This window comes from Pinus tabuliformis, chromosome Q (genome assembly GCF_031772625.1).
Source record: "Pinus tabuliformis cultivar Carrire ecotype Pingquan chromosome Q, CPIR1, whole genome shotgun sequence".
Classification (NCBI taxonomy): Eukaryota; Viridiplantae; Streptophyta; class Pinopsida; order Pinales; family Pinaceae; genus Pinus; species Pinus tabuliformis.
Genome location: NC_142296.1, coordinates 409,771,840 through 409,843,928, shown reverse-complemented (window position 1 = coordinate 409,843,928; position 72,089 = coordinate 409,771,840). Strand labels below are relative to the sequence as shown.

At 38.1% G+C, this 72,089-nt stretch overlaps 1 protein-coding gene across 1 annotated transcript; it reads right to left on the bottom strand.

Annotated features, from left to right (window-relative positions):
• Positions 1–59,659: 59,659 nt before the first annotated feature.
• On the bottom strand, positions 59,660–63,232 carry LOC149219921 (uncharacterized). The gene has a single exon (XM_089386958.1). It carries the CDS (start codon positions 63,230–63,232, stop codon positions 59,660–59,662), a length of 3,573 nt encoding a protein of 1,190 aa, XP_089243084.1.
• Between the last annotated feature and the right edge of the window lie 8,857 nt (positions 63,233–72,089).

Sequence of the window (72,089 nt, the reverse complement as noted above, 5' to 3'; positions counted from 1 at the left end):
CTTTCTGATAATCTATACACGGCTGTTATCAATTACCAGTCTAAAAGATCCTTGTCTCAAAGGGTCTATCCTCCTTTTTATCTGTCTGCATATGTTATGGATTCAGTTTGTCTTGTGTCTAAATTCCCTATTATGGGTTGGAAATGGACTACCAAAGACCCATTGCCTATCCATGTTTATCATAAGGTGTTATGGGATTCTCAGTTTGCCCCTCACTTCTACCAGATTTGCCACGGGCTTATTTTTCCTTTGTATAGAATAATGTATGATAAAGACCCCCCGAGGTGCTCTCCCGAGGCACAAATCAACATCATCCCCATCGTGAGATGGTTCGGGGAAGAATGGTTTACTTATATTAGAGTTTTTGGAAGCACTGTACCTCCACATGTCCTACCTCTATATATCCCTGATAAACTTTTGGCTCGGGAAATTGCCTACCAAACCTGTTCAGAAGGCGGCCTGACCAAAGACCTAAAAGACAAGAAGAAGGCCATATGGCCTCAATTTCCTGTAGCTTGTGGGGCCTTCTCATTGTTTGATGTAGGACACGCTTTCGGCGAAGTGGAGAATGTGACGTGTCTTCAATTATTTAAATTCCCAACAAGGCCATTTGACCCAAATGATGTTGCCCAAGAGTTCACAACGAACGTCAAAATAAGAGTGTTCTCTGGAAAGAAAGATTTGTTTGATGATTTGTTTCAGAGTAGAAGCTCGCTCCAAGAAATTTTGCGGGAAGCTCGGTCGAGGTTGTCTCTAGATGACCTCCAAAGATTCTTGTTATACAGAGAAAGAAGGCTCACCAGTATTCCTCTAGAGAAACTCTGACTACCTGCTAGAGAGCCAACTCCAAGCATTAGCCTCAGCGAAAACTCTAGCACTTCCAGATCTAAGTCCAACGCTGTGCAAGGAGTACCTGAGCGATACGACCAAGGAAAAAACGAAGAAACAACTAAAGATACAGCTCAGTCAAGTGCAATGTCTCAACAGCAAGTTATCGCCTCCCCACCAAGAGATGTCCCCCCTCCTGTCATCGAAGCACCCTCGTCACAACAGAACTGTACAAAGAATGGGAAACCTTCAATGAATTGATCAATCTTGAAGGGAAAGCCCCGAAAACACCTGTGAACAATACACAGGTAGTGCAAGAAGTGGTTTCGACCATAGTCAGCAGTGTCACAGAAGCAGAACACGTTCCTATCGCTCCACCTTCTGAACTTCTACTTAATGTAGAAGAAATTCCCCCACTGGATGTATTCTATAGTCCCCAACACAAAGCAGTTGTAAGGAGATAGAGGAAGAAAAGAAAACTAGAAAATACACTGTCACAAGATGCTGAACATTTGGACGTCTTATGGAAAGACCCCAATAATAACCCGACTGAAAATCTCACTAAGCTGTCTCAGATCGCAGCAGCATATGCTTCTGCAACTATTGACAAGGCATCAGAAGTTAAGAAACTATTAAAAGAACAAGAAGATTAGATACAGCTGCTACAACAACAGTTGCAACAAGCCAATGCTAATATTGAAGCTTCCAAACAGCTCGAGGAGCTGCAGGAAGACTTTCAGCAGATGCAGATAGGCTATCAAAGAAGTCTAGACGAGAAAGGAAAACAATTGCAGACTTTACAGGAAATGCATAAAGACGAGCCTAAGCTGGCAGAATTTATTTCAGAATCTATTGGCTTGAATGAGCAACTACTGCAGCAACAGGAAGAGTTGGGACGTAAAATATCACAGTGGAGTCACTATTGCGAGCTGAGCGATAAAATCACCAATCAAGTGGTAGACTTGCGGAGTGACTATGATCAGAGTGACAAAAGGGTGACAGAATACTTAACTTGGCAAGATGATGATGAAGGGAAAAGAGCAGGTGCACCCAGGATAAACGAAAATCATAAAGAATTGCTCTTTAATAAATGGGACGATCAAATCAGGCAGGCGGAGCAAGCAGCGGAGACAGCGGCTACACAGGCAAGCATTCTCATCGACTGTGTAAATGAGAATTTACACAGGGCCAATTTAATCGCAGAGACCACCCCGGGGTATCCACCAAATCGGTTACAACTGGAAGCAGAATGGAAGCAGAAAGCGCAGGCAAAGGAGAGAGCAATCCAAGCATTAGCTAGGTTGAATTGGGAATGTTACTGGACGTACTTGGTCAAGATGCACAGCCAATGGATGACAGTGAAATGCATCACAAATGCGGCCGAAAAAGTAGTGCTAGCTCTCGTAGATGCTGTTTTTGCAGCACAGCTCAGCGCTGAAATCAGTCAGCCGACTCTCCTCAAGCCTATGCTAAAAACTTGCAACTTTAAGGACCAAGTTCAGAAGTAACCTTATTTAGAATGTTGTTTTTTCTTTTAACTAGATTAGAAAAATGACGGTCATTTGAAAACCGCATCCTAAATTTTGTAATAATACTATTATTAGAATTAGGAAGTAGTATTTTAACCCTTCTCATGCATTTAGAGAAGGGTCCAGAAATTTGTCAAAAACTTGTCCTCGGAACATGCACTTCTGCACCCTCAGAGGAGGTTTTGATGAATGGATGGATCGAGATTTATTAATGTTTGCATTTTAATGTCTGCTACTGATGTTGCACTTTTGTACTCTTAGTAGATGTTATAACAAGTAGAGGTAAATCGTTATTGCTTGAAGCTTATGAGTGAAACCAGTCATAAATGGTACTTTTATCTCTTGACCAGTTCCTGCTTATATTCTTAAAGTGATATGCAGTTTTCAGTTGTTTATATGTTAATGCATGAATATGTGGGTTACCATTTGGCACTTCTGTACGGTGGAGTCATTTATTTGTGCTTGATATATGAATAACTTATTATGCGATATGCTGTTCACAACTGTTTTGCTTAACTTCTTATGCAGAATGGTTTATCTTAACTGATTTCTATTCTTATGATAGCTGGATGATCTTTATTACCAGTTATTGTTCGAAATCTCTTTAGATCGCATAATAGAAGAAATACACCCCGGGTTAGTGTAGATTAGATGTGTTGTTTCTCATTAGACTACAATAGCATAGAGTTAGTTTGGAAGTTTGAATTAAATTAGATTAAAACACTCATAGATCAACATCATCCAACTCTACACACACACACACCCCTTAGATTGGGAAACTGGTCCCATTATCCCCAGTCGGACCCGCTATTCCAAACGGATAAGGAGCTGCCAACCAAGGTCCGGACCGGGTGGGTATCCCCCTTGTTGTCGACCCGATTTTCGGGGCTTCAACAGGCCCTTAGCAAAATTCTAATTTTTTGTTGTCATCAACACTTTGAGGCCAACTATCCCAACTATTTGGTCTCCATAGTTCTTCTCTGTTATCAGAATCCTTCTTCTTTCCTTTTTAAGAAAAAAAGACTCTTTGCTTGGCCTCCTCAGTGACATAACCCCATCCTTCAGAATGTTCCAAGCTATCCAACTCCATTTCAACATTTATAAGGGCTTCTTTGTCCTTTTAATTTTTCTATAAATCCCATTTAACAATTTCCTTTTTGAATTTCTTCAAATTTGTGGCAAATTGATCAGCCATGGATCCCCTGATTTGGATCAAAGGGAATCCAGTTCTCATTTAACAACTTTTGAAATGAATCATATTTTAACCAAGATGGGTTGAACTTAAAAACACTGCCATGATTGTTTTTACTCCCTCTGAGTTCAAGGAATATGGGGTTAGCCCCTATTCCAATCCATTGGCGAAACATATGAGTCGTCTCCATCAGTGCCTCTACCACTAGTAAGCGATCAATCCCTCTAGCCACCTTATCTTCTCCATATCGCCAATTTCTCCACGTAGGATGGTTTTTTATCATATCCAGATCACCAAGCTTATGGGCCTCCAACAAATGTCTGAATTACCTAGCCCGGACATTCGTATGTGAGTGACGACCCCAAACTTTCGATGCTCCCAAGGATAAATTTAAATCACCCCCCAAAACTAGGTTATTTGCTTTCATGAAATATCTGGCCATCAATCCATCCCAAAAAGGCACTCTATCATGGCATGGGACATATATATTTACAATCTTCAGTTCCTTATCCAAATCAATAGAGTAAATGTCAACTCCCAAAAATAAGTCCACCCCCAAGGACACTAGAAGTTTTATAGTTTTTGGATTTAGAACCATATCTAGCCCCCCAAAGATGCCTTTAGCATCTGATGCTACAAACTTACAACCAGGGAAAATGGATTCCAAAACACTCTTGAAAAGGTCCCCTTTCGCTAAAGTTTCTTGTAAGAAAATTACATCCACTTTAACTGCATTCACCAAGCTCTTAAGGGCCAACATTTTAGATGGATTGGCCAAGCCCTTGTAGTTAAAGGATATAAAAATTATGATATTGTGAGGTTAAAGGTTTTCCAAGCTCTAAGAACCCCATCAATCGACTTGTTTTTTCCATCTGCAACTTCCTGATTGGCCTTGTCTTTGGCCTTGGTCATATAAGGCTTTGTTCCCTCATCTTACCACTAGATTTAACTGGGGAGAGTTTTCCAAGGCCTCCAACACATTCCAGGGTATATCCCTTTCCATTCTTGAGACGAAGGTTATATGACACAGGGAGACTCGACAGATCCTATTGATTCTCACAGGTAGTAGTTTTAGGGAGGGAGTACAATTTGTAGAAGAGGGGAAAGGACAAGAAACCATAAATACAATGGGAGGAGGGGAGGAGACCAATGACTCATATATATATATCATATTGACTATTACTATCAACCATATCAAGTGAATCCATAGAATGAATTAAATTATTAACCATAAGCGAGGAAGAGCAATTACCCAAGAGACTGGCCCCTATAGAAGGTCAAGCTCCTTCATGGTCCTTTTGAGGTTCCTTTATGTCCATTTGATAAAAAATCACACCGTCCTTATGCTCCATTTTTTATGTAGCCATGAAATCCTCCTCATCCCTATGCTCGCCTCCACCCTTAGATCTGCAAAAAAACCCTTCGTTTGACATGCATTTTTTTCCCGAGATCTTCTCATCTCATCCTCATTCTACATTTCCCAACGACCATACTTTCTTGAATAAGGGATTGGGAAATATCTAAGGATGTGCCTTGCCTTATTGCATCGACGACATTGAAATGGTTAACCTTCATAATCCAGTAATTGGTAGTTGGAACAACCTCTAAAGTTGATGTTTGGCTCATCCAAAAAGCCTTCTCTAAAGTTCATATTTACCAAAATCTGAGCCATGGGTTTCCTTTCACTTTCTAGGAAAGACACATCCGATTTAAGGAAGGTACCCAACTTATTGCTGATTCTTTTGAAAAACTTCGGAGTCCATAGCTACGGGACAATCCCCAACATCCTAACCCAAACTGGAACCAAGTCAATCTTTTCTCAGCTGGCATCGAACAATGGGTGCCATCTCTTCAAAAGGGCTCAAGTGGAGTTAATACTTCAAATATTACTAAGGACCCTCAGAGCTACTTCTACTGATTGAAATTCAACCATAAACCACCCATGAAATAAGGAAACCACCTTTGGGGTTTCATCGACTACTCCACTCCATGCTTTTTCTGTCCACTTTCGCAAGAAATCTTTTGATAATTTCTTACCTATGTCCCGACCTACAATCACCCTCTTCGACATATCCATCACCTCGTTTGAAGGCACATCTTCTTCTAAAACCAAATTTTTATTTGCTTCTTTCAAATTTGAGGCCTTTCTCGTTTTCCTTTTTTTGTAGGAATTGGGCACCTCCCTTAGGATATCCTACTCCCTTTGGGTTTTTTCCTTTTCTCTAGAAGGGTATGGATATGCTTCTGCATGCCCAAACACTACTAACTGACAAGGGTTTTATTTTTTAACTACATCATTGGAATGCAATAACGCGACTGCCCTTGATTCAGATGTGATGACTCGATTCCCCAAAGAAACTTTAGGGTTCTTCCCCTTTTGATCATCAACTACTTGTCTCCCCGCTTCGGTACGAGATGGGGCTTCTGACTGAACCTTGACTTCATCCATGTTTAGAGGTGAATTCTATAGAAATTATGTGTATATTTACAACTGCTCATGAAGTTTTAATCAAATTCACAAGACACAAACCTACTCTACTACTTTGTGCAAAGTAATTCACAATCTAGAACACAAATCATAACACATGCAATAAGAAATAACAGACATGAACACAATATTTTTCCTGAGGAAATAAATATTCTAAAAACCCCAATGCATGCTTGCATTAATATGATGAATAAAGATGTATTACAATTGCTTTTCTCAACTAAGCACACCTCGCAAGTGAATAATGTATCTCTCTGCTCATTGAGAATCTCTGAACCAGAATTAGTCAATTTATGCCTCTGCTTGAGCCCCCATTTCCTTGCGTAGTTCCTTGAGAAATTACACCCCTATTAATTAGGAATTTCTCCAAAATGGATTGCGTAATTCCTCAGGTTGATCATCATGTTGCATGCAACACCTATACACTTTGAAATAGTCTACAACTGATGTTACATTGCCTTGGAATCTCCACCTCAACTGGGTAACTTGAATTCTTTGCATGCATTAGCTATTTTGGGCTGATTGATTAGTTAACTGGATGATCACTGAGTTAGACTGAAGTCATACTACACCACTGACCTTCCACTAGTTCCTCCAACAATTAGAATTAGTTTAACTAAACACAACTTAATATAAATAAATTAGATTGCTACAAATTAGCAATCACTCATGCTTAACTGAACTCAAGCCCTGCAACTAGAATTAACTGAGTTAACTGAGTGACAAGTGCCATGTCACCTTAGTTAACTACCTTCGAGATTTCTGTTGATGTGGAAATTCGAATTATCTCCAGTTTGACCAAGGCAAAGTCAATTTGAAATTTTCTTGCTGCATTTTCAACATTCCTTCTCAGCAAGAAAGGGATTATCAGCCACTCCTATCCTGCCCCCATGGAACTCGAACTCCCCTCTTGACAAGGCCTTTGTTAAAATGGCAGCATCTTGTTCCTTTGTAGGAATGTATTCTAGTAACAGTTTCCACCTCTACACACAGTCCCGTAAATGGTGATACCAAATATCTATATGCTTGGATCGATAATGAAATACATGATTTTCAAAGAGCTTGATGCAACTCTGTATATCATAGTGGATCATGGTTAGATCCATCATCTAACCAAATAGTCCCATAAGTATCTTTCTTATCTAGATCGCCTCACATGCTACTTGACTTGCAGCCATGTATTATGCTTCTGCCAAGTTGAGCACCACAAATATTTGCTTCTTGTTGTACTAGGAAACAACTGCGGACCCAACTCTTAAAATTCCACCGGATATACTCTTTCTGTCTGATGGAGTCCTTGCCCAATCTGCATCTGTGAAGCCACACAACTTCACTCTCTCTGTCTGTCTGTTCCATAGTCTAAACTGGGTAGTGCCTTTGAGGTACCGAAGAACATGCTTAGTTTCCTTCCAAAATAATTTGGTTGGACTAACCCTATCTTGGTTGAGTTGGTTGATTGCATAGCACATATTTGGTCATGTGTTCACAAGGTACATCAGTGAACCCACAAGTTTCCGATAAATGGTTGCATCCACTTCTTCACCTGAAGTGGCATCTTCCTTCCTCTAGCTGGTCGCTAGAGGTGTCTCCATGGGTTTGCAACTATCCATGTAGAATCTCTGAAGTATATCATTGGCATACTTTCCTTGAGAGACAAACAATTCCCCATCGCCTTTCCATACTTCCAAATCGAGGAAGTAGTGCATGAGACCCATGTTCTTCATTTCAAATTCTCTTGCAAGGTCCTCCTTGCAAGATCTGATTAGCTGCTCATCACTAGTTAAAATCAAATCATCAACATATAAGACAATAATAAGAAATTTACCTTCTACCAATATATGATAGAGGTTTGCATCCACCTCACTTTTGGTGAAGCCCAAACCGGTGAGATAGTTATCGATCCTGGTGTACCAAGCATGGGGTGCTTGTTTGAGACCGTACAATGCTCACTTGAGTCTGCACACATGAGACTCCTGATCAAATGTCTCAAAGCCTTTTGGTTGCTCGATGTACACCTCCTCCTCAATAAATCCATTGAGGAATGTTGTTTTTACATCCATTTAGTGGATCTTCCACCCCATCTGCGCAGCCAGAGCAAGAATTGATCTAATGGATGAGTACCTTGCTACAGGAGAAAAGGTCTCCTCATAGTCAATTCCCTCAACTTGAGAGTACCCCTTGGCCACAAATATGGCCTTGTACTTTTTTATGTTTCCATCTGCTGCATGCTTAACCTTGAAGATCCATCTTGAACCCACAACTGATTTATTTGCTGGTCTTGGGACCACTTCCCAAACACTGTTCTTTACAATGGATTTTTATTCCTCCACCATTGCATCAACCCATATAGGTGGATCTAGTTCCTAGAAAGAGGATGGCTCAGTATCTACAAGCTCAGTCATTAGAGCCATGTAGACAGTGTACTGATCAGGTGACCTTCTCTTCCTGCGCTAATTTGAAGGAGCACCCACATTCTCCCTCGCATCCTGCACAAGTCTCTCAACTTCCCTAGTTATTTTCCTACCTTCTCTGGATGGTTCTTCTTGAGTGGATGTCTCCACTCTCTGCTCCTCAATTTGTGGCTACTCCACAACTTCCTGAGGTTCCTCATTTGGAGCTAAAATCTCCTCTTCTGGTGGGATCTGAAGCTCCCTCTCAAGAGAGCATCACATCACTTTCTCCTCATCAAACTTTACATCCCTTCATACAACTGTCATTTTGAGGGATGGTAGGTACAGATAGTAGTTGTGAGGAGTTTTTGTGTAACCCACAAATACCACCAACTCTATTGTCGAATCGAGCTTCTTCCTTGATTCTTTGGTGACATGGCAGTAAACAGAGGCTCCAAAAATCCTGAATTGTGACACTTCCGACTTTCTTCTCGAGAGAGCCTCCTACACTGTAATCATGCCCAAACTCTGATGAGGACTATGATTATGAAAATAGACTGTTGTGTTGCATGCCTTAGCCCACAAATGCAGAGGTAGGCCTTGGTCATGCAACATCGCCCTTACTGCTCCCACAATGCCACGGTTCTTTCTCTCAGCCACCCCATTTTTTTGTGGGTTGCGGGGTGCTGTAAATTCTCATTGAATGCCTTCTTTTGCACAATTTTTTTAAATTCATTCGAAATGTACCCACCTCCATTATCGCTCCTAAGAGCCTTCACCTTATTGCCAGTTTCTCTCTTAACTAGTGTCTTAAATTCTATGAACTTGGAGAATGTCTCATCTTTCTTTCACATCAAGAAGATCCAACACTTCTATGTGAAATCACCAACAAATATAACATAGTACTTATGTTTGGCAATGGAGGCTGTGGAGAAAGGTCCACAAACATCATGGTGGATCCTTTCAAGGATTGCATGTGCTTTACTATCCAGATCACAGAATGTGGATTTTGTGTTCTTCCCAAAGGTACATCCCTTGCATGCATCATGTTGCTCAAGTGCTCCTTTGGGGAGGCCTATGATTATTTGCTGCATGATCTTCAAGGCGCCATGGTGCAAATGGCCAAGTCTTCTGTGCCAAAGTTCACCGACGTCACGGCTCTGCACCTTCTCTGCCCTAGTGCTTAATGCAGCACAACCTTCCACATCTAGCTTATATAGGTTCTTCACACGAACCTCGATCTACTTCACATGTCCTGTGGTTATGTGTCTCAGGAATGATTTTCCTTTTCTGAAGATCACATCATAACCACAGTCTTCCAAAATTGCAACAAAGATGATATTTTTCTTTAGGCCCGGAATGAACATGACATCTTTGAGTCTGATAGGGGAGCCCGACTACCTCTGAAAGGTGACTGTATAAATCCCAGTCACGTTGTACCTTCTGTTGTCCCCCATGTCAATGTGCATCTGGAGATCTTTCTCCTTTGGGTCACTGAAAAAATCTCTACACCTTGTCATGTGGAATGAGGCACTAGAGTCCAGGTACCACACTCTCCCCGTCACTTTGCTCGCCATGCATGCGATAAGGGTAAAGTCAAGCTCGAATTGTGAAGCCAAAGCTTCACCTATTCCTCCTCATGAGGTATTCTTGCTTTCCTTTTTGTGTGGACACTTCGTGGCATAATGCCCAAATTCATGACAATTGAAGCAATTAATTTTGGACAAATATTTCTTCTTGCCCCCTCGGCTAGATTCTTGTTTGGTTTGAGATTTCTTCCCTTTTCCCTTCTTTCCCTTTCCAACCAATGCATAATTTTGTTCATCCTCGCCCTTGGATGAAGTCCCATCTCTGGTATCTCACCTTATTTCCTCTTGTACCAAATCAAACCATAAGCATTCCCAATTCGACAGTTTCTCCCTCCCATTCACTGAATCTTAGTAGCTATGCCAACTCTTGGGAAGGCCTAGAAGGTCTAGGCTTACCAAATCGTCATCTAAAATGATAACACAAACTCTTGCAAGTTCATCATGACACTGTGTGAACCTGCTCAGATACTGTTGAATGGTGTTATTCTTCTGCATCTTGATGTTTCAAAGTTTATCCTTAAGTGCCAATTTCTTGTGGTCGCTACTATTTTGGAACATATATGTTAGTGCCTGCCACATTTCGTAAAGAGTTTCTTTCCTACAAAGATTTGTGCTAATGTGGTCCCATACTCCCTCTGGTAATATTCTCCTCGCCTTGGATACATATTTCTTCCATTGGGCTAGGTTCTGGACATTGGCTTTCCCTGGTCTTACAACATCTATCTTGATGTATTCTAGTAATCCATTGTCATCCAATGCCGCCTACATGTGATCCTTCCATGTGATGAAATTATATTTTCCTTCCAAGGCATACTCTAGCCTCAACCCGTTGAAGCTCATCTTTCGACCTATGAAGAGATCCTGCTACACTGAATTGGAAATTCAAAACTCTTGAGAAAGAACTTCGAAATTCCTGCTCAAATGTGAATCCAGTTTTGATACCATGTAGAAATTATGTGTACATTTGAAAATTCTCATGAAGTTTTAATCAAAATCACAAGACACAACACATACTCTATTGCTCTAGAGAAAGTAATTCACAATCTAGAACACAAATCATAAACATGCAATAAGAAATAACACACATGCACATAGTATTTTTCTCGGGGAAAGAAATCTGCTAAAAATCCCAACGCGTGCTTACATTAATCTGATGAATAAAGATGTATTACAATTGCTTCACTCAACTGAGCACACCTTGTAAGTGAATAACCTATCTCTGTGCTCACTAAGAAGATGTGACCCATACTTAGTCAATTTATGCCTTTGCTTGATCCCCTATTTCCTTGCGCAATTCCTTGAGAAATTAGGCCCTTACTGTAGAGCTATAAAAAGGGTCTCTTTCACCTCTAATTACCTCACATTAATATGTCAATTCGGGAATGTTTTGTTATTTCAAAGAGTGTCTTAGTCTGAGGCTATCATTTGTCAGAGTAATGCTAGTAGTACAGTGTTCAGAAATACAAGAGTAAATGGATGTTTGTCTACAACTTAACTACTTCAAAAGATTAAATCACACATTCAAAAGATTAAGCAACTTATCAGTCAAGGGTTTGGTAGCAATAACCCATCCCTTTGGAAACTGATGGAAAAGGAAATCAGAGAACTAATCATGGATCTGGGAGCTGGACAGTAAATGCCAATGCTCACTACAGCCTGAGATCGTTCTTCACACCAACACCAGTAAAAGGAATGGTAGATGAGAAATGGAACAACAATTAAGAAATCGAACAGCAAGTCTGAAATGGAATAGCAAATCCGAAATAGAACAACAATTCTGAAATGGAACAGCAGCTAAGAAATAGAACAAAAACTAAGTCTCACAAGTAGTAACAATCTTAATCTATCAGATCCAATGCATTAATCATAATCTACTGGAATCATAAGGCAATCTTTCACTCTTAAGGGCAGATTGAATACCACACATCAATGGAGCAGCACTGATTATTGATAAGTTATGGAACAACGCTTGAAAACCATATACACACACAACACACTTAAATAGTCCAAGTATCGATCTCAGTTAGAAAGAATACGACTGCATTTCAAAATAGAATAACATTGTTCATAAATCCAACAATCACAAAGAACATAACTTCCAAGATGAATTCCGTAACGTTAATGAACAAGTGCACAACATAGAGGATCTGTAGTGAAACAGTAACAGTTTTCTGTAAAGACTAGCAGTATTATATCAACTCCTAAAAGAACAGTAATATGATGCAGAGTCAATATAATCGTTCCATCTGTAGAAACCTTAATAAATCAACATAACAGAGCATGTGATGTAAACTTTATAAAACACATCAGATTACCAAATGACGTCGATAAGCAAACCACGCATAAACCAAACGTAATAATACAGGAGCAAGTGTCCTCCAGGGCCGGGCCCTTAGCCTCCAGGGGTACACCGCTTGAAGTTATTCCAGACTCAGAGATGAAATAGTAACCAAGTTTGTATTAATGCATAGAACAAAATTACAATAAACCAGTTCTCAACGAGACTCGATGATCAAAGTTTTGATTTTAAAGGAAATTACATAAAAGCATAACCGTCTCCAACTCTCCTCTCGAGCTAACAGTGCTGCCCCTTTTATCAGGGTGACGGCGGAGATATCTAAGTGCAGAAATAGATAAAACAGCGATCCCTCAGGATCAAGGATCCTGAGGGATTCGCTGAACCGTTAGTCCTTAGTCATTTCTTTTCTCTCCTGCGCCGAGCTGATATCTCCACCTCCTTTTCCGGGCTGATTTGCTTTGATTTGCTTTGCCTTGTTTGCATTCAGTCTCCCGTCAGAGGGACAGCGGTTAACCCGTCCTTGTCCTTTCCTTTGGAACGACAACTTCTCGTTTTTCCTCCTTCCTGCATAAGGAAATGACAATTGTCAGTGTTTTCGTCTTGCATATTAATCTCACATGGTCTATTATAATTCTTTATCATTTTCCTAGTTCATGATGCAAAAAGTTTGTAGGTTCTAATGAAAAGATACTGAAATAATCATCAAAAACATACCTTCTTTAGTACTCCACACACCCCCCTGCTTACCCTGTTTCATGCCCTCATGAAAACATTGTAGTTGACATGTAAGGCGGTGAGAGAATAGGCTGGAGATGGAATCTCATGAGGAGGCCTACAGCCATGATGCGTAACTAGGTAGTCAAAGAAATGGCCTGTCTGACCCTCAGGCATCTCATACAGGGCTTGGTATCCGGGTGCAGGGTGCCAAATGATTGGACTCCGGAACCTATATCCTAACCAGGATGGCCCTGCCCTCAAAATGATTTCGCCATAGAGGTGCAAGCGGTTGGCAGCTAATTTAAAATTCTCATACTTAAACGGTTCCCTGAGTTGGATATTCGGATTAGAGATTTGATACCGAAATTTAGCTGCATCAATGGCAAGGTCTTTGATAGAATAAAAGTATTCTAATCCCTGTCGAATGAGTGCCTCATGCATGGGTCCTAATGCTTCAATTACACTTGGAGTCTTCATGAGGTTTCTATGTTCTCTCCACAACTGTACTGGGTCCCTAGGCTCAGCCCTTACCCACAAATCTAATCTGTTTTCTTGCCTTTGGAAAGTATTATAGGCTTTAAGCCATTTAATTTGTTTAAACCCAAATGAAATGAACGTCTGCAATTGGATATCCCCAATAAAAGGGCCAGGGTTCAGCTCGGTCTCTTGGTCTAATACAAGGTTATGTAAATAGAACTCACACAGCAGTCTCTGGACTTTTACCCCGTAGTGCTTACAGCAGTCTATAAAATCATTGACAGTGTTAATTTTTATGGGAGCACCTGCTTTAACAGCCTTTATTTTTAATTGTAAATACCGTTCCAGTAAAAACAAGGCATAATTCTTAGCAGGGGCTCTACATGTTGAGATGTCATTGTATAAAGAACACAAGGTCCATATGCTTGATAACTATATCTAACCTACGAGTTACCTTCGCGACTTTCTCTTGTTCCCTTTGCCACCCTTCAAAGGCCTGGCTTTCGGATAGATTGACGTTCCTAAGTTGCTGCTGTAGCTCTTCATACTTTTCGTGAGGGACCGTTTGCTCTCTAAGCTTTTCTGCTTCTTGCTAAGCTTGCTTCAAACCCTTTCGTAGGGTTACTTTCTTTGGATCTCTTCTCCATGCGCCAGTGGAGGCCGAGAGTTTTACCTGAACTTTCCTATTGCGTTGCTTTGAGTTCATAACCCTTATCACTCCCGAAAGTGGTGTCTCCGTCTGAATTTCCTTATCACGGGTCATCATCTCATCCATTTCTATCTTAACGTGGATATCAGTCCATTGCTGTTCCTTTTCAATTGGAACAATAGTCTGTTTCTCAGCATCATTTGGAACAACAGCCTGATTTTCGACAGGGTTTTGAACAGCAGGATGAATTTTGGTCCTCCGCCCCTTTGCCTTGAGGGGTTTTGCTGGAGTGGTCACATTTTTCCTTCCCGAAGTCCTTTTTACCCTTTTCCTTGCTTTTAGAATCCTAATCTGCTGGTGGAGCTGGACTATTATATTCAATAATCTCTGCTGTTCCTTTCACAATTCTTTAATTTCCAGAATTTCCTTAGAAGGAACAACAAGCTATTCACTGCGGCCTGGACTGTGACTAATTCCCGGATTTTCTTTCTGGGGGGTTTCTTCATTGTTCTGCTCTGGCTGTTCTGGGGCAAGAACCCTAACTGGTTATGTTATTTCTTGGGCGACTTCTCTTTCTGCCCCTGTTTCCTCCGGAATTTCCTCTGGTGTCTTCTGGTTAGGAACGGATTGTTCCTGTTCAACATCTCCTGTCATCTTTTCATCATGACCAGGTAGATTTTCTTCTTCTGCCTCCTTTGCATGTGATTCTTCAGGTGCATTTTCCTCCCGGGGTTTCTTTTCGGCATGGAGGTCTGATGGACTGGAAGGTTGGTCATATTTGCCCATATTGGCCAAAACTTCAGCCAATTCATCTTCTCCCACTGGGTCCTGCAATGGGCTACCTTCCTGCTATTCCATTTCCTCCTCCTGCTCGGATTTCTCGGCTTCTTCTTCTTTTTCTTCTTCGGTTTCAGTTTCTTTTTCTCCTTCGGCTTCTTCTTCGTTTTCTACTTCCTCTTCAGATTGCTCGGCCTCTTCTTCTTCTTCTTCCTCTTCAGATTGCTCGGCCTCTTCTTCTTTTTCTTCTCCCTCTCCTTTCTCATCGTCCTCCCTCTCTGGCCGTGAGGGTTGCTCATCTTCAATTTCTACCGGCTGGCTGGTGTTTTCTTGGGGCTTCTCCAGCCTCCCTCGTAGTCGTGCTAGCCGGACCAATTTCCTGCATTTTTCTGGCCGTTTGGGTGTACCGGTGGCATGTTTACGCTTTGCCAATTCCCTGCATTTTTCTGGACGCTCAGGTGTACTGGTGGCATGTTTACGCTTTGCCAATTCCCTGCGTTTTTCTGGACGCTCGGGTGTACTGGTGGCATGTTTACGTTTTGGGGATGGTGCGGTCAATCCCCCATTTATCATGGCAATTAGCTCTTCCCAACTGCTCTGCTGCTGGGTGAGGCTATGGCTGACAATTAACCGAATCAACCCATGATGACTAACAACTGACTCTACATGCTGTGCCTTTTTTATGCTCCGTGCAACGTCATGAAGTAACGAATTCAAAAATGCAGGTAAATTTACAGAGCATTTTTGCTTTAGTACAACTAAGAGTTTGAGATGTGGACCAGGGACACGCAGTCTCAGGTGTAACTGAAACGCACCAGATGTTCATCCATACATTCACTCATATCATAACTTCAATATCTGAATACTTAAAAATTACAATGATGCAAACTCGGAAATGTTTGTCAATATTTGAACAGTTTGTTAAAAAAATGCTAAAGAGCTGCTGCATCGCATCTCATTCATTCCCGATAAAAGAATAATAAAATAAGGTAGCCACTTCAATCCCAAATCATTCTCTTCGGTGAGTTTGTGTTCTTCAATAGTTGACCACGCTCATCGAATGCTCTGATGATTGGGGTTTAGGTTTCCATTTGTGCGTGTAGGGTTAGTGGTTCGAAGGCCACTGTAACCATGGATTTTGAGTTCGATTGCTGTGAATACGAATGGGTTGGTCTTAATAATTTGGGGCTTCTCAGACTCCCGCAATTGTTAGCCGACAGGTAATGCGGAGATGCATTAGTGTCTACAATATAATATTTGTGCTTGTTTTTACACCATTGCTCGCATTTTTTTTAATGTCAGACATCGATATTGATATGAAATACAGTGACATCAATAGAAAGTTCGAGTTCTGCTTAGAAAAACACCGATATTCTTAAAACACGTGAAGCATATACAGCCAACCTCATGTAGCTTCTTTCTGCGCCCTTTAGACTCAATTGGAAACCGCCTCAGTATTAAAAATATCCTTCCTCCATATAGCAGGAAACCCAACGCTGCAAAAAATGATATAACTGCAACAAACAGTTTTGCAATTGCCTCCGCAACATTGCTGTCATCAATCCAAAGTTATATCCAAATGCAAATCTGAATAAATTACACCATTTATAATATAATAGGGAACGGCGCCAGGAAAGTTTCAGCAGAGGGAGTGAGCGACACGGCTTCGTTTCCTTCTTTGAGAATCGCAGTAGACTCCAGAAAAGAACGAGGGACAGAGTGTAAAGGTTCGGCGTCAGGGCAGATTATCAAGGGTATATCAACGCTTATGCTTCTCAGATGCATTCAATATAAAAAACGCATCAACGCTCAGGTGCATTCAATATTAAAAACGCATCAATGCTCAGGTGCATTCAATATAAAAAACGCATCAATGCTCAGGTGCATTCAATATCAAAAAACACACATTCAGCAACGCAGAGGCATGCAGTCTCAGGTGTAACTGAAACGCACATTCAGCAGCGCAGAGGCACGGAGTCTCAGGTGTAACTGAAATGCACATTCAAGAGAAACTTGCTGTCCCTGGTCCACATCTGCCAGCAAGGTCACTCCATTCACATGTTTGATGGCAAGCTTGAGGTAAGAAAGGCATCTGACCACTCACTTGTCATGAGGGGTAATGAAGAAGAAAGACTTCTTAAACTGCAAGGAACTTCTGCTCATGCACAACATTTCTCATGTATTTCTCATCATGAAGAAGGTACACTTCCGTCAAGTTTATTATGGCATGCTAGATTTGGACATTTAAACTATGATAGTCTCCGCTTGTTGAAGAAAAACAGTGTTGCTGGTTTGCCTACCATTCCTAGAAAACATAAGCAATGTGATGCTTGCATTCTAGGAAAGCATAGCAAACAGTCTTTTCATGATTCACATTCAAGAGCACATAGGAAGCTTGAACTCATTCATTCAGATTTATGTGGTCCAATGCCTGTTTCTTCTGCAAATGGAAATAAATATATCATGACATTTATTGATGATTACACCAGAATGTGTTGGGTTTATTTATTGAAGAACAAATCTGATGCTTTTCAAACATTCAAGAATTTTCATAAGTGGATTGAAAATGATGCACAATCTCATATTGGGTCTATTCGCACTGATAATGGAAAAGAATATACATCAAATGAATTTGAACACTATCTTCGCCAACATGGGATTAAACATCAAACAACTGTGCCTTATAATCCTCAACAGAATGGTGTAGCTGAAAGAATGAATAGAACAATCTTGAATATGGTACGATCCATGATTTTCTTCAAAAATGTAAAGACAATGTTTTGGGCTGATGCTGTTCTATGTGCTGCATATATAAAGAATAGATGTCCATCTAATGCTATAAGAAACAAGACTCCTTATGAATTGTGTTATGGACATGTTCCTTCGGTAAAACATCTTAGGATCTTTGGTTCCACCTGTTATGCTTTAATACCAAAGGTACATAGAAACAAACTTGGTGCTAGAAGTCGTAAGTGTATCTTCCTGGGGTATTCAAACACATCTAAAGCATACCGCCTCTATGATGAAGTAAATAAAAAGTTTGTTTTATCTAGAGATGTCATTTTTCTTGAATCATCCAAATCTGACAGTGTTGTTGAGCGGCAACTTGATCGCTTGGATAGATTCACAAAACCGAAATCATTTCAAGAGTTTGATAATCAGATTCCACATCTTGAAGGGGGGATTCCTATACTAGATCAACATGTGGAATCTTCTTCTGAAGAACAATCTCCCCTGCATGACACTCCAACAATGGATGATGCTTTAAGTGATGTAATTGATAGAATTGGGAGACTCAATCTTGATTCAGACCCAACTCAATCAACAGAGCAGCCTGGACCATCTCAGAAAGGTCCCCCAAAGTGGCTGACAAAGACACTTGAAAGTGTTCATCCTGATGAAATTGGAAAAACAGGAACTAGAAATACAAACCGACAAGATGGAGGTGATGTAGATAACTCTAATTCACCTGTTGATATGGATGTTACTTATGATTGTGAATTGAACTTGTCTACAGATTTTGAACCAAATTCCTTCAAAGAAGCTGCTTCTCATGATGAATGGAAAGAAGCGATGTAGAAGGAGTATGATGCCCTCATAAAGAATGGCACTTGGAAGCTGGTTGATCCTCCATTTGGAACCAAACCAATTGGCTGCAAGTGGGTCTACAAGAACAAGTACAAAGCTGATGGCTCACTTGAAAAGCACAAAGCTAGGCTTGTGGCAAAAGGTTTTGCACAGAAGGAAGGGGTCGATTATGAGGAAGCTTTTGCCCCCACAACAAAATGGGCAACCATCCAGACACTCTTTGCACTAGCTGCTCAGAACGGTTGGCAAGTCCATCAAATGGATGTAAAAACTGCATTCTTGAATGGAGATCTAAAAGAGAATGTTTTTATGTCCCAGCCTGAAGGATTTGCTGTGAAAGGACATGAACACAAAGTATGCAAACTTGTGAAGTCCTTGTATGGCCTCAAACAAGCACCACGAGCCTGGTATGAAAAACTAACTGAGCATCTTCTGAAACTCAACTTCAAACATTTTGATCTTGATGATGCAACTTTATTTGTCAAGAAAGTTGGGAAAACAGTTGTATATCTTGTGGTATATGTAGATGATCTTTTAATGACAGGGAACAATGAAAGCTATATTGCATCCATAAAGAAAGAATTAGGAAAAAGTTTTGAAATGACTGATTTGGGCTATGTTCATTACTATCTTGGCATTGAAGTAACCCAACATCCAAAATCCATATTTCTTTCTCAAAAGAAATACATTGGAGATTTGTTAAACAGATTTGGCATGACAGAGTGCAATCCTCTTTCTACTCCAATGGAACAAAACTTGAAGCTCACATCTATTGAAGGAAAGGAATTTGAGGATGCAACAAAGTATAGACAGCTTATAGGAAGTCTCATCTACCTCACTACTACCAGACCAGACATTTCATTTGCTGTTGGAATCCTCTCCAGGTTTATGCAAAAGCCTTGTGAGGGACATTGGTCTGCTGCAAAAAGAGTTCTAAGGTACTTGAAGGGAACTCAAGACCTTGGAATCAAGTATACACAGGTGGACGACTTCAACTTGATTGGATACTCTGATTCAGACTTCGATGGAGACAAAGAAACTGGGGTATCTACTTCAGGATATGCTATGAGTCTTGGATCAGGAGTTGTCTCCTGGAGATCACGCAAACAATCAGTACCAGCAAATTCCACAACAGAAGCAGAATACGTGGCAGCAGCTGAAGCAACGAAAGAAATTGTGTGGCTCAGGAAAATTCTTGAAGACTTGCAGGTAAAACAAACATAATCAACTCCACTCATGATTGATAACACCTCTGCAATAAAGTTGGCCAAGAACCCAAAGTTCCATGATCGTACTAAGCACATCAATACTAAATATCATCTGATCCGACATCATGTTGAGGCCAAAACAATATATCTCCGTCATTGTTCCACAAACGAGCAAATTGCAGACATCTTCACCAAAGCGCTTGGAAGAGAAAAGCTTGAAAAATTCAGAACGATTCTTGGACTCACCAACATCCCTTCAGATTAAGGGGGGGAATGTTGACACCTAATCCTCAACGGATGGGTGAACTGGAACGTGAACAGTCATCAAGAAGATGAACTGTTCCGTCTCCTTCTTGTATATAAACAATAGTTCTCTTAATAAAATATTATCTCAGTTGTCTTCTGTTCATTGTGGAGTTACCCTGGCCTAACAAAGATGCTGTTCCTTCAGAAAAGGAACAAAAAAAACACACAAATGCCATTCCTTTGGAAAATGAATGGCAGAAATCAAAAATGCTGTTCCTTTGGAAAATGAACAACATAACACAAAATAAAGAAAAAGAACCGAATTACAACAAAATAACGGCTGGTCCAAAAAGGGGGTTGCTTCTTTGAAAAAGGAACAGCCAGAAAAATGCAGTTCTTTTGAGAAAAAAAAAAGGAACAACAAAACGTTGATTGAAAAATGTGTACAAAAATGATTCAAGAAAAGAAATTATGTACAAACTACAAAAAAGAAATAAATTCCTTAATGAATTACAGGCGAGGAAGGCTTTTCTTCCTCCCCCAAAATCTCCATATCAGAGTCTCGGCGTAGCTGCTGGTAGAAGGACTCCCGAGTGAGTGGTTTACGATAGTGACGAACTCAGTGGCCATTTGCCTTGAAGGCATATCCAGAACCGTCAATAGTGATTAGAGTAAGGGTCCCATTGTCATGTACCTTCTGGATTTCGTATGGTCCCAACCAACGAGTCTGGAGTTTCCTGGGGAAGTCCTGAAACTTGGAGTCGTACAAAAGAGCCCAGTCTCCTTCGTGGAAGACTTTATTTTTAATGAGAGCATCATGCCATTTAGCTCGCTGCTATTGGATCAGGGCAGTGTTTTGGAGTGCAGAGAACCTAATTTCGTCCAGCTCATTGATCTGCTGTAATCGATTAATCTGTGCCTTGGTTAGATCTAAGCCAACTTCCTGTGTTGTTCGTAATGTTTGGATTTCGAATTCTATGGGGAAAATGGGTTGTTTTCCAAACACTAATTGATAAGGTGAGTAACCAGTGGTGCTTCTCCATGTTGTTCTGTAAGTCCACAATGCTTCAGGTAGTCTGGCAGCCCAATCACGTCTATGTGATGCTATGGTTTTTGTTAGGATCGCTTCTATTATTTTATTGCTGCTTTCTACCTGCCCATTTGCCTGTGGGTGGTATGGAGTAGTGATTTTATGCTGGACATGATAGTTGTTGAGTGTTGCATCTATTCTGTTCCTAGCAAACTGTGGTCCACCATCTGTAATTATTTCTCTTGGAAGTCCATAATGTACAAATAGATGGAACAGGAACTGTATGACACAGTCCTCTGTAGCTCTTGGCAATGCCTCTGCTTCAAACCACTTGGTGACATATTCTGTTGCCACCAAAATATATGTTTTCTGGTTTGATGATGGGTTAATTGGTCCAACGAAATCAAGAGCCCATCGCTTGAATGGTTCGATGACTAGCTGTGGTTTCAGAGGCATCTCATCAGACTGACCAGGGCGTCCTGCTCTCTGGCAACTGTCACAGGCTTGGACAAATTTCTTTGCATCTTTGAAAATTGTGGGCCAATAATACCCTGTCTGCAGCACTTTATGTCCAGTTCTGCGATCGGCAAAATGTCCACCACATGGTCTGTCATGGCAGGCTTTTAAAATGTCAAAGATTTCATCTTCTCGAACGCATCTCCTGATATGCATGTCTACCCCTGTATGGAACAAATAGCCCCCAATCCAAGAAAATCGAGCACTCCGCTGAACAATCTGTTTCCGCTCATTAGGGGTTAGATGCTTCGGTAATTTACCTACTGCTAGGTAATTGGCAACATCAACATACCAGGGTGTTTGAACAACCACAACAAACAAATGCTTGTCTGGAAATTGGTCTTCAACTGCTGCGACATCGATTGGCTTTGGCATTCTTGAGAGAAAATCGGCTACATGATTTTCTTTTCCAGGTCGATCCTTGATTGTAATATCAAATTCCTGCAATAAAATCAGCCATCTAGTTATTCTGCCATTTGTGACAGGCTTATTTGCTAGATATTTTATGGCAGAATGATTTGTGTACAAGATAACAGGATATCCAGTAATGTAATGTCTAAACTTATTGATAACATGTATTACAACTAGAAATTCTTTTTCAGTAACCGTGTAGTTTAATTCAGCAGGGGATAAATTTTTGCTGATGTAATAAATTGCATATGGTTTTTTATTCTCCTCCTGCCCAAGGACTGCTCCAATGGCTGTATCTGAGGCATCAGATGATATCTGAAATGGCAAATCCCAATTTGGTCCTTGAAGGACTGGGGCTGTGGACACAAGCTTCTTCAGATCCTTGAAAGCACGTTCACATTTTTCTGTCCAAAGAAAATCAACGTTACCAGTTAGTGCATACAGAGGTGCAGCAATGTGCGAATAATGTTCTATAAATCTCCTATAATAACCAGAAAATCCAAGAAAACTGCGTACCTCTGTTTGAGTGGTAGGAGTGGGAATAAGCAAAATTATTTGGATTTTGGCTGGGTCTACCTGAATGCCAGCTACTGAAATATAATGTCCTAGGATAAGTCCTTCAGTCATCATCATATAGCATTTTTCGTGGCTTAAACAAAGCCTGGTAGCAATGCAGCATTGTAGGACTTTTTCTAGGGTATCCAATGCTGGATCGAAATCATCTCCGTATGGTGTAAAGTCATCCATGTATACTTCAAGTCCTTCATTTATTAAATCTGCAAAAATGCTAAGGATAGCCCTTTGGAATGTGGCAGGAGCATTGCATAAGCCAAAAGGTAGAACTCGGTAGGCAAATGTTCCCCAAGGACAAGTAAAAGTAGTTTTGTCTTGGTCTTCAGGGGCAATCTGAATCTGATTGTATCCATTGAAGCCATCCAGGAAAGAAAATAATTTCTTTCCTGCCAAAGTGTCTAATACTTGGTCGATGAATGGGAGAGGGAAGTGGTCTTTTTGTGTTGCTTTATTTAGCTCTCTGTAGTCCACACAGATTCTCCATTTCCCATTCTTTTTTGGTACCACCACAAGCGGAGAGACCCATTTACTATCAGAGATAGGGTAGATAAAATTGACATCTAAAAGTTTTTGAAGTTCAGCTTTTACCACATCTTTTAGATGAGGATTTAGTCTCCTCTGAGGCTGACGAACAGGTCTTGCCTCTTTTTCTATATAAATGTGGTGTGTACATAATTGGGGGTCGATTCCTTTCATATCAGGGTAGTCCCATGCAAATGCTTCTTTATTTTTCCTTAACAAATGGATGAGCTTCATTTCTTGCTTGGGTGTGAGGTTGGCATTAATGTTTAAGGTCTTACCTGGTTCAATTTCCACAGTTTTACTATTTGCGACAGAAGTAACAGGTATTGTTTGATCATGTGTATCTTTCAGAGGATCTTCTTCTAATTCATTATCAAATGCTGCTTCTATCATATGACACTGTGTGCAGGATCTGGATTCAGTTTGACTAATGAAATTATCAATGGCATCATCTTCTGTTTGGTCTTTGAAATCAAGTGTCTCTTGTATAGTTAATGGAGATCTAATGTTATTAGTAAGGTATGATACAGGGTGTTTATTAGTTTTGATTATTGTGACACTTGGCTGCGCTGGAGGATATAGAACTAAGTTCTTGATATTTGGTCCTTTGGTTATGGTCATATTTCCCTGCCGGCAGCCAATATAAGCATCGGCAATGGCAAGCCAAGGTCTACCTAAAATCAATGGATGTCCATCAAGTCGGGTTTTGGGATTTATTATCAGAAAATCGGTTGGATATTCCCAGGAATCAACGGAGACCATGACATCATGTAGTGTACCCTCCGGCCTAACCACAGATCGGTCAGCCAATTCTAGCAAGGTAGAGGTGGGTTCTACAGATGTAATGCCTAGCTTTTGGCAAGTAGTGGTTGTTAAGATATTAATTGCAGCTCCTAGATCAACTAAGGCATTGGACAGGGTCTGCCTGTAAATTTGGACAGTTACAATTGGATTTCCTGGGTCTTCATATTTAATGGGTGTTTCTTTTCCTGATAGTAAGTAAGATAGAGTGCCGACTACTTGGACTCTTGGGTTATTTGTTATATTCCTCCTTGGTTTCTTTATGCACAATTCTTTGATAGTTTTTGCGTATATCGGGATGTCTTGAATGGCTTGGAGGAATGGAATTTTTATGTACAAATTTTGTAATTCTCCTAGAATGTCAAAATCAGGATATTGTATAGGTCGAGGTATGACTAATCGTTCTAGGAACGGAGGAGAGGATGTGGTTGCTTGATTATGAGTTTGTTGTTTATTCACATCCTCTTCTTGTGACAGATGTTCTCTGGGTAATTGATTTTCAACCTGAACTGTCTTATCTCCCTCGGTTTCAATAATACGCCCAGATCTTAGTTGAAGATCATTACACTCCCTCAGATCGGCTCCTATTTCTGGTGTTTCTATGATTTGGACAGATTGGACCGGTCTGTTATTTGGATTGGGGTTGGGTTGGGCTGGGAGTTGCGGTCTCAGATTAGACTGGGGATTTTGTTGTAAGGCTGGCAGTGTAGGTTGAGGGAGCGGAATAGTTCCTACTGGCTGATGCATCGGTCTTTGCCAGTTTGTCTGCCAGGCTGAACTTTGTGAAGTAGGGGGAGTCCATTGTGGTGGGTATGAGTTACTTTGCCAATATGGTGGAGTATAAGGAGGATTCAGCCAACTAGATTGGCTTGCCTGATTTAGCCACGGGTTTGAAGAAGGAAACGACTGTGGTGACCAGTTTGGAAACGGGGATTGGGATTGACTTTGCCACATATTATATTGTTGAGCATTATACTGTGGAGGCTGAAAAGAAGAAGTTGGGTCTGGAAACATACCAGATTGTCTCGGCTGCCACTGACGGCGCTGGTTGAGCAAATACACCAATTCTGGCTCTTCTTCTGCTTCCTTATATACTGCTTTCAATCCAGGAAGTGAGGGACAGCTCTCCGTAAGGTGATCTTTTGTACAGATGGCGCATGTTTGGACTGCATCCAGTGGACACTCCTTATGGCTATGCTTTTTCCTGCATCGGGGACAGAAGATTGCCAAATTCTGTTCTGCCTCCATTTGCTTCTGTTTGGCCTGCATAATATCAAGTTGTGTAGTTAGTGTCCCTAGTATATTAGTTTTAAAATTTTCCAATAAATTTCCAATTTCTACACGTGTTACTCCTTCTGTCGAAATTTTATTATCTCTTACAAACCGATCATGTTCTGCCGGTTTTACTCTTGTGCTGCCTCTCGAGCTCCTGATACATAAATCAATAATGTCAGCAAAATTTTCTTGATAAATATCCCCTTTTCCCATAATGTTTAATGTTTCAATCCATTGTTCCTTCATGCCCCTTATTAATGCTATTTTTAACACATTATCAAGTAAAGGTAGTGATGCATAAGGAGATCTTTGAAGATTATACTGAAAACGTTCCACATACTCCTCTAATGTTTCATTTGGTCTAGCTGTCATCTGGAATATTTCGTCCTTCAGTTCTCTAGACCTGCAATAGTCCTGATATTTTTTCAGAAAAGATTCTTTCATTTGATCCCAGTTATTTATAACCCCGCCACCTAATCCCATAAACCATCTTAAAGCAGCCCCTTTTAATGTAGAGGGAAATAGTTTCAGTTTCTGGGGGTCGGTGGTGTAATCATATCCCCTGCACAGTACATCAAATTCAAATAAAAATGCATCCAGATCTTCTGATGTAAGACCGTGGAATGTAGGGATATGTTGAAGAGGGATTGCTTTCATAGGCGCATTTGCTGCAGAATCCACTATGGGGTATTGTAATGTAGAGGTTTGGGTGTTTGGCTGGTTTTGAGCCATTGGGTCAAATATATGCCAATAACCTTCTGGGATATCTAGGAGGGTATTCCTAGGTTGAGAGGGAATGGCTTTAACATGAATAGTTTTAATAGCACTTCCTCTATCTGGGATAATGAGAGTGCCTGATGTCTGAGGAGATTGAGTTTCTTCAACAATGATTTTTGCAGCACTTCCCTTGTCTGGGCTGTTTAATGGTTGAGTTGTTCCAATAGGAGACCTTGGTTCCTCAGTTTCCCCTGTTTCTCCTTCTCCTTCACAAAGATTGCTGAAATTCCCTTCCTGCAATAGTTCTGGAGTAGAATTTTCAATTTCTTGAAAGTCCCGCTCTTCAGTTTGACTATGCACCTCAACAAAGGTTACAGATGGTGATCCTGTGGCCTGAAGGGAACTAGTAGGCTGTTTAGAAATGACTTTCTTGGGTCCTACTGAGGGCTGAGATTCTGCTTTCTTGTAGATTTTGTCTATGAAGGTTGGTCGGCCAAGGGTCACCGGCCCCTTAGCTTTTTCTGGCTTGGGTAGAGGTTTGGAATTTTTTTTCTGGCTTTTTCTGCTTAGTCATGCACCCAAATTAACTACTAAATTCTACTCAATCAAAGCAACAACAAATCTGTAGGAAAGCGGGTAGAGGAGCAGGGCTTTTACATGCTCCACACGTAGGTTCTTACCTTCCGTTTTTAAAACCCAATTCTTCCCTAGCAGGTTTGTACACTACTCTGAAAAAACGAACAAATAGCTACACTCTTTCCTTGGCAACGACGCCAAAATGTAGAGTTATAAAAAGGGTTTCTTTCACCTCTAATTACCTCACATTAATATGTCAATCCGGGAACGTTTTGTTATTTCAAAGAGTGTCTCAGTCTGAGGCTATCATTTGTCAGAGTAATGCTAGTAGTACAGTGTTCAGAAATACAAGAGTAAATGGATGTTTGTCTACAGCTTAACTACTTCAAAAGATTAAATCACACATTCAAAAGATTAAGCAACTTATCAGTCAAGGGTTCGGTAGCAATAACCCATCCCTTTGGAAACTGATGGAAAAGGAAATCAGAGAACAGATCGTGGATCTGGGAGCCGGACAGTAAATGCCAATGCTCACTACAGCCTGAGATCGTTCTTCACACCAACACCAGTAAATGGAACGGCAGATGAGAAATGGAACAACAATTAAGAAATCGAACAGCAAGTCTGAAATGGAACAGCAAATCCGAAATAGAACAACAATTCTGAAATGGAACAACAACTAAGAAATAGAACAACAACTAAGTCTCACAAGTAGTAACAATCTTAATCTATCAGATCCAATGCATTAATCATAATCTATAGGAATCAAACGACAATCTTTCACTCTTAAGGGCAGATTGAATACCACACATCAATGGAGCATCACTGATTACTAATAAGTTATGGAACAATGCTTGAACACCATATACACACACATCACACTTAAATAGTAATCTGATCCAAGTATCGATCTCAATTAGAAAGAATACGACTGCATTTCAAAATAGAACAACATTGTTCATAAATCCAACAATCGCAAAGAACATAACTTCCAAGATGAATTCCGTAACGTTAATGAACAAGTGCACAACACAGAGGCTCTGTAATGAAACAGTAACAGTTTTCTGTAAAGACTAGCAGTATTATATCAACTCCTAAAAGAACAGTAATATGATGCAGAGTCAATACAATCGTTCCGTCTGTAGAAACCTTAATAAATTAACATAACAGAGCATGTGATGTAAACTTTATAAAACACATCAGATTACCAAATGATATTGATAAGAAAACCGCGCATAAACCAAATGTAATAATACAGGAGCAAGTGTCCTCCAGGGCCGGGCCCTTAGCCTCCAGGGGTACACCGCTTCAAGTTATTCCAAACTCAGAGATGAAATAGTAGCCAAGTTTGTATTAATGCATAGAACAGAATCACAATAAACTAGTTCTCAACGAGACTTGATGATCAAAGTTTTGATTTTAAAGGAAATTACATAAAAGCATAACCGTCTCCAACCCTCCTCTCGAGCTAACAGTGCTGCCCCTTTTATCAGGGTGACAGCGGAGATATCTAAGTGCAGAAATAGATAAAACAGCGATCCCTCAGGATCAAGGATCCTGAGGGATTTGCCGAACCGTTAGTCCTTAGTCATTTCTTTTCTCTCCTGCGCCGAGCTGATACCTCCACCTCCTTTTCTGGGCTGATTCGCTTTGATTTGCTTTGCCTTGTTTGCATTCGGTCTCCCGTTGGAGGGACAGCGGTTAACCCGTCCTTGTCCTTTCCTTTGGAACGGCAACTTCTCGTTTTTCCTCCTTCCTGCACAAGGAAATGACAATTGTCAGCGTTTTCGTCTTGCATATTAATCTCACATGGTCTATTATAATTCTTTATCATTTTCCTAGTTCATGATGCAAAAAGTTTGTAGGTTCTAATGCAAAGATACTGAAATAATCATCAAAAACATACCTTCTTTAGTACTCCACACTTACTAATTAGGAATTTCTTCAAAATGGATTGAGTAATTCCTCAGGTTGATCATCACGTTGCATGCAACACATGTACACTCCAAAATAGCCTACAACTAATGTTACATTGCCTTGGAATCTCCACCTCAACTGGGTACTCAAATTCTTTGCATGCATTCACTATTTTGGGATGATTGATCAGTTTACTCGATGATCACTGAGTTAGACTGAAGTCACACTACATAACTGACCTTCCACTAGTTCCTCCAACAATTAGAACTAGTTTAAATAAACACAACTTAATATAACTGAATTAGATTGCTACAAATTAGCAATCACTCATGCTTAACTGAACTCAAGCCCTCCAACTCGAATTAACTGAGTTAACTGAGTGACAAGTGCCATGTCACCTCAGTTAACTACCTCCAAGATTTTTGTTGATGTGGAAATTCGAATTATCTCTAGTTTGACCAAGGAAAAGTCAAGCAAAGATTTTCTTGCTACATTTTCAAAAAATGCAAGTACTATGCAACATCATTTCCTTCTAGGGATTGTAAACCCTCGATATCCACATCCATAGTCTTTAGCAAGGATTTTGAATCCTGTAGAACCAAGGTTCCTTCTTGCACTAACCCTAGGTGAGACTCCTTCTCAACTTTCAACCAAACCTCCTTTTGAAGTTGATGCACTGGCAAGTCATCGTCCTCCTTCATGCCATCTGTCTACTAAACTGCCACCTCACTAGACAATGATGTCCAGGTTGTTAAAATCAGACCCAAATATCGCGAGTCCTCCATGTAGTCCACCATTTTCTCTAGCTGAATAACATGCATATTTGACTCAACACCCATAATTGCTAAACCGGCCTAAACCCTACACCCTAAATTTCAATCCTCCGACCGCTGAAAATGACATGACCGGAGAGGCTTCGAGAAACCGCAAAGCTTCATTGTTTCCTTCCCCCACATCACTCCTTTCATTCATGACATTGATTATTTATTATTATTATTATTATTATATTTTTTTGTTAACTTAAATATTATTTTATTATTTTCAAATGTAACAATTTTTTTTTTTTTATTTTTTTTAATTTATTTTTTATTTATTTTATTTATTTTTTTTTTCACTTAAAAAATCACATACTTGTTATTTCATTGAAACCAAAGTATACAAGTTATTGTTCAATTACAACCTCCTAGACATGCCTATCAAGAACTATAACATTCTACCAATCCAAAACATAAAACAGTTAAACATGAAAATAGAAAAGGTCCCAACGATTACAACAACTTCAGTTTCATAAAATGGTGTTGGCATTTACCCTGAGGACATCGTCGACTTTTTCTGTAAATGTCCTACAAGTTGAAGTGATGTTTCCTTTGATCTTTTGTTCCCTGTGGACATGTGATACCTCTAGCTCCTAAAAATATTCATGCAATTGGTGAATTCTTTGTTGCCAAGGATTTAGGGCAAGTTTTGTAATGCATCGATCCCCGAGAACCAATCCATAACCACTCGAGAATAATCAAAGCTTTGTAAGCACTTCACCTTCTTGGACATTGCAAAGTTAAGGAGGAGCCAAAGCCCAATTAATCATGCTTTATTATTAGTCCCAGACCCCAACCCCAGGCTAAGATTAAATGTAACGTTACGAGACAACAACTTCCTCATATTGGGTTGTAGAACACCTCTCTCAATGATTAATTAATTACAAAATAACTATATTTATTTTCCTCATTATTTTATTTCTCCTTTACCTTTTCTTCCTCAAACTTTATTTTATTTACTCCTTGTTACTTTTTCTTGTTGTATAAAGTTGATGTAAAATTAAGGTAAAAATTGATTTATTTTATTTATGCTTAACATTGTTTTTTTGTTTTGTGAATTAAAGTACCTTGTATTGATTGTCAAAATAAAGAGTTACTCTGAGTTCACCAAAATCAATCTCATATCTCCCTATAAACACTAGTTCAACTAAACTCCCTAAAAAAGTCCATTACAACAATTCAAACAGAAGATGTTCATTAATATATCTCATATTTTTTGTTATTTTTTAATTTGTTAACACAAGTATTATTTTCTTATTTTTAAATATAGACAACATCTTTCTCATATTGGGTTGTAGAGTGCAGTGATTAATTAATTACAAAATAACTATATTTATCTTTCTAGTTATTTTATTTCCCCTTTTAATATATCAATTGTCCAATCATTCTACTTCTTCTTCTAATATACATTTACAATTCGAATGAGCTTAATGTTTAAGAGCATGTATCTATTTCTAAATGGTTACAAATTCAAATAAAAAAAATAAAATATGTATGTCTTTATAAACATTAATAATCAAATCATTGAATAAACCAAATAATTTATCTTACAAACAAAAAAAATTCATATACTAGTGTGATATCTTACATTGTCATAACTTTAAATTAAATTATTATTTTTTTTTTTTTTTATGAAACTTCATTTAGAAAAAATTAATACTTTTTGCACAGTAACTATCCATGGATTAAAATTTTGAGTATGCTTTTGCTTTTCTTTCTGTTCATGTGTAGATTTTATTAGGGATTCCAAAGGGATTGTGAAGTAACACATAAAATATTAATAATTTTCGCAAAGTAAAGATCCATGGACTAAAATTTTATGTATGCTTTTGCTTTTCTTTATGTGTTCTTGTGTATATTTTTATTAGGGATTCCAAAGGGAGGTGAAGTAAGTAATCCATAAAAAAAATCACATAACCAAACATTCAAGATTTGTTTAGAGATTCCAAGGGACGATGAGAAGAAAAGAATCACATTACCCATTCTTCTATTATTTTATGTATGGACATTTGATTATTATTTTATGTATGGATATTTGATTAGGGATTCCAGGGTTCCATATAGTACAATGATTTGTTTAGAGATTCCAAGGGACGATGATAAGAAAAGAATCACATTACCCATTCTTCTATTATTTTATGTATGGATATTTGATTATTATTTTATGTATGGCTATTTGATTAGGGATTCCAAGGTTCCATAAAGTACAATGATTTGTTTAGAGATTCCAAGGGACGATGAGAAGAAAAGAATCACATTACCCATTCTTCTATTATTTTATGTATGGATATTTGATTAGGGATTCCAAGGTTCCATAAAGTACAATGATTTGTTTAGAGATTCCAAGGGACGATGAGAAGAAAAGAATCACATTACCCATTCTTCTATTATTTTATGTATGGATATTTGATTAGGGATTCCAAGGTTCCATAAAGTACAATGATTTGTTTAGAGATTCCAAGGGACGATGAGAAGAAAAGAATCACATTACCCATTCTTCTATTATTTTATGTATGGATATTTGATTAGGGATTCCAAGGTTCCATAAAGTACAATGATTTGTTTAGAGATTCCAAGGGACGATGAGAAGAAAAGAATCGCATTACCCATTCTTCTATTATTTTATGTATGGATATTTGATTATTATTTTATGTATGGATATTTGATTAGGGATTCCAAGGTTCTATAAAGTATGCATGGCATACAATAAAGGGGTCACAAATAAGACAAACAAAACCACATAATATGACTAAGTAAAAAGGCCTTACACCATATAGACAAAGAGACTAACAAAACCACATAATAAAACAAAGCAAAAAGGCCTTGCAACATACCATATAATAAGCCCAAGCAGAAAGGCCTTGCACCATACCAAGTTATTTGCTTGAAAAAAAGTATTGCTTGAACTTTCTTTTCTTTCTTAAATGCTTTCAAGATTTCCTATGAGTATTCACCAAATTTCATGCCATTTAATTAAAAAAGTGTGACTAATATTAATATTAAATGTATAAAAAAATTATTTTAATTATAAATTAAAGTTTTTTAAATGCTTTTTCATAGTATTTTTTAAATTTCATACTATTTAATAAAAAAATATAATTCGTAAAATCAAATTAGCATTAATTACGTCATAAGATGTTTTTTTTAGAAACACTGCCTCAAGTGCCATTTTGCACCATTTTGCACCTTGAGATGTAATATTAGATGATTGAACAAAAATCGGCCATAAGATTAATATTCATTTAATAGTTAACTGTTAGTAAACCAAAAAAATTAGAATTTAACAAGTGGAAACAATTTGCAAATCGTGAAAGATTCTATAAAATGCCGTTTCATTCAGAAGTTGGAGAAAGAATCAAGATGCGGGAAATCAGTTCACTGGTGAGGGTAGAATGCTACAATGAGTTCTTTTAACTGGTAGTTTTGTTTTAAATGAAATCTCCACTATTTTAATGTTTTAATTGACAGATTGGTAAGCTTCCGTTTAATGGATGGGAAAAGCATTGAGAGGGAACTATGTGAAAGTTCATGATGCTCTCTCACAACTTGATTTGCATGATGGTGGTGTTGGCTTGCACTCCTTCATGATTATTGGGAACAAGTAGAGTGAGTCAAAGAATTTACTAAAAGTGCTTAGTTTATAATGTATTAGGATCCTCTCAATTAGTATAAAAGTCGTTAGAGATGAGTGGCTCCAACTCAACCTTCTAGTCTTAAATAATGATCTATGTAAGCAAAATAATTTATATCAATAATATATAAACTAATAATAAGGAAAAAAATGATCAAAGCTTGATTAAAATTGTGCTCATTTATTTTTTTCCCAAATACGAAATATAAATTTTATCATGACAAGCAAGAATAAAAACTATAATAGCAAGGAAGTTTGACATCCTAAACATGGTAAGTAGAAGTATAATTCCAAAAGTTCAATGATGATATCACTTCAAACATGGAAAGTAATGATGATCTCAAAGACATGAAGGACCTTGTGATTAGGATAAGGGGAACAAGAGAATAAAGTCCTAACCGCATATTGGAAACAATTTAAAACATCTAGAGAATAAGAGAATTAAATGCCAAACACTTAATTATTTATTAATCCAAGATCTATATCATCACGGTTTCCACTCACAACCAAGGACCTACTTCATTCCCAAGATTGTTATGAGGATTTACAATAGTAATGATCCCATAACATGGATATTCCAAATGGAGTAAATTTTTGAACTACATTAAATGCCAACTATAGAAAAGGTAACTATTGCAACCCTATATTTATAACCTAATCATTTAGTGTGATATTGATAATTTTGTGAACATAAAAATGACTCTATTGTCTCTTAGTATGTTTTTACAATGTAACTAATAACATTTATCATTGGTAGGATCAATGGGACTAGGATCTGGGCCATAACTAATATCAATATTACAGGCAACTTCATTGGAGTGAGTAATAAAGTAAATCAATGCCAACCTTTGAACTGAGATACTACATTCCTCATCCACGATGAGTGAGTTACTAACCATACCTTGCCCTTTTGAGTCTTCATGTCTAAAGACCCTCATCTTCCTTTATCAAGTGAGCAACTTGTACCTTGCACCTCAAATTGGCGAGCAACTTTATTTCTCTTTGTTTATCACCCATGACAAGCGAGTACTCAAATCCTAACCCATAATGGGTGAGTCACTAATCATACCTCACCCTCTTATGTCGAGCTTCATGTCTAAAGACCCTCTCTATAAACATAGAATGAGCAACACATTCTTTAATCAACCAACAAATGTTAGCCAAAGAGGTCCAGTTACAATGCATATTCAATAATTTAAGAAGTTCAACCTTAGTGAAGGACCTTTTAAAGGGTATATTGATGGATCTCTTTATGGGTAGTGTCAGGCTAATCTAGGGAATATATTATGACATGAAATTTATATCAATCGATAAGCACACTACAATATGTAAAGAATTTAGACTAGATTGATTGTCACTTATGAAAATGGAATGCTAGATTATGACTAAGTGCTATTACTAAATGCTAGTTAATTGCTTAGATTTAAAGTCCTAGAGTTACAAGAATCAAAGGAACAAGATCATAAAGCGTAAGATAAAACTTTAAAATAAAACCAATTCAATCACTCTTCTTTGAAAATGAAACACACATATACCCAAAACTAATTGAATGACGTGCATGCATCAATGTCCCAGATGCTGCAACCTTTCTTGGTTTCCTTGGTTTCCCAAGGTCACAATGGTTGACTCTTGATCTTGTACACTATCATATACTGTTGGTTTTGAAAATATAATGCACACTGAAATGAAATACTTTGAAAGGGTTTGACAAGAAATGAAAACCATGACAAAATAAGTCTAGTTTGAGGAACTTGCATGCACTATGGCCTTTCCGAATTGGGTAGTCATTGTTAGTCTTTTGCAACATCCAACAATGGACTTGTCTTTCCATTCAATGTCTAATCTATGCAAGCATTATATTATCTACAAAAGCATGGAAAACTAAGATGTCACAAGAAATGTTAGCTTGATGAATCAAGCATGCATTAGGGCCTTTCTCTTTAGGAAGAAGAAGATAGGGTCATTTTGATCTTTTATTGAGTTAAAAAATAAGATGATCTCATGCACATCACTCATCTTATGATATTTTTTCTTATGAACAATGAAAGCTATGAACAAAAAATAAAATAAGTATACACAATAATCTAAATGAGTATGGACAACAAATTGAATTAGTATAATCCACCAATAAAACAAGCTTGGACAACAAGCTTAAAAAGCTAGTTATGGAAAATTTTGAGCGTATAAAGTGAGAAGTATGAGTATGTAAAATATGACTTGAGAAATTACATGGAAAGAAAGATAAGGCAACATTAAAATAATGAGGAAATATATACAGGAACACACTTGATGTACAACAAAAGAACTAAGTGCATGAGTTGACTGTGGGGGCCCTCCACCTTCAAGCAACCAGAACTATTGAAGACTATCAACTACAACAATTCAAAAAGCTTCATTGACTGAAGAAAAATACATAAGTCAATCTACAACACAACTCTTAGAAGTTTGATATCAAAGCTCTCAAAACAGAGTTATGAAAAATACAAAGTTGTGTTAAGTTTTCACACACTTGGTGCCTTTATACAAATTCTTAAAACTAAAAATGTTATGATTTCTCATTTCATAAAGTAAAATAATCTTTTAAGGATCTATTTGGGAGGAATTCCACCCTTGTAGGCCTTTGAAATATGATTTAATCCCTAAAAACATGAAAACATATTTGATTTTAACTAAAAGTAAGGGATTTTCATAAAAAATGGCCGCTTTGAACGAGCCTATATAGGCTCAATCAAAAAGGTGTTTTTTCATGTCTAGGTCTTAAGGAACAAAACCCATGAGGTCTTAAGCAACAAAACCCATGTCTTGTATTTTTCCCAATTGTCTTGCATATATTCAAACAAATGAGCATTTGTAAAACATTTGAGGTAAATTTCTTAGATTTTCTTTAATGCACAATTTGGATACATTTTTCATGAATTTTGGAGCCAAAATAAGGATGAAATGGGAAAAATGAAGTATAAGGTGGGTATATTAAGTTGAATTTAGGGTTTAGGCTAAGCAAAAATAACCATAAAAAATGCATCCAACATCTCCCCCAAAGTGGAGATGTTGCATGCCCTCATCCATCTAAAAATGTTCATGGATCTTATGTATTTTGTACTGCCCTCAAGAGAACATCAATATTAGATTGTGTTGGGCTATGATCTTCTTTTTGTTGTTATCCTTATTGTATAAGTAGTCACACTCTATGACTTTGATTCAATAATTTTAGTGCCTTCTTCTATTGAAACCACTTATATGCCTGTTTAGATATCAAAATACCATCTTTCTTTAGCTTCCTATTCTCTTTCTTCAATATGTGATTTTATTTTATGGTAATTTTTCTTTGGTTCTTCAGAATTTCATGATTTCATATGCCTTTCTCATACTTCTATCTCCTCTATTTGTTTCTTCAACTTTTCCATTTTGTTTTCTTTCTTAGGCTTTAGAATTGTAGAAGTCTTTTTTTTGGTTCCTTCTTGAATTATTCTTGCTATCTCCTCCTCAATATTTTCTTCAATTCAAAGTTTACCTCTTTCTTAAGTTCAAATTCTTCTCTTTCTTCAAAATTTGCCTTTTCCTTAAATTGTACATGTGGCTGCTCAAACTATACTTATTACTCTTCAAACTATTCATCCGGCTCTTCAAATTGTACCAGTGGCTCCTTATCATATTTTTCATGGATTATATCATATTCACCATGTTTGGCATCATATTCCTCATAACTAGCACCATCCTTTCCATGGAGGATCTCATAGAGCTCCTTATAAACTTCTTTTTGATGAGTTTCTTCAGCTTCAATTCTTCCTATTTTGTTTGCAAGCTCCTACTGTGCTGGGTCTATTTGTTGATTGGAAGCATTAGCTGAAGGATGTTTTGTTCTTGACCTTTTTCGAAATTGATCAATGGTTTTCTTATCTTCATCTTGTCTCTCCTTATTCTGTCTTTCTTCTGGCCTAGACATAGCCCTTGTAATTCTTATATTCATAGTAAGCTATCCCAGTTTTATTTCTGGTCCGTTGATGGACTCTAGTGGAGAAATTTCCTTCACTTATTCCTCTTCCATCTATATCCAATCCTTATCTCTCCCTTCTTTAACAAGATGATTCTCAATGATAAATTCTCTCCAATTCCTATCGAGTTTGTGAAGTTCATCTTGAACTATCATTTGGATTAAACCATAATGACATACACTCTTTTTCCTTTTTAGTGATTGTTTTTTAACATTCCCAACCATCCTAGTAAGACTTTTGAGAAGATAGAATGGAAAATTAATGGGTTTGGCTTTGTTGATATGTTCCATCAATCTGATGTGGTATAAAAATATAGTATTGTATCTCCCTTTACATGTGATGTATTTTATAATCAAAATTGCTATTTCATCCCAAGGATGTTGTAGCCACTCTCTTGGGATCCCATATGTCCATTTTGTTAATTTCCTACAATTTTTGAGGAAGGGAACCCATATTTATTTTTGGGTTGTGCATTCATAAACCACATTTCCCCTTCTTGAAGTAACCTTGTAGTTTGAGCAATACTATCCTATGAAAGGTGAAAATCTAGGTTCCCAATTATGGCCATAAATCCATCTAAAGTACTTGCAAATTCCTTAGCCATTGCAATTATGTCCTTGAAATTTATTGAAAATTGTAGCTTTTGTGCTTGTTGAAGTAAATTGAGAGTTTCCTTACTATATTTAGGAACTTCAAACCTTGATGGTTCATACCTCAAAGACATGGTTGAATGATTTAATATCATTGTGAATATTTGACAAAATTCAAGAAAAAAAATGAAGTCTATGTTAAAATCAAGTTTATGAGATGCTAAATATGCTTGCTATGTTTTATTAGTACTTTGGAAAGTGAGATTCAAAGCATACATGAGAGTCCTAGCTTCAATTTTTTTTCTTTAAAACCTTGCTTGATAACTATGTGACTATGAAATGGTGGCTCTATGTATCCCCTTAAAAATTTCAAACCATTAATATCTCTCTGCTCTTATTTGATTTCAAACCCTAAAACTGCTTCACTTGAAACTGAGACTTTCCTTTTCTAGTTTCTTATAAGGCTGTAATATTTCAAAAACAAGTAGCATTTTGATGTATCCTCTGTCAAATATTTAGGATGACTAAGGTATTGAAACTGCTCATACCTTTCAACGATATTTGTTGACACTACAACTTTGATACAACTTTTCATTTCTTGTATCAACTTGATGCACAACTTGATATACAATTTTGATGTGCAATGATTTCACAACTCAGTGTATAAACTTCTCTACAAGTTTTTTGAGAAAAATACTTAATCATTATTGATTTTTAAGTGGAAAAGAAATATGTTCTAAATTGTAAAATGAATAAATTCTGTGTATAAACCCCATGGCTTTGACAAAGAAATTTTATTCAACTTAAAACCATTGTGCCAATCAATGGTTTGTTATATAAATTAGTTATTGCCTCGTGTTCAAATCTCTCTCTCAAGAAATTCGAATCAAGTCCCTTATATTGCTTACTTCATGACAAATTATCTACATTTGGTTGCACAATCCCCTAAGTGGTGGTCAATTACATTGAACCCAAATTTGAGGAGAAAAAATCGGTATCAACACTCTGCAGATAGGAACCAATTTTTACCATGTGTTACATTGAAACTTTGAGAGTAATCCAAAACTTGGTGTAACTTCGAATTCTTTGCAATTCGAGATGGATTACCTGGGATCTCAACAAACTTTAAAACTTTGTTTTTGGTAGCATTCACCTTTTTCTAATTTATTATTATATATATATATATAAAATAGAATTCCTGCTGTCGTTCTAACAAACAAGTTCTTTTGAATTCAATTTTTTTTTTTTTCAAATGAAAATGTATTGAACAAGTTTGATTTGAAACATGTTGTTTCAATGATTACTGGGCTTGAATCACAAATTTTATTTTGTACTCATATGGCACACAACATTCCTTGTTTCTATCATAACCATTTTTTTTTTTAAATAAATTTGAGTACAATTTTTTATACAAAGATTCTTTGTATGTGTTTATGAAACAAGACTTTGTTGTATCAAACCTTTTGCATATCATTATTTTTTCATTTCAAAGTAAATATCTTAATTTGAGGCATAGGCTACCAAAAATTCTTTCATTGCTTTCCGTTATTGTAGGTTTCCATTATGCTTCTTGTAGGTGAGTATTTCATTGCTATGATAGCATATCTGTAGTGTTTTAATCATTTTCATGGATATGGTTATGAAGCATTTCTTCTTCAAAACAAAATATCTTTCTTAGACATGTTTTCCTTCTCAAAACAAAGCAATAATTCCCTTGAATACAAGACAATTTCCACTTCATTACGCAAGACATCATTTCCTTTGACAACATGACATATTTTTCTTCAAAACACAAAGCACTATTTTTCTCAAAACCAAGACTCTTTTATAGCTTATTTGCACTATGTCTCGTCAATTATGAATACTACCATTTATTTTGAAAAAAAAATATTTCCCTAGTATTTTATTGATTCAAACAAAAAGCACGATTTCCATCAATTTTTGGAGACTTTCCTCTTTCAAGGTGAGAGTACTTCTATGTTGCAAAATAGAAAACACTTATGTTTCAAAAGTGATCATACTTCTTCAAGGGCTACAAAGTATGTTTATGTTCCCCAAATCAGAGTATTTTCCTCAAGAATTATTTTTCAAGAATGAACATAACATACTTATAGTCTTCAAACCGAAATCTCCTTATAAGCTCAAAACAAAAATGGAGCATTCCTAGTCACAATTCAACTTTGAAATTGCCACTTTGCGATATTACAAAATTTAGCGCATCATTATGAGACAATGTTGTAGTCATTGTTTGAAACTTGCTTCTTCAAAACCAAAAGACACTATAAAATTTATTCATGATGGAAAACTCAGGATATCCATAATTCTTTTTCCTTCCCACAAGTTTGGATGATTTATAAGGGAAATTAGGGTTTTGAAGATAAGATTTTAATTTTATGGTTCGGTTGACGGTGCTGGATTCCACCAACATTTCAAGGGGATCTCCCCGATGTAAAGTCTCAACTAGACCTCAAACCGTTTAATGTAGGATTCCCATCCAGCCATATGATCTGACCATCGTTGGAATGGTTTTCCAAGAAATGCCTTGGTTATAATCGGACATAAGAGAACACAACGCTTCTTTGGGTCAGCAAGGATGTGAGATTTGTGAGACACTTGATGTAAGGTGTACGAGGGAGACTTCCACATATGGTGAAAGAAACGAGCCACCAGTTAGAAAAGTAATAATCAATCCTAAATGGGGACCCGAGGTAAAGAGAAAGACTTGTTGTGTACCTGCAAATTAGTCCACATAATAAACAACAATTGTTAAAACATAACAACATTCATTCAATAATATCCATAACTAATCAAAGAAATAGTTCATTGACTTAGCATGTAAATAAAACAACATATACCATACACATAACCAAAATAGTCCAACTACATACACGATACATGTATGAAGGAATGTCAGCTCATTGAGGTTCTGATTATAGGTGTAAGATCCTAACAACAATGTTACATGAGTGAAACACTGTATCCAATAGTGGAAGACGAAGCCACAAATTTATTCTCAAAATAATAAACAATATCCTATGTAGTACAAGAGAAATCAAGGCTAGGTCTCCAAAAGCTTGACGAAAGCCTAGTCCCAAAAATCCCCTTGCTTGAGTTATGAGGAGCTATTTATAACAAATACAACGACTCTTTGACTTCTATGGCTATTCATATTATAATCTGACTCACTACATTTCAATGTGTGGCCATTCATATTCCACTTGTGTCCCTTGGACTTCATTACATAACATTTATTACATAAGACAATTTACACATGAGACGGTGGCCTAATAAGACAAAACTGCTAAAAGAAAAAACTCATCAAATGGATAGATCATGTGCTTCTTCATGGAGTTCATTTGTGATATAAGTGTGCCATGCTCTAAAATCCTTTGTGATGGCTTCGATTCGGTCTAGTAAGTCTCCTTTGTAGCACGCCCTCACCTCCAATGCTTTTGACAATATGTTCTTGGAGCTCGACTAAACATTATTCCATAGCCATGAAAGCTTCATGTGCACTTTGACTAGTGCAAAGGAATACTACTGAATAACATCCTTGGTTATTTCCAATCTTTCCTGTTTTGTTACCTTCTTGAGTTATTTAATGTAATCTATGATCTCATGAAAGCCGACTTCCCTGCCTCTTATTGATTCAAGGGATCTGAAGGCGGGCATCTCGTGCTTCTGTGTAAGAGACTAAAACTCATTATGCAACCAATTATATATAGCCATAGTGTTAATCAACTATGCTTCCAAATGTGAGTAATTCTATAGGTGGAGTCTCAATTTCACTCTATCTATTTCTGCAGAGAGCTTATCCTTCTTTTCCAAATGCTCCAGGGCATTTAGATATTTCGCAGTCCACTCCTGCATCTGGTCAACTGCTCTAGTTTTTATCTTCAGGAGCTTCACCACTTCCTGTGCATTCTTCTGAATTCCAATGAGAGGAGCCATGACCTGTTGTATAAGTATCATCTCATCATATAGTCATTCCATGGTATCCTCCATTAGTCCCAATTCATCTAGCATGGTTGACTTCCATTCTGCGAATTAGAGTTCTATGATAACAACTGCTAGTTCTCCGCTACAAGATGCTCTACCTGTTGCTTTATCACAACAAGTTCTCTTCTCAGCTTGACATTCTCATTTAGAAAATACTATGAGTTACCCCGTGTCATTGTAGTGAATGTAAAATTTGCAACCATAAATACCTTCAGATTTCTTCTAGTGTTGGAGGTGATCACCTTTTCTGTCGTTACTTAGACTAGGTTCTGAGGATTAGTGGGAAAGTACCTATTCCTTTACTGCACAATCATCTTCTTCAACTGATCAAATGTTACACTACAAACATATGTGACTCTATCTGCTGGTGGAGGTGTAATCCCCATCTCTCCGAACAAAATATGTCCTCTTGTGAGTGTTTATTCACCTGTAGTACTGGGCTTATCATCCATGGGTTGGATCGTGTCTTCTTCCTCACACTGCTCCTCCTCCAGTTCATAAGTCAACTATTCTTCTTCCATCCTCTGCATTGCTCCCTCCTCCTAAGAATGCCTTTGTTGTTCTTCCTCTATCTATCTCCTCTCTTCTTCTTATACCAGTTACTTCTCAAACAACTCATCCTGCTTCCTGCTTTCCTCTTTTTCTCCTTCTATCCTCTCTAGTTTTGTTTGTGTATCTCCTATATTTAAAGGATTGACTTTCCATTTTCTGCTACTCTCACCTAATGAGTACTTGATCCTTTACTCGGGAGCTAACTTCTTTACTTGAGGTGTTGTTTCCTCCTCCTCCTGTTCCTGCTCCTACAAGTCTTGAGATGGAGGATTGTGAGGTGAACTAGTATTCATGGTTGGATGTGCTTTCATTATGGAATTATACCAGTTCTTTATTCTTTATATTTTCATCCACTAGTTGACATATTAATGAATACGTTGTATTATGCTCGATCCTTTCACAATGTTGCTTGACAATTTACCTAGCATCATATGCATGAAAATATTTGGTGGCCAAGTGTAGGCGGTTCAGATCTTTAGTTTCAGCTGCTAATGTACTATGACTCTTTAATTCACATAATCTGATCCTTAATGGAAATATGGGCCAAGGGGCTTTCTTCCTCTTGTGAAGGGTTCTGACAGTCCCTTGTCCATCTGATTTTCCACCTCCTGCATGACCACCTTGTTTGTCACATATTATGGCATAAGATGAGGGTTTGTTTGACATCTAAAGCATCTGATGTAAGTTCCCTCGGGAACTGAAAACCAGTCCGCAATATCTTGAAGAGATTCCTTCACTTGATCTGTCATGAATGGGGGATTGGTCTCGAATATAAGGTGGAAGATGGCTGCAAAGAAGTGTTCGACCAATGTGTCATACGCGCCTCAGAAGCTTCCTTCTGATAACACTCCTACAATGGACATAAACTGTGAACTTATTTTTAGGAGTCCAATTTCAATACAACAACGATAATGCATATCATTCACAGATACCATTCAAGAGATATGAAAACATGTAAAATTTTGGAGCTTTGTTTTCTTGCAAATATGCTTTGACTCGTGCCACCTACTACTGCAAATGAAATGATAATATATCCACCCAATTAATTTTTTTTCCATGGTTCACCACTAGATTGAGTGTATATATCCATTTCTCTTGGAATATCTCAACGTTCTTGTTCCCAAACATATGACAATACATAACTATCAAATACTGGTATACATCTCTTAAGAACTTTGTTGGATAAACTACTGTTGGGCGATGGCGAAACTTGGAGGGTTATCGACACCATTTCTTGATAACATCGGTTGTGTCGAGGTTAGCCCATCTTGTGTAGAAGGCATAATTTTTTCATATTCATTGGGCTTGAACATCCTATAATAGGTCTGCACATCCTCACCATAATATGTGGCAAGGTGTCTACCACTTTCACTGCGTAGCACAAGGTGTGAGTCATGCATATGTGTAATTATCCATTCTATAACTTCAACGCATGGCATGATCAGGTATCTGCATGAGATCGTGTGTATCCTAGACTTATTAATGTTTATATATGCATGCACATCTTCTAAGTCCTCACGAAATGTCTACTGCATAATCGAGTTGTAGATCTTGCTCCAGGTAACCTCTATCGTCTTGTCAATAAAACACTGAGTGTCCTCATATATAGGAATATTGGACTTTGTAACTTCAAGCGACTCATTAGTGCTTACTGCTGAGAGTTATTTCGAGGCTACTTTTCACAATGACATGTTTCCAACAGATGACAACATAATGGTAACATTTGTAGAATGGACACCTGTTTGTGGAATCACACTCATAGTGACAAGATTGGCTTAGAACAACTAACTATGCAACAATATTCATAAATCACATTAATAGAGTTACCATGAATGACAGAGCATAAAAAATATGAATGACAACCAAAAATAAATTGCATGCAAGAAAAAATACACATTCAAACTAGGAGGGCGCACTCTCAAAGCGCGAAGATACATGCATGGTCATTCGAGGCTTTGTAGTGTGCTAGTGCGCTCAAGAAAGAGGAAAAAAATAAGTTAGGGCAGACTATAACACCCTAAAGAGTCGAAGGAATGAGTAAAGGTGGCTTCAGGTCTTCCCTACGCACCCATGTGCCCTCGGAGATAAGGAGGGCACTATTGCACTCCGAACTGACGAAGGATGAGGAAAAGGGAGCTTCAGGTCTTCAAAGTGCGCCTATGCGCTTAAGACAAAGGAGGGCACATTGTCACATGTTGAAGGGCTGAATGATGAGGCTTTGTGCCTTCGTGATGTGCCCTAAGGCAAAGAGGGTGCATTGTAGCACTCCGAAGGGCTGAAGGGAAAAGCTTCGGGCCTTCGTGATGTGCCCATGCACCTAGGAAGAAAACTTGGTTGTACAGGGCACAATTTTCGAGACTGAAGGAGCTTTGAGCTCAGGGAGTGTGATTTACCAGAAAAGAGCCCAAAAAAAAGTACAGAAAGAATAATTCAATGCCAAGATAAGGAGAGGAATGATCTGCAAGGATATATAAGTTGTTGTCACATTCATGGTGGAAGATGAAAAGTTTCAGGAATGCGAAAGGTTTCTTGCATGTGATAGTAAATGAACACTTTTGAGATGAAGATCCATCTAAAACACCAACAAACACATTGTAAAACGTGAAATCGACAATAAACAAAGAAAGTTTTGACAGAGAAATAATGAAAATTAGTAAAGATTTGAGCATGAAAACTTACTTGCTGCGTTGGTTGATGAAGGGCTTGTTGATTTTTCAGCTGTGTGCACGTTGAAATGATGATTAAGGAATGATTAGCTGAGGTTATTTAAAAATATCAACATGCAAAACTAACTCATGCATGAGTGCCACTTTTCATCAGATGAAAGGATCAATTAAGAAGGAGTTAAGGCAATTCCTATTTTCTAGGAGTGCACCCTCATGCAACAAGTTGGATCATGCATGCAACTGGATAGGGTGCAAGTCTTCATCATGAAGGAGTGCACCCAGGTAGGGCACACTTTCTCAACCTGAAGGAGTGCACCAAAGTAGGGCACATTCCTTCGGCCCAAAGAAGTGCGCTCACCTTAAGTGTAAGCCTTCGTGAACTCAAAGTGCATTTTTTCTTTTGTGAGATATTTTCTTGCTTTTTATAGTTTGTGTCCTTTTTTGAGTGTGTGCATGGTTATAAGGCAAGTTTCTAAGTCAAGAAAGACTGTGATTTCACCTAACCACAACTTACTAACCCAAACACTTCTAATGTCTAAGTGACGACGCTTGAGACACATTGTTTTAGGAGGATACGACACTAGGAGAAAACACTCAAATAACAAATCAAACCACGTGACGATGCATGGGGGCTTGAAATAATAGCTAGCATAGGCTCCAAAATTGACATCGACAAAATTTTTAGAGGATCGTTGTCGCAACGACAACATTGGCGACACACTAGAAGACCCCAACTTCTCTGAAATGGTTTAAATGTAAGCGCAGAGTCTCATTTCTCCAGGAAGTATTAATTCGATCAATGAGTTACATTCAGATCCCCATTCTACCCACTTAAAGATATAGTATTCCCAAGTCCACTTCTTGGTGTAACACAAATATTAAACAAGCTACATTAGTATCCTATCAACATAAGTAAGGGTAATACAGTACAACGAAATAAAACAATCATAGTTTTAATTTTACATCTTTGGTGTTGCTCCGCTGCTAGTAGACCTCGAAAGTACCCCGACGGAATCGCTTCAAGAACAAAAATGTTGCTTTGCTGCCAGCGAGCCTAGAAAATATCCCAACGAAGTCACTTCGTCACCTCTCTGCGCAGGAAACCTTTCTCTTCTTTCACCCTTTTATATTTTTCTTTTATTTCATAGGACTATGCATAGGCACTTATTATTTTTTAATGGGTAGAAGAGGGATCCCGACTTATTGAGAGTAGAAGAGGTTGTTCCTTCAAAGACAGGTTTTAGACCTCTGATGCTTTAATCACTAGAAGTTTTCTCCTTATCTTATTCTACACAGATAGAAAAGCAAGAGCACGCCATTCTTAACAGGACCGAGTGTGGGAACAAAATCCTAAATAGATACGGGTTTCCTGGTTTGATTACAACTTCTTGGTTGAAGGATCATATTTTCCATTAGAAGATCATTGACTTGAAATATGTAAACTAAATCAAGGAAGAGGGTGACAACTAAGCCAATGGCTGCGAGCCACTTCAACTTGCCTTTCGCAAAATATTAGTCAAGCCATCTCGAAGCTCAAACCGACTTATTCGAGACTAATCAAATTGAAAAGTAAAGCTGTAACATGAAAGACAAAAGGATGGTGCAATGCATCTAACCTAACCTAACCTAAACTAAATAGTACAAGGCCATATCACGTAAAATGGAACTTCGAATTCAACCATAGAAGTTGCTCCCAACCTTTAAATCGAAGGATGTGATCATGTACAATCCAAATGAAAAGGAGTGTAGTGAACAAGAGGAACCGTGCAAACATCTACACTGACAAATGAAAACATGAAGTGCAACCACAACAGTGTATCACATTTATTTGCTCTACCAAATGAGAAACCTTACAACATCAATAATCACTAGGCCTATTACCATGCAAGACTTGAAAACTCATATGCAAATACAAGCCACGAGAGATGGGCCCAAACTGAAAAGACTCTTCTAATAAACCTGCAAAGGGATCATGGAAGCAACCTTTAAGGAAAGATATACAAGAGATATTACAGAAAGACAGATCCATGTCATACATGATATTCTCAGGTTGACCACGATCCAAGTTGTCATGCGTGTAGGATTCTTGGATGAATGATGGAAAGCTTCGTTGAGATTATTCTTTGTTTCTTCATTACATATTAGGGATTTGCTTGAAAAAGGATGAAGTGGTGGAAGTTCAATAGTAAAATTAAATTCCCTTCCCTAAGGGTTAAAAAAATTTAAGTGAATAAAAAAAGAATCTCTCAGGAAGCCATCATCATCCCGTGTGCTGAAATCAATGAAAAGGTTGTGCAGGAAAATCAAAAACTAATCAAGATCGCAAATATTGCCATGGTGACAGGGGCCTGACATAACCATTAGCCTTAGTTGAAGCTCCCTAGTCACCTAACTCGATTATGAATTCTGAGACAACACAGTCAGTGGCTGATCAAAAGAGGGTTCAACATTTAATTCATGAAATTCAACCAGAGATAAAAGTTCGAGATGAGTGCAATTTTTTTCAATGATTAACATATTGTCTTCTTGATCAAAAGGAGTTATACCTGAAAGAAAATCTTCGATGATTGTATCAGATTCCAGTTGAAACTCTTGCAAATCTAGATCTTCATGTAGGAACAAAGGTTCATCCAACTTGCTTGAACAACCATTACCATATAATTTAGAGAGAAGAAAATCATTAGGGTCATGGTCATCCAAGGGTTCTCCTTCATCAACGGGTGCAAGATTAACAAGAAGGATATTAAGATTTGAAGATGGTTGATTGATAATATCAGATGAATCACCATCAGGAGAGAGATGTGAAAGAAATATGATTTCTTTGTCAACGAATTGATCTTTCGATTCAAATATTGGTTTAGGTCCAACATACAAAACATCAAAGGGAGGGGGACATGGGACAAAGAGAATTCCCAATTCTTCTCCTGGAATTTGAAATTCTTCCTGGTCAGAAGGATCTGATTCGAAATATTTCCTTGCCATCCGGACTACGAATCAAAACGTCTCATCCAAAAACCACCAGTTCACATCCTCATCTGGAAATTGATAACAAATATGAAGGAACCGATCAGAAAAATGCTCAAGAGATTCAAACAATTCCATTCTAATTTGATCAATTTCGTCAATAACATCTGGTATTCATATTTATCAAAAACTTGATAAATCTCATTAACAAAGTGATCAAAAGACGTAACAGAAGATGTGGATAAAGAATAGCACCATTGCTTCACACGACCATCCAACGTAAGGGTAAAAAACCATGCAATGATTTCTTCTGAATCAACACCATTCAAGAAGCATAATTGAACAAATTCAACTGCAGAACTAAGAACGGTTGATGTACCCTTGTCATCAAATTTAAATCATGAAAATTCATGTAAAAATTCCACAGGTATTGAAAGATCTAGAGATTTTGCAAAACACATTGGGATTATGATTTGGGATAAATCCATTGAAGGTAAAAGATTAAAACAGACTTCATAGGATCAACTTGTCATCTGCCTTCCTTCTAGCGCCATAAATGTTGATGGTGCTAGATTCTGCCAACATTTCAAGGGGATCTCCCTGATGTAAATTCCCAACTAGACCTCACACCATTTGGTGTAGGAATCCCATCCAGTCATGGTTTGACCACAGTTGGAATGGTTTTCCAAGAAATGTCTTGGTTACAATCAGACATAAGAGAACACAACACCTCTCTAGGTTAGCAAGGATGTGAGCTTTGTGAGACACTCGATGTAAGGTGTATGATGGAGACTTCCACAGATGGTGAAGGAAATGATCCACCAGTTAGAAAAGTAATAATACTATCCTAAAGGGGGACTTGGGGTAAAGAGAAAGACTTATTGTGTACCTGCAGATTAGTCCACATAATAAAAAACAATCGTTAAAGCATAACAACATTCATTCAATAACATCCATAACCAAGCAACGAAATAGTTCATTGAATTAGCATGTAAATAAAGCAACATATACTGTACACATAACCAGAATAGTCCAACTATATACATGATACATGTATGAAGGAATGCCGACTCATTGAGATTTTTATTATAGGGGTAAGATCCCAAGAACACTATTACATGAGTGAAACACTGTACCAATAGTGGAAGATGAAGCCACAACTTGCTTCTCCAAAGAATAATCTATATCCTATGTAGTACAAGAGAAACATGGGCTAGGCCTCCAAAATCCAGGCAAAAGCCTAGTCCATAAAAGCCCCTCGCTTGAGTTATGAGGAGCTATTTATAACAAATAAAATGACTCTTGATATTCTCACAACCCTTTTGAATTCTATGACTATTCATATTCTAATATGAATCATTACATTCCAATGTGTGGCTATTCATATCCCACTTGTGTCCCTTGGACTTCATTACATAAAATTTATTACATGAGACAATTTAGACATGAGATGATGGCTTAGTAAGACAAAACTACTAAAAGACAAAACTCATAAAATGGATAGATCATGTGCTTCTTCATGGAGTTCATTTGTGATATAAGTGTGCCATGATATGAACTTGTTTACGATGGCTTTGATCCGGTCTAGAAAATATCCTCTGTTGCGCACACTCACCTCCAACTCTTATGACAATATGTTCTTGGAAATCAATTGGACATTATTCCACAACCATGAAAGCTTCATGTGCTCTTTGACTGGTGCAAAGGAATATTGCTGAATAACATCCTTGGTTACTCCCAAGAGTTCCTTGTTTGTTACCTGCTTGATTTGTTCAATGTAATCTCCAATCTCCTGAAAGACGACCACCCGACCTTTAATTGCTTCAAGGGATCCGATGGTGGGCATCTCGTGCTTCTATGTAAGAGACTCATACTCATTATGCAGCCGGTATAACCAACCATAGTGTTAACTGATTGTGCTCCCAAATGTGAGTAATTCTGTAGGTCTCTATCTAATTTTGTGGAGAGCTTATCCTTCTTTTCCAAATGCTTCGGGGCATTTGGATATTTGGTAGTTCACTCCTGCATTTGGTCAACTACTGTGGTTGTTATATTTAGGAGCTTCACCACTTCCTGTGTATTCTTCTGAATTCCAATGAGAGGAGCCATGAATTGCTGTATAAGTATCATCTTATTGTATATGCCATGGTATCCTCAATTGGTCCCAATTCATCTAGCATGGCTGACTGCCATTCTACGGTATTGGAGTTCTGTGATAACAACCACTAGTTCTCCATTGCAAGATGTTCTACCTGTTGCTTCGTCATAGCAAGTTTTCTTCTCAACTTTACATTCTCATTTAGAAAATACTCTGAGTTATCCTGTGCCACTGTAATGAATGCAACATTCATTGCCATAACTTCCCTTAGATTTCTTCTAGTGTTGGAGGAAATCACCTTTTCTATCGCTACTGACATTGGGTTTTGAAGATCATTGGTAAAGTACCTATGCCTTTGTTGCACGATCCTCTTCTTCAACTGATCAAATGTTATGCTGCAAACATTGTGACTCTTTGTGCTGGTGGAAGTGTAATCCACATCTCTATGAATGGAAGATGTCATCGTTTGAGTGGCTGTTCACCCGAAGTAATGGGCTCATCATCCATGGGATGGATGGTGTCTTCTTCCTCATACTTCTACTCCTCTTGTTCATGAGTCAACTATTATTCTTCTAGCCTTTCATTGGTTCATCCTCCTTAGATTGCCTATGCTGTTCTTCCTCTATCTGTCTCCTCTCTTCTTCTTATACCAGTTGCTTCTAAAGAAACTCATACTGCTTCCCGCTCTCCTTTTCCTCTCCTTATTTTTCTCCTTCTCTCCTCTCTGGTTCTATCTGTGTAGCTCCTATATTTAAAGGATCAAATTTCCATTTTCTGTTGCTCTTGAATGATGAGTACCTAATCCTTTTCTTGGGAGGTAACTTACTTACTTGAGGGGTTATTTCCTCCTCCTCCTGTTCTTGCTCCTACAAGCCTTGAGCTGGAGGATTGTGAGGTGAACTTGTATTCATGGATGGATGTGTTTTCATTCTAGAATTATACCAGTTCTTTATTTTTTCATCATCTAGTTGGCATATTGATGAATACCTTGTACTATGTGTGATCCTTTCACAACGGTACCTAACAATTCACCTAGGATCATATGCATGGAAATATTTGGTGGTGAAGTGTAGGCGGTTCAGCTCTTTAGTTCGACTGTGAATGTCCTGTGACTCTTTAATTAATATAATCTAATCCTTTAAATGGAAATATGGGTCAACGATATTTCTTCCTCCTCTGAAGGGTTCCTGACAGTCCCTTGTCCAACTGATTTTCCACCTCCTACATGACCACCTTGTTTGTCACATATTGCGACATAAGATGAGGGGATGTTTGAAATCTGAAGCATCTGATGTAAATTCCCTCGAGAGTTGCAAACCAGTCTGCAATATCTTAAAGATACTACTTCACTTGATCTATCATGCATGTTAGATCAGTCCTGAATATTAGGTGAAAGATGTCTGCAAAGAAGTGTTCGACCAATATGTCGTACACATCTCTGAAGCTTGCTTCTGATAACACCCTGCAATGGATATAAACTGGGAACTTCTCTTTAGGAGTCCAGTTCCAATACAACTTTGGGAATGCATATCGTGCATGGATACCATCCAATAAATATGCAAACACGTAAAATTTTTGATCTTTATTTGCTTGCAAATATTCTTTGACCCATCCCACCTGTCGCTACAAATCAAATGATAATATATCCGCCCAATTAAAAAAATTTCTACGTTTCACCACTAGATTGAGCGTATATATCTAGTTATCCTAGAATACCTCAACATTCTTGTGCCCAAACATCCATCAACACATATCTATCAAATACTGATATATGTCTCTTAATATCTTTGTCGGATAAACTTTCGTTGGGCGATGGCGAAACTTGGCGGGTTCTCGACAACATTGCTTTATAACATCAGCCGTGTCGAGGTTAGCCCATCTTGTGTAAAAGGAATCCTTTGCATATTAATTGGGCTTTATCATCTTATAATACATTTGCATATCCTCACCATAAAAGGTGGAGAGGTGTTCGCCACTTTCATTGCATAGCACAAAGTGTGAGTCATCCATATGTGTAATTATCCATTCTATAACTTCAACACATGGCATGACCAGGTATCTGCACGTGATCTTGTGTATCCTAGAATTATTAATGTTTATATATGCATGCACATCTTCTAAGTCCTCAGGGAATGTCTCCTGCATAAATGTGTTGTAGATATTGCTCTAGGTAACCTCTATTGTCGTGTCAATAAAACACTGAGTGTATGCATATATAGGAATATTGGACTTTGTACTTCAAGAGGCTCATTATCTCTTGCTCCTAAGAGTTATTTAGAGGCTACTTTGCGTGGCAGTATTTCTCCAACAAATGATGACATAGTGGTAACACTTGTAGCACAAAACCTGTTTGTGGAATCACACTCATAGCGGCAAGAACAACTTAAAACAACTAACTATGTAGAAATATTCATAATTCACATTCAAAGAGTCACCACGAATGATAGAACATGAAAGACTATGAACAAAGTCCAAAAATAACTTGCATGCAAGCAAAAATACACATGCAAACTAGGAGGGTGCACTCTCGAAGCACAAAGAGACATGCATGGTCATTTGGAGCTTTGTAGTGCATTAGTGAGCTCAAGAAAGAGGCAAAAAATAAGCCAGGGAACACTGTAACACCCTAAAGGGTCGAAAGAATGAGAAAAGGTGGCTTTAGGTCTTCCCTATGTGCCCATGAAGCCTATGAGACAATGAGGGTGCATTGTCTCACTCCGAATTGATGAAGGATGAGAAAAAGGGAGCTTCAGGTCTTCAAAGTGTGCCTATGTGCTCAAGACAAAGGAGGGCACACTGTCGCATGTTGAAGGGATGAATGACGAGGCTTTGTGTTGCGCCCATGCGCCCTAAGGCAAAGAGTGTGCACTGTAGCACATTGAAGGTCTAAATGGAAAATCTATGAGCCTTCATGATGCGCCCATGCGCCTAGGAAGAAAACTGGGTTGAGCAGGGCACAATTTTTTAGACTAAAGGATCTTCGAGCTCAGGGAGTGTGCTCTGCCTGAAAGGAGCCCAAAAACAAGTACAAAAATCAAAATTTGATGCTAAGATAAGGAGAGGAATGATCTGCAAGGCTATATAAGATGTTGTTGCATGCATGGAGGTAGATGAAAAGTTTCAGGATGCGAAAAGTTTCTTGCATGTGACAATAGATGAACACTTACAAGATGAAGATCCAACTAAAATGCCAGGAAAAACATTGCAAAACAAGAAATCGACAACAAACAAAGCAAGATTTGACAGTGAAATAATGAAAAGCAGTAAATATTTGGGCATGCAAAATTACTTGTTGTGCTGGTTGATGAAGGGCTTGATGATTTTCTAGCTGTGTGCTTAGATGAAATGATGATGAAGGAATGATTAGCAGAGTTTATTTAAAGAGATAAACATGCAAAAATAACCCATGCATGAGTGCCACTTGTCGTTAAATGAAAGGACCAGTTAAGAATGAGTTAAGGCAGTTCCTATTTTCTAGGAGTGCGCCCTCATGCAACAAGTTGGATCATGCATGCAACTAGGTAGGGTGCAAGTCTTCATCACGAAGGAGTGCACCCAGGTAAGGCACACTTTCTCCGCCTGAAGGAGTGTGCCCAAGTAGGGCATGTTCCTTTGGCCCGAAGAAGTGTGCTCACCTTAAGTGCAAGACTTCATCCACTCAAAGTGCACTTTTGCTTTTGTGAGATATTTTCTTGCTTTTTGCTTGCTTTTCCACTTTTGTGTGCTTTTTGAGTATGTGCATGGTTAGAAGGCAAGTTTCTAAGTAAAGAAAGATTGTGAGTTCACATAACCATAACTTATTAACTCAAACACTTCTAATGGTTAAGTGATGACGCTTGAGACAAATTGACTTAAGAGGATGCGACACTAGGAGAAAACACTCAAATAACAAATCAAACCATATGAAGATGCATGGGGGCTTGAAACAACACTTAGCGTAGGCTCCAAAATTGACATAGGCAAAATTTTTGGAGGGTTGTTGTCACAACGACAATAGGTTCTAGGCTAGAAATATAGAAATTTTAAATCAGGATAGGTTGAAAAATAAAAAAGTTATAATGGAAGATGGTATAGTGATAGACCAGTGGGATGTGGTATTAGCTTTAGAGGCCTAAAAATTTTGAGGTCTCTAACCATCAAAATTTTGAAAATGAGGGCACACAGAAGGTATTTTTGTTGTCATCCATCTAAAATGATTTTTTTTAATAAAATTTGAAAGCATTAAAAATAAACCTTACCAACTTTGATTCACCTACTTTGATATGATGATTGTACCCCTTTCCTTAGCTTGCACTTGAGTAGTTTTACCTCAGTTTTTTTTTGGGTATTTAGAGAAATCGACGACTGCACTAGTCTTGTACTTGCACGGTGTTGATTCCAATTCCTACCACTATAACCTCTAGGGGCCTATGTATGCCCCTTCTTAAATCACATGTGAATTAGGGCGATTTGAACCTTGAACCTCCTCACACATAACACTTCACTTTCATGGCCATTGCTAATTGAATCCCCCCCTGAGGCCCTTACCTTCAGATTCTTACTCTTAGCTTTGAGTACATTCCCTTTGATGAAGTTTATGATTCTCTTCTTTCAATTGTTCATTCTGTTGCTTCAACTGTTCAACTTCTTTCACTAAAGCCAAATGTTGTATAGAAAGTATTTCATTATAAGCTTTGAAATTTAGAGGGATGCTACCTATGACTTCTCCAAAAGTTGTAATTTCATAGATCATAAAAGGAAAACTCATAATTCAAAAATTGTAATGATGTTGCCTTCAATTCTTTTCTTTGATTGATATTGTTTTAGATGAACTAACTTGCCATTGATGATTTATATGTATTTAAAAGGCGATGATTCTATCTCCTTTTAGAGCTTTGAAAGAATTTGACCATTTTTATTATGCCATTTACAAAATTCTTTCAAAGATGGAAGTAGTTTCCTTGGAGATGAATAGATTGTTGGTAGTACTTTTGTTGTAGAACAAGATTAGGACCTTTGGATGCAATGATAGTAATGCATACAAATATTATTTACAACATTCTCTTGAACTTATATGCAACTTCTGAAAGTAAATATCTATACAAGAATTTGAAAAACTTTTTCCATAGTATTCCCCTGAAACTATCATCTAATAGTCATTGTAGAGTACATACAACGTTGAAACAAAAACCACTAGACAAATATTTTTATTCCGTATTTTCATCAGCCAATTGTTGGTCTTCAGATTAAAATTTAAGTTTAGGTTGTGTCAGGAACTTAAAATTTCACAACTAATTTTTTTTCTTTTTTTCTTTTTTCATACATTTTTTATTTTTCTTTTTATTTTTATTTTTATGGTAAAATTAAATTTCCAAATGGAGGAAGGGTATGAGTATTACTACCAATACCAACAACCTGCATCTAAGCTTGCTAAAATATTAGGGAAATAAAGTCTTCACGACGGGGGGGTTTGTTGTAGAGCTTTAATATATGGACATTAGCCGTAAACGATACTTCGTCCTCATTAATGGTCTTGATCTTAATTGATCCATTGTCAAACACTTCCTCTACTTCATATGGGCCAAGCTAGTGAGTGGTGAATTTCCCCCGGAAGTCCTTAAATATGGAATTAAAGAGAAAATATTAATCACCAAGTTTGAACTCCTACTTTCTAATGAGTTCCATTTTGATCTATGTTGTTGGATTATCTTATTATGTTGCAATGTTTCTTGTATGATTTCTTCTAAATGATTTAGTTGCATGATTCTTTCCTTTTGAGCTTCAAATAAATCTAACCCTAGTTCTACTGCTAATTTGTATGTTTGGATGTGGAATTTAATAAGAAGGAGAATTTGCTTACCAAATTCCAGTTCATAAGGAGTAAAAACAATAACACTTTTCCAAATTGTTGAATATGCCAACAAATCCTTTGGGAGTCTATTCACCCAGTCCTTATTATGCAATTAGACTATCTTAGTCATGATTGTTTCTAGAATTTTGTCAGTTGACTCTACTTGGCCATTGTCTTGCAGGTGATAAGGAGTGGATTTCCTATGCTTGATCTTGTATTTCTCCACTATTTCTCGTACTAATTTGTAGGAAAATTATGCTCCTTAGTAGGTGAAAATTTCTCGAGGGAATCTAAATTTGAAAAATATGTTCTCAAAGAGAAATTTGACCACTGATTGCAGAGAAGATCTTGCTAATGTTTTGGCCTTTTCCCATTTGGAAACATAACTAGTCGAAACTAGAATGTACATATTTCCTTTTGATTTAGGGATGATTTGAACAGTGAAATCTGAAGCCCATTTTTCAAATGGCTCTAGAAGAACTTGTGGTTGTAGGGAAATTTTCTCAGATACTATTGGTCAACCCATCCTTTTAAGACTATCACAACCTCAAACATATTGTCTTGCATATTTGAATACGAATGACTAATAATATCCTTGATTAAGTATTTTAAAGGCAATTCTTTTGTTAGAAAAATGGCCACCATAGTGTTTCTTATGAAAATATTTAAAATATCAAATGTTTCATCTTCTCTAACACATTGTCTAATAAAAAAATCAAGTCATGTGTAGAAAGGATTTCCTTTAATCCAACTATATCTAGTGTCATGCTTAACTATTTTATTTTTTTCTTTTGAAGTAAAATGAGGTGGTAACTTTCTTGAAGACAAATAATTTTCCACATCAGTAAACTATGGTGTTTTGAATAATATAGAAAAATAGATGTTTGTATGAAAAATTATCAAAAACTAGAACAATCTCTCTAGGGTTGTTAGGGTGTGAGAGAAAATCTGCTACTTTATTTTCCTTTCAAGGATGATTGATTATAATGATGTTAAACTTCTGTAACAATAACAACCGTTGTGTAACCTTGCCATTGGTAATTGGTTTATTCATTAGATATTTATTGGCACAATGATCCATATGGATAAAGAATTTGTAATGAGTAACATAATGTTGGAACTTGTTTACTATATGTACAACTACCAACATCTCTTTTCTAGTAACAATAGAATTGATCTCAACATAGGTTAAATTTTTACTGATGAAGTAAATGACATAGGTCTTAGGATTCTCTTTTTGACTTAATGGTTCCCCTACTGCTATATCAGATGCATCTATAGAAATGTGAAATGGTAAAGACTAGTTAGGCCCTCTTGAGACCAATGTCGTGGATAGCTTTTCTTTAATTGTTTCAAAAGTAATTTGGCAATTACCACTCTAGTAAAATTTTGTGTCCTTAGTGACAAATTTAAACATTAGCAAGGCTATCTTACTAAAAATTTCTCCGAATCTATGATAATACCCTACACAACCCAAAAAACTCCAGGCTTTTCATTGATTGGATTGACTAGACAAGCTAATAATGACTTTAATTTTGGCAACATCTATGTTCATTTCTGCGACAAATATATGGTGTCCCAAACAATTCCTTCTCTTAATAACATAAAACATTTCTCATTGCTAAGGGTCAAATTAGTTTTTATTCATATTTTTAGAACTTTTTCAAGATTAACCAAATATTCTTCACAAGTATTTCCATATATAGAAAAGTCATCCATATAAATTTAAACGCATTCATGAATTAAATCAACAAAGATGTCCAAGTTTTCTCTTTGGAATGTAGCTTTGCATTACAAAGACCAAAGGGTAATATCTTATAGGCATATATTCCCCAAGGAAACGCGAAAGTTGTTTTGTCCTAATCTTCTAAAGCTATTTTGATTTGATTGTAGCCACCGAATCCATTTGAGAAAAAAAATATTTCTTTCCAGCTGAGGTATCTAGGGCTTTATTAATGAATGATAATGAGAAATGATCTTTAAGAGTAGTTTTTCTTAATTCTTTGTAATCTACACAAATTCGCCATTTTCCATTTTTCTCGGGCACCACAATTAAGGGAGAAACCCACTGATTTTCAGTGATAGGGTAGTTGAAATCTACCTTTAGTAACTTTCAAAGTTATTTTACTATCACCTACAACATTGGATTCATTTGTCATTGAGGCTGCCTTATAGGTTTTGCATTTTATTCTAAATAAATATGATGAACACATGTGCTATGATGAATACCCTTCATGTCTATGTAATACTTCTATAAAATTTTAATCAGTTGGTTTTCTTGAAATGATTCTAATGTGGAAGTGATATTTACATTTTTTCCCTGTTCAATTTCAACAATTATAGTATTTGAATTAGCTACTGATTTTACAGGAAAAATTGTAAGTAACTTTCAATTATTTTCCAAACTATAATGAGTCGTTCTCAATTGTTTTGCAATTTCATGATTAGAAATTAAATAATCAAACGTTTTTTTGTTTGATGCATCCCTAAAATCAATAACTTGATTCATAGTAAACACTGCTTGAATTATTTCCTCTCTCGAGTTAGTTTTTCAAGCCATGATAATTGCTCTAATTCATTTAATTTTTTTAATAGGGGGATATAATATTATTTGTTTACTTTCATTCCTGTTTGAAATTGTCATTTGTCCCGATTTACAACTAATGAATGCATCAATTGTAGCTAACCATGGTATTCTGAGGATGAGGGGATTTCCACCAAAATTGGATTTAGGTTGTAGAACCAAGAAGTCCACTAGATATTCCCAAGAATCTAAGGAGACTATTAAATATTATATTAAATCTTCTGGATTGATTCTTGATTTATCAACTAGTTGAATTACTGTAGTTGTTGGTTGAAGATTGTTTAAATTCAAGCATTTCATTGCGTCTATTGTCATTACATTAATTGTTGCACCTAAGTCAATCAACGCATTTAGTATTAGAAGATTGTCAATCATAATTGTAACCATATGAATTCTTGGATAACCATACTTTTTTGTTTTAATTAATTTTGATATTACGCTAGCTAAATTACCAATGACATGTATTGTTTTTTTTTTTTTTTTTTTTTTTCACAAAGTCGGTTGCTAGATGTATTCAAAAAAGAAGGGGGAGACTAAGCTCCGAAATTACATTGGAAGAGCTCACAGTGAGAGCTTGCAGCTGAATTACATTGTGACATATCACTGGAATGCTTTTATAAACCGATTGAAAAATTCTAGCACAAGTGTAAATTCTGATAAATTGGGACAAAAGCAAGCTGATTTTGCAGTACATCTAGTCTATACTTATGTGACTAATCTGCCGAGCAGTGGAGTCCTCCGGGTGGCTGTCAGCTTCTGCGACTTTTGCACTGGAGGAACTGGTGCTTGGGGCGTTGAGCTTGTCCATCATAAACTTGAGAATCTCAACAGACTCCTGAATGTGCGCACAGGTATTTGAAAGAGCGCTGAATTGCTCCTGCAGAGAAGAGATGCGGTGAAGGAAGAGGTTGAGATCGGCCTCATATTTGGCTGTGAGAATCCTAGTAGCAGCATCGATTTTTTCGTCCAGAAGGCGCTGATGCATTCTGACTTGTTCAAGTTCAGCTTGAAGATCACGACAGTGCAGGCAATCCTCACTTCTGTCCATCAAAAAAACTTCAAAGCTGGCCTGGAGCGGCGCTGGAAGAGGACTCTCACCAGCTGTTGCGGCAAAACTGGGAACAGGTCTGAGGGAGATATCAGACTTGGTTTCAGAAGCTGAGACCGGGCAATCGGAAGCGCTAATGACCAGAACAGGGGAGCAGAGAGGCAAAGAGACCGATCTTAATAAAGCGATTAGGAGGGGTCGGGCATTAGGGAGCCTGAAGAAGGAGGCGAGACCAATAATAGAGATCAATAGCCAACTGATAGCCACTGCAGAAGAGGCGAGGAAAGCAACGAACATGGAGATTGGAGCTTGCAAATGAAGGGGAGGCTTCCTGAGATAAATAATAGGCGGGCAAAGTCTAGGGGAGTATCGAATCACGTGGTAGAGGCATGGGCGATCACAGATGTTGCAGACAAAATTTAGGTTCAGAGGAGCAGCATATCCTGCGGTGAGATACGAATGGATTGTCAGCGATTTGCGACAGTATACATTAGATTTGCTGCGGATTTGATCAGGGTACTCTTTTACAGAAGCGCGGTTCGATGGGAAAAAACAGCTAGAAACAGTCATAGATATCATGGGATGAATTGATGTAGGACCTCATTGTTGCATAGGATGCTTCCTTTAGGCCGTGAGCAAGCTTGACTGGCCCTTTTGTCGGCTTCTTGATTGTTGGAGCGGAGGACGTGGTAGAAATGGTACTCCTGGTCATGAGATATCAGGCTTTTACATCGACTGATGGTTTGTTGCAAAAAGATGTTGGATGCTTGCCGTCTGCTGTTCATTAAGCTGATTATGATGGCGGAGTCGCCAAAGATGAAGGCTTTTTTAATCCCCTGGGCCTGTAATTGAATTATTCCTTGGTAAAGCCCCAGAGCTTCGGCTCTGTTGTTAGAGAGGATTCCCAATCCCCATTCATAGGAGGTTAAGGGATCACCTGAGGGGTTATAGATGATGCCCCCTGCTCCCGCAGCGCCTGGGTTTGATTTAGAAGCTCCGTCGAAAAATAAGGAATGAGAGTTGCTTGAGTGGAGCCAGTTGGTGAATTCGTCCTGCTTTAAACGAATTTTCCAACTAAAACTGTTTGCTTTGCCCAGATTACTGCAGATTTTCACTGTTGAAGGGATACTGATCTTGTCAAGTAGATTTCTTATGAAATCTCTTTCCTCAGTCCAGAGACTAGTGATATCAATTTTTTTGGAGATCTTGGAAGCTATAGTTTCGGTCTCCAGACTTTTTGCCTTGATGGAAAGGTGCCTGATCGAGGTCTCTTTGTCTCTAAAAATCATGCTGTTCCGAGCAATCCAAATCCTCCATAAAAGAGCAAATGGGAGGGCGTCCCACACTCTTTTAGCTGGGTTATGCTTCATGGATTGCCAAGGGTAGTTCCTTTTCCAGTTATTTAGAGCTTCGTCGATGGAGTGTTGAGAGTTCCAAATGGAAGGCACGGAAGGGTTGATGCTAATCCAACATGAAACTGCAAAGGGACAGGAGATGAAAAGATGTTGTATGGACTCCTCTGCTTCTTTGCAGTTAGGGCATCTGGAGGGTCCAACAATGCCTCTTTTTTTGAGATTCTCTGCAGTGAGAATTTTTCCTTTCAAGAGAGTCCACATGAAGAATTTAATCTTTGGAATTGCTTCTGCTTTCTTTAAAATCTTCCAGTGTGTCCATGCTGGCGTTGGGTGTTCCTTGCTGCTTAAGTAGTCATAGCCTGCTTTGATTGAATAACTGGTTCCTGTAGGGTCCCATCTAAAATCATCCTTGTCATTTTTGAAGGTGGGCGCAATACTATGCAGATGATTGCAAAAAATGTCAAAGCTGCCTTTGAGATGATGAGGAATGGGAGGAAATTTCCACCGCATCCAAACATGGGTTATTGCATCCCATTGAGAGATTTGACCTAAGTTACATATACCTTTACTTTGGAAATAGAGAATTATGGAATCCATACCTGGGAGGCTGTTGATGGGTGGGTTTCCCATGATTTTATCAGAGCCGATGTTGACATTCATACCTCCTTTTGGCACTTTGGAAACATTTTGCGCCATGAATGCAATGACTTTTTTACAAAGCTTCCAGATCTTTGTACAATTTCTGTTGGGGATCTCAGTCGTAAGCAGATGCAACCTTGGCTGATTGAGGTATTTTGCCTCCAAGACATTTTTCCACCAGGCTGTTTGATTTTCCATAAGTCTCCATATCATTTTTCCACCAAAGGCTAAATTCATGAGTGTTGGAGATCTAATGCCAAGGCCTCCTTTCTCTTGAGTTTGGATGACTTGTTTCCACCCCACTAGGTTGAACTTTTTCTTCTCGTTCTTCCCTCCCTGCCAGAGAAAGAATCTGAGAACACTGTCCATTTTGCGAAGGAAGGATGTTGGAGCTTGAGCCAGGGAAAATTGATAGAGGGGGAGAGAGGAGAGACCCGATTTAAGAAGCACCAGTCGCCCAGCTGGATTGAGCCATGAAGTTCCCCATTTCTGAACTTTTCTTTTCATTTTGTCTAAGGTTAGATCCCAGACATCTGCCTTTGCATTCCCTATACTCACCAGCATACCCAAGTAACTGAAATAGTCCCAGTTTAACTTACAAGGGACACCAAAAATGTTAGCAATACTGTGGATCGTTTGAACTGAAGCATTCCATCCATAAATGCAACTTTTGAGATGGTTAATCTGACCCCCTGAGTATCTCATGAATTTATCTAGCAAGGATTTAAATCTTCGAGCTATAATGGTGGTCGCCCCGCCTAGCAATAGAGTATCGTCAGCAAATTGAGAATGGTTGATATTTTTTGTGCCATCTTCAAATTTAATGCCAGTGATGAGGCCTGCCTGCCTCTTATGATCAAGCACACAGCTGAATGATTCTGCCATTAATATAAAAAGGTATGGAGATAAGGGGCAGCCTTGTCTTAATCCTCTTGAGGATTGGAAGGAGGGTCCAGGTCTACCGTTGATAAGGGGAGCAATCCATGGGCCAGAGATACAGGCTCTTATGATGTTAAGAAAGAAGGGAGAGAAGCCCATTTTCTGGAGAACCGCAAAGAGGAAAGAATGCCTTACCCTGTCAAAGGCATTGGCCAAGTCTAATTTCAAAATAAAGCCTTTTTCATTCCTTGAATGGCTTGAGTGTATGGCTTCCTGGACCAAGAGAATAGAGTCTGAGATTTGTCTATTAGCCATAAAGCCTCCTTGATTTTCAGAAATTAGCATCGGTAAGAGGGGTTTGAGGCGTGAGGCCAAGATTTTAGTGAAGATTTTGTAGGAAGTGTTGCATAATGATATTGGCCTGAAGCGGGAGAAATTGGAAGGGCGGTTCTCCTTTGGAATGAGGGCCAGATGAGTAGAGTTTGTATAACCTCCTATTTTGCCTTTTCGCTGAATCCACTTGAAGTATTTGATGAGATCCTTTTTTATCAAATTCCAATATTCTCTATAAAAGCATATTGGGAATCCATCTGGTCCAGGTGCCTTGTGAGGCTGAAGGCTCCAAATTGCTTCTAGTATTTCTTTCTCTTTTATCTCTTCTATCAAATTTTTGTTTATATCTGCTGTGACCTTGGTTGGCAGGTGCTGCAGGAGGTCATCATATAGTTCTTCCTCCCCTGTTTCAGTTAAGAGCTCCTTGAAATGGTCTGAGGCAGCCCTTTTGATATCTGCTTGTTCATTATGTTGAGTCCCTGCACTGTCTACAATGACTGTTATGTTATTTTTGATTTGCCGTGCAGTGGCTTGTTTGTGAAAAAAGGAGGTATTCTTATCTCCGCTTTTCAACCAGATTTGCCTAGACTTTATGCGCCATTTTTCCTCCTCCTCTCTTTTGAGCCTGCACAATTGATTGTAAAGTTTTTCTTCTTGAACCTTTGCATTCTGACAGTACTCCTGTTGTTCTATTACGCATTGGAGGTCTTCAATTTTAGACTTCAGCTCACGTTTTTTTTCTTCAGGTTCATTGTATTGCGTTTTGGCCCAATTTTTGAGCGCTTTTTGCACATTCCTTAACTTGTTCTCCCATATAAAGCCTGGGGATCCTTCAATATGTTGACCCCAGGTTTGCTGGATGATATTTCTAGCTGCTTGGTAATCGCTCCATATGTGATTATATTTGAATGGAAGAGGCCCGAGGGGGCAGTGCATATCCATGGCTAACGTAATTGGGTAGTGATCTGAAACTGCAAAGGGAAAAATGGAAGAGTTGACAACTAAAAAGGATGAGAGAAAGGAGATATTAACCAGGAAACGATCCAGTCTCTCCATTATATTGCTGCTGCCCAATCTGTGGTTACTCCATGTATATTTTCAGTTTTTTGGAATGATATCTATCAGGTCACCGTTTTGCATTATGTCTTCCAGCTGATTTCTGAATGGATCTGGCATAAAGCTTCCCCCACGCTTTTCATTGGCATGTAGAATTAAGTTGAAATCGCCTCCTAAGATGATGTTGCTGCTGTCCTCTTCCATTATGTTTTTACTGAGAGAATCCCAGCAAACTTCTTTGTCCCTGTAGTGGTTAGGGGCATAAACATTAAATATGACAATCTGCTGTTTGCTCATGTTGTTCCTCAGCACTGTCTTTATCCAATGATGTTCTGTTAGTTCATCTTCACTAGTCCACTCTTCTTGACTCCAGATGGTAGTAATTCCGCCAGAGGCCCCTCTGGCTTCACAAGTACTTCCTTTATAATACTTATGGCGATCAATAATTTTTTTGATTTCTGACTCTCTTTGTTTTGTTTCCTGTAATAAGATAATGGATGGTTTCTCCTGAGTTATAAGATCTTTTAGGGCGTTGGTTTTGGAAGGGTGCCCAAGCCCCCTGCTGTTCCAAGAAAGGATTTTAATCATTTCGAAACTGTGATTCGAGGAGGTGCTCTGCCTCCCTTGTCTCTGCTTGCTGTTTCTTGATCTTTTGTGCCCTGAATGTAAGATTCTATAGGGTTCTGGAGTCCTAGAGCTATATCTTTTTGTGCGTTCTCATCCCTGTGCTGTTTGGAAGTCTTTCTTCCCGGCTTCTTTTGACCATCTAGAGAGGATCCCTGATCCTTGGAGTTGCTACGAGTAATTCTAGGAGGGAGGGGATCTGATAATAGGTGGGAGGGAATGGTCATAGAATGAGGGGAAGAGGGGGGTTCAGAATGAATCAATGGGGTAGGATCATCTTCGGGGAGGGAGAGGACGTGGAAGGGGTTGGAGGAGGGAGAGGATGGAGGAGGTTTCATCATGTCAGAGGATTGGGGCAGATGAGGAGAGGAAGGAAGAGGGGACGAGGGCGGGGGGGAAGGGTTATGAGAGGAGGGAGGGGGACGAGTGGAGGGTCCAGCTTCATTAGGCAGTTTGGGGCTAGGGACTGATTTTTTCTTTTTGACCACTTCCCATTGCTCTTCTTGCGTATTATTATCAACATTAGAAAGCTTAGTGCAGCGGTTAGCAAAATGACCGTACTCGTGACATACCTTACATTTGAAGGGGATCTGCTCATAGTCGAGTTGCTGAATGTGCGACCAGTCGTCAACTTTGAGCTTGATGGCTTCTGGAAGACCTTTACCCAGATCGACCTCGACACAGATACGGGCACATGCCTGCATGTTATCTCTTGGCTCGCTCCTGTCAATGTATTTTCCGACCGCATTTCCAATGGCGCGCATTGATTCATCTCCCCAGCAATGTAATGGGAGATGAGGGAGACGAACCCAAACAGGAACTGCATTAGGGATATCTAGCTCTGGGTCGAAGTCCAGCGTCCACTTGTTTAAGTACAGACCTCTGGAATCCATGAAGTAAGGGCCATTGCGAAATATCAAATCCTTGTCTTCCTTTGTCTCAAAGTGAAAAGTGAAGTATCCCTTCCCGCAGAATCTAATGGAAATTTTCCCTTGAATTTTATCTGTCCAGTTCCTTTCCACCCACCTCTGAACAGTTTTTGGTGAGGGCCAAAGACCTGTAAATTGCCCTATCAGTCCCTTTTCCGCCAGAGCAAGAGCTGCCATTCTGGGCAAAGTAGGGGGAAGAGAAACTTCCTGTAACTCATCAATTTTTTTAACGAACTTGGAAGTCGCAGGGCGAGCTCGTTGGGGTGGTAAGGAGTTTATTAATGCAGAAAAAGCTTGTTGTTGAGCTGCCTCCTCCGGTGGAGCCTCCGGAGGGGCCATCTGAGCAGTTGCGAAACGATCCAAAGGGAGAGCAGGCGGGCTCGCGCGCATCAATCAGTTGCAGGCGGCAGTAGCAGGGAGTGCGTGCGCTAGGTCTCAAATGACCAATGACATGTATTGTTGTTGGATTTTATTTTTTATATTTTTTTAAACATGATTCCTTGATTGCTTTTGCATAAATTGGTATTTATTTAATAGCTCGCAACAAAGGAATTTTAACAAATAGATTCTTTAATTTATCTAAGAAGTCATGCTTTAGAGGGATTATTGTATTTTAAATAATTAACCTCTCCGGAAAAAGAGGTGATTTAGTAGCTAACGGTTGATTACGTTGAGGTTCTGGGTATTTAGATGTTTCTATATTTTTTTAATTTTTCTATGCTTTTAAATGTTCCATATTTATTTGAAAAATTTTCAATCTCTTCTTCTTGTTCTTCTATAATAACATGCGATTCTTTCTTTAAGAAATTTCTTAACCTTAAGTGAATATTATCAATACAAACAATTGCACAAATAGGAAGTGTTACTCCCTTTATATTATACACAGGTTTTTCCACTTTAGCATTGGGATTTTCCACTGGTTGGGTTGGTAATTATGTAGCTGTAGGTTGAGGTTGGTTAGAAGGCAATTAGAGTTTCTTAGGTTCAGCTATTTGTGGTACCAAAAAATGTCGTTAGACATAGGGATTTTGAGGTCATTGGAACTACTAAAAAGGAGGTTGTTGTTAGTATGATTTTTGAGGATATAGCAACTGTTGATAAGGTTGCTAGCAATTATATGGAGGTTTGTTAGCATAATCCTATCCTTGCCAACGTTGTTGATGAGGTTGGTTGGAGATTATTGAGGAGGCCAAACCTACCATGGCATAGGAGCAATATATGTATTTTGTACAGGATATGAATATTGAGGAAATTGTGAAGTTGGGTCTTGAGACATACCTCTAGGTCAATGTCACCAAGGCCTTCTTGGTGGTGCAACATAATAGAGTGAATCTGCTACTTCACTTTCTTCCATGTAGGTTGTCTTCATCCCTGATACGGTTGGTCAATTCTTCGTGGAGTGTTTTTTTTGTAGAAATTCCACAAACTTCAATACTATGCAAAGGACATTCACATAAAGGATGTTTCTTCCTACATTTAGGGAAAAGTGTAGACAACACTTCATTCTATTCTTCTTTCCTCTTTTTAGCTTTTAGTGTATCAATTTGAGAGCCAAGATTATTTGAGAGGTCAATTTTATTTTTTTCTAAAATATTTCCAAGTTTTGCCCTTATAACTCCTCTCGTGACTGACATAGTCACATTTGAGAAGGAATCTCATTGTCCCTTACATGATTTGGCTCTTCCTCTAGACTATTTAGTACACAATTCAATTATTTGATCAGATAGTAATTTAGAAATATCACATGCCCCCATAAGATTAAGGGCATCTATATATTCATCCCAGATTATTTTTAAGAAGATTGCTTGGGAAAATTCAAGACTTAGATTACTATGTTTTTACTTTCGTAGATTATATTTCAATCTCTCTAAGTAATCTTCCAAATTTTCATCTTTTTGTTGACTCATCTTAAAAATATCTTCTTTGGAGTTTCAGGATTGACAATAATGTTAATAATTTCTCAGGAATGTTTTTCTCATATCATGCTAATATGATATGGTTGATTTTCCTAATCCCATAAACCGTTTTAATGCAAAACCTTTTAAAGTAGAAAGGAATAAACCAAGTTTTTGAGAATCACATGTATATCCATACGTATGACATAAAATATCAATTTCAAACAAGAAAGCGTCAGGGTCTTTGGTAGGCATACCATAAAAGATTGGAAGAATAGAAGGAGGAATGTTCTTCATTTTTACTTCAGTTTCCAAGACTGTAGGTGGGTCTAAAATAAGAAATAAAAAAGTATTTTCATCTTCTTCAACCCTAACTCTTCTTTCTCCTATATTTGATCCTCTATCATCATGGTCTACCTTAACTTTTCTCTCCCTATTTCCTTCAATTCTTGCCCATTCTTCTCTTCTTCTTTCCGCTTTAAGTGCTTCTCGTTCATGCTCATTTCTTTATTGTTCTTCTCTTTCATTACATTCTAATTCTCTATCTGTATTTTCCATTTTTCCTTCAAAAAAATTTGTTAATTCTTAAGTCCAATCAAAATCACCTTCTAATAGTTCACAAGTCAATTCAGGTTGTTTTTCTTTATATGGTCATGTTTCTTCAAAGACTAGTTGAGAGATTGGTTCACTAAATTTATTTTTTTCTTCTTTATAGATTCCTATCTTTTCAAGAACTGGTTGCGGGACTACTTATCTTGAATTTTCTACTTAAGGGGTTCCTTCTTGTATTTGGTTTTGCTTAGTTTGATGTGCCAATAACATTGTCTTTCATCAACTATTAATCTCTCTCCTTCATATTGTTCTTGCTTTATTTTCTCAATGGTTATTCTTCCAACAATTGGTGTGATATTTTATTCTAACTCTTTTTCAATTTTATATGTTCCTAGCACTGTTCGAATAAGGAATTACAGGGGGGGGTGAATTAGTAATAGTGAGGTTCTTAATTCTTTTTCTGAATATGCTTATAGTCCTTTTTTATATTATGTTTCTTATGAGAGAATTCATTCATAAATAAAGTGAGAAACAAGTTTAATCATTCATGTTCATACAATCAATCACATGATCAACACACACATTTGACACGGATGCTTTCACATGGAAACCTAGAGGGAAAAAACCACCAAATTGTTGCTTGTTTATGATGTAAATTAAGCATCTACCTAATTACATCAGTTTTTTTGTGAGCACCCACTCACAGGAGGCATTGAACCCCTTAGGTTAGTAAGCACTAACTTTCCAAAGGGCACCATCCTCTTCTGAATGCAGGCACCAACCTGCTCTTGCCACTGTCCTACTAATTTCATACAAATTTCAAACTAAAAAACATAGGCATATACAATTATATTTAAAATACCAATCAGATTGGTTGCAGAAACAACTTCTACCCATGGGCCATTGTTGTTCGATAGACTCCCTTTGTTACATGCAACTACTCTATGCCCGCTTCTCACAATAACTTCTCCTCAACACTCTGCCTTCTCTCACACAAGCTCTCTGCTGCACACACTTCAGCTTAGGTCTCACTGTTCTTCACACAACAATCACTCTACACTTGCTGCTTGTCTCACATCACTCTCTTTGCTCTCGTTGCTTAGACCTCTCTATCTCCACACACAACTCTCACTTCTCCGCACTTCAATAATATGCTCTACTCCCCACCCCGCTGGATGGCAATTGATGGTTTTGATCCTCTGATGCACACTTCCAAATTTGTCTCTGTTTCCTATATCCATACTGCCCAAGTGTACTTTAGCATGGATTTTCTTGCTGCTATTACATATACTGGTTGATCTTTGTCATGGAATTAAACACAAAAATGAGCTTTTGAGTTCTCCACTTACTCCCTGTGTAAACCTCCATACTGAGAGTTTAATCTCAGGCGGCTTGCACACTTTATCGTGACTCCCATGCTTATTTATTACTCCATAGAGATTGACAACACTCAGGAATGGCCATTCTATTCCTCTTTTAAATCAACCAGATGTGCACGCGAAGAAACCGATCGCTTTCTCCATTCCTTCAGTTCTTCTCTATTAAATGTTGTCCTTGTTGCCTTGTCTTAGCACCTTTTACAGATCTACCTAAATTTATAAACCAACTCTGCCAAACTACATTTATTATTCAACTATCGACCCATCAATCTATTTAACTCACTGTACTTGTTTCATCAGAGCCCCCTCATACCGTAACTTAAACAAACAAAATGTTGCGATATCCCAATATCCTTAACTCCCTTGGCGCTTAACTCCCTAAGCGTTTACCTTCTCATAGGACCGAGCCTTTAACCGATGACTTAGCGTTATATCGAAGCCCTGTCATATCGTAACTTAAACAAACAAAATGTTACGATATTACACAGTCCCAATATCCTTAGTTCCCTTGGTGCTTATCTCCCTAAGCATTTTCCTTCTCATAGGACCGAGCATATGGCTGATGGATTAGCGTTATATCGGAGCCCCTTTGTATCATAACTTCAACGAAGTTTCGATTGCGTCATAACTCCCTCTGTTAAGCCCTTGGTCTCTTTGAGCTCCATATGACCAAGTAATATCAGAGCCCCCTTTATTGTAACTTCTCAACCATCATTTGTGCATGAGTTATGATGTCCTCATCCTCTGATATGATGACGTCGATTCTACATGTGGCGACTCCTGAGAGGTGACATGTGTCACTTTGATTTGTCCCATTGGGCCACTGAAAATGCTAAAATAGGATGCCACGTGTCCGCCATACTGTTTCATCATGTTGACGTCACTAGCCACTTCAGCTTCTCAGGCCCAATGACATGGCGCCATGTTTCCTACGAGAGGAGAGAGAAAGAGTCTCGATTAGCCTTGTTTTTTCAACAAGGTCCTTTGCTAATTCTCTCGGCATTCCTCTATGCGTTAACAATATCGGCCGCACTGGATATTGTAACTTCTTAAAATACCAATGTTAAGAAGTTATGATATTCCGATATCCCAGTCTCCGATATCACCTGCTTCGATATTCTAGTCTCTGATATTACCTACTATGATGCTTTAATTTGGCCTGCTCTGATGCTTTGAAATTCTAGTCTTCGGGGTTTCGATATCGAGACCCAATGAGCTCCGACCTCCAATATTTCGGTTTTCTTAAAACTTCAAGACCCTGAAATCGGAAGACCATAACTTTTGATCCGGGAGGCCATTTTCTGACTTCCACACATCCTTGGAAAGCTCTTTCAGAGCACTTTCCAATGGAGAGGGTTTGATGTTGGATTTGAGCCCATATTTTACCTCTAATATGGCTGCAAAATCTCTACCACTATTTTCTCCTTGGCTCTTCTTCTTGTGCTTTGAATCTTTAACTCCTAACCACCATAGTCATAATTTTATGGCTTCTCTAGTAAGCCTACTACTATGATGATTCTCTACATGAAGCATGCAACTACCATGGGATTCCTTTTGGACTCCCAATCATCATGCTCATCCTGGTTGACATCAATTCCAACACTATCACAACCACTAACAATCCAGATACTGTTAGTTGTCCAACAATATCCCCCTTTGACATTGATGGCAACACCATAAGCTCCCCCTGAAGCTAGGCAAGGTCTTCTCTGATTGAGCTCCCAATAACCTTCTCCCCCTTTGGCATCAATGGAAAATAAGACTTCTTGAATACTCCCCCTAAACCATTGCAGCCTACTCTTCCATGGATCTCACACGCTGAGTAGCTGCCAATACGTACCAAAATGAAGTCATTTGGAAGGAGGAGTCACAACTCCTATCTGCTTCCTGAGATATTCAAAGGGTTATCTTGCCAATGGCTTAGTAAAGATATATGAAAGTTTCTCTTTAGTGGCCACGTATTCAAGTCTAACAATATTGGCTGCAACTTATTCCCTCAAGAAATGGAACTTGATAGGAATATGCTTAGTCTTTGAATGCATGACTGGATTTTTGGAGATGCTAATGGTACTTGTATTATCACACATAATTGGAATATGATCAATCATATCTACCTAAATATATTTTAAAGTACACTTCATCCATAGAATCTACGTGCAACAAGTAGTAGCAACAATATACTTTTCTTTAGCAGTCGATAAAGAAATGGAGGCTTGTTTCTTACTGACCCACGACACCAAGAATTTCACTAAGAAGAAAGATGCACTAGAGGTGATTTTCCTGTCATCAAGGCTGCCAACCCAATCTGCATTAGTGTATGCCTTCAACTTAAATTCTTTTCTCTTAGCATACCATAGTCCATATTCTGTTGTTCCTTGAAGATATTTGAAAATCCTTTTGACAACAACAACATGAATTTCACGTGGGAAGGCCTGAAATATGGCCATAAGACCCACGACTTGCGTGATGTTTGGCCTTCAAGCTATAAGATAGAACAAGCTTCCTATCATGGATCTGTATTTAGTTTGATTTACCAGTGGTGTCCCATCTTCTTTGCACAATTTTCAGCCTGTATTCATAGGTGTGCTCTCACTAGCTTGCAATCTTCTAGACCAAACTTCTTCAGAGTTTACTTGAGATATTTGGATTGGGATATAAACACTCCTTATGGAGACTGAGAGATTTGAAAACCCAGGAAGAAGGACAACTCTCCGATCATGGACATTTCAAACTATATCTGCATACATTTTGTGAATTGATGCCCCAATTTTTCCATATCACTGCCAAAGATTATATCATCCACATACACTACTACAATTAGTAGATGGTTGCCTTCAAACTTTATGTGTAAATTGTTTTCAGTTGTTCCTTTCTTAAAGCATTGTTGCTGAAGATATTTATCCAGTCTTTCGTACCAAGATCTGGGAGCCTGTTTCAGTCCATATAGAGCCTTTTTCAATTTGCACACGAACCCTTCATCTGTGGTGAGTATAAATCCTTCTGGCTACTCAATGTAAACTTCTTCTTCCAGATCTCCATTGAGAAATGCAGACTTCACATCCATATGATATACCTTGATGATTTTTTGGTAGGTAAGAGTAAGAAAAATCCTGATTGATTCCAGTATTTCTACTGGTGCAAAGGTTTCCTCGAAGTCTAACCCTTCTACTTGGGCCCTTTGTAGACCAATCGAGCCTTGTTCCTGATTACTTGATCCTGCTCATTCAACCTTTTTTTGAAAACTCATTTGGTTCCAATAACATTTTTCTCTTTAAGCCTTGGAGCAAGCTCCCAAGGGTCATTCTTTTCAATCTGGTCAAGTTCTTTATTCATATATTTCACCCAGAATTTGTCCTCACTTGCT

What these genes read in the sequence shown, in the direction of transcription:
- LOC149219921 (XM_089386958.1), bottom strand. Translation starts at nt 63,232, where the DNA reads ATGGATATGCACTGCCCCCTCGGGCCTCTTCCATTCAAATATAATCAC.